The sequence below is a fragment of the Rutidosis leptorrhynchoides genome, chromosome 8 (assembly GCF_046630445.1).
Source record: "Rutidosis leptorrhynchoides isolate AG116_Rl617_1_P2 chromosome 8, CSIRO_AGI_Rlap_v1, whole genome shotgun sequence".
Classification (NCBI taxonomy): domain Eukaryota; kingdom Viridiplantae; phylum Streptophyta; class Magnoliopsida; order Asterales; family Asteraceae; genus Rutidosis; species Rutidosis leptorrhynchoides.
The window spans coordinates 336,277,715-336,349,803 of record NC_092340.1 but is presented as its reverse complement, the minus strand read 5'-3'; the positions used below and the strand labels follow the sequence as shown (position 1 = coordinate 336,349,803).

The following is a 72,089-nucleotide window of genomic DNA, read 5'->3' as shown; positions in this document are numbered from 1 at the left end:
AAATAGATGCGGGTATTTCTTCTTCATCTGATCTTCACGCTCCCAGGTGAACTCGGGTCCTCTACGAGCATTCCATCGAACCTTAACTGTAACGACCCGTCAAAATCGCTATTGACGCGGCACGTTAATCATTGATTCCACAGTGAGGTTTTGACCTCTATATGATACGTTTTGATAAAATATTGCATTCATTAAAATAAGTGACTTTCTAAACATAGAAAGTTATAAACATGTGGGCGAGTGCTTAGGTATAAGCAAAACCCCAAAATACATAAGTCTTTAATTTACAGGTTGACATCACAGTCCAATTATTTATTACACAGCGCAGTTTTATTTTGAATGCAATAAACTTTGTACAAAGCATGAGAGACTCCATGCAGGCAACAAGCACATCACAGCGGAAGCATTCTAAGGACCTGAGAATAAAACATGCTAAAAAGTCAACACGGATGTTGGTGAGTTATAGGTTTAATTGCTCGAGTCATAAACATATATAAAGATAGACCACAAGATTTTATCAAAAGTTTATCAATAGATTCTACGTAACAGAGCACCCTGGTAACTAAACTTAACGCTATAGTGATAATTACCCCATTCGTTTTAATACACGCAAACCAACGTGTCTTAAACTCAAATAACATACGTCCGTTGAAAGGCTAGCGCTCTAGCTCGGACGGGGATGTCAAGCCCTATGGATCCATATACAATTATTCGCGCCCACCAGTCCATATCCTATGTACTGGCAGCTACTAGTTACCAAATCTAAGGGATTTTCGGTTTAACTCAGTGTAGAATTTTGTATGTACTTGTGTCTTATTGCGTTTAAAATAAATTGCATGTATTCTCAGCCCAAAAATATTTAAAGTATTTAAAAAGGGAGACTATAACTCACAGTTCAATATTGCGATTCAATATTGTAGGCAAATTGCGTAGACGTAATGATGGTAGACGACTGTATGGTTGGTCTTGGATTCAAGAACAATACCCCGAACAATACCCAATATTTCCTTATTTTAAAACGGTTTGAAACCCGAATTAAAAATACCCTCGAATATACTTTATTATTATTAAACTTAAAATTAAAATTATAATTATAATTATAATTATAAAATAACGTACATATATATTTATGAAATATTTCGTCGAGCAAAACTGACCTTTTATAGTACTTTTCGATTTACTGTAGCTCATGCGATCGCATGAGTTTTCAGTGTTTTTGCCATGCGATCGCATGGCCGCCTTTTCTGTTTTTGTTTGCTAGTTCGTCGACATCAAATAGTGTTTACTGTAGCAAATAGTGTTACTGTAGCAAATAGTGTTTTACTGTAGCAAATAGTGTTTACTGTAGCAAATAGTGTTTTACTGTAGCAAATCACTGTATCAAACTCGTTTTCACTGTAGCACTGTAGCAAAATACGGTTTCACTGTAGCAAATAGTGTTTTACTGTAGCAAATTAATTTTTACTGTAGGAAAGTCGTTTTTACTTGTACATATATATATACATACATATAATTGTTCATGAATCGTCGAGAGTAGTCAAAGCTAATTGTATATATGTAACAGTTCTAAAATTTTGAGACTCAATCTAACAGACTTTGTTTAACGTGTTAAAATAATAAATCGTATAGAAAATTGGTTTAAATAAGTCAAAAATTTTCGGGTCATCACATTAACAATTGGTATCTTGTTTTGCTTAAGTCTTTTAACCTCACGATCCATTATTTCGACGGGTTCTTCGATGAATTGAAGTTTTTCGTTGATTTGGATTTCATCTAACGGAATAGTGAGATCTTCTTTAGCAAAACATTTCTTTAAATTCGAGACGTGGAAAGTGTTATGTACAGCCGCGAGTTGTTGAGGTAACTCAAGTCGGTAAGCTACTGGTCCGACACGATCAATAATCTTAAATGGTCCAATATACCTTGGATTTAATTTCCCTCGTTTACCAAATCGAACAACGCCTTTCCAAGGTGCTACTTTAAGCATGACCATCTCTCCAATTTCAAATTCTATATCTTTTCTTTTAATGTCAGCGTAGCTCTTTTGTCGACTTTGGGCGGTTTTCAACCGTTGTTGAATTTGGATGATCTTCTCGGTAGTTTCTTGTATAATCTCCGGACCCGTAATCTGTCTATCCCCCACTTCACTCCAACAAATCGGAGACCTGCACTTTCTACCATAAAGTGCTTCAAACGGCGCCATCTCAATGCTTGAATGGTAGCTGTTGTTGTAGGAAAATTCTGCTAACGGTAGATGTCGATCCCAACTGTTTCCGAAATCAATAACACATGCTCGTAGCATGTCTTCAAGCGTTTGTATCGTCCTTTCACTCTGCCCATCAGTTTGTGGATGATAGGCAGTACTCATGTCTAGACGAGTTCCTAATGCTTGCTGTAATGTCTGCCAGAATCTTGAAATAAATCTGCCATCCCTATCAGAGATAATAGAGATTGGTATTCCATGTCTGGAGATGACTTCCTTCAAATACAGTCGTGCTAACTTCTCCATCTTGTCATCTTCTCTTATTGGCAAGAAGTGTGCTGATTTGGTGAGACGGTCAACTATTACCCAAATAGTATCAAAACCACTTGCAGTCCTTGGCAATTTAGTGATGAAATCCATGGTAATGTTTTCCCATTTCCATTCCGGGATTTCGGGTTGTTGAAGTAGACCTGATGGTTTCTGATGCTCAGCTTTGACCTTAGAACACGTCAAACATTCTCCTACGTATTTAGCGACATCGGCTTTCATACCCGGCCACCAAAAATGTTTCTTGAGATCCTTGTACATCTTCCCCGTTCCAGGATGTATTGAGTATCTGGTTTTATGAGCTTCTCTAAGTACCATTTCTCTCATATTTCCAAATTTTGGTACCCAAATCCTTTCAGCCCTATACCGGGTTCCGTCTTCCTGAATATTAAGATGCTTCTCCGATCCTTTGGGTATTTCATCCTTTAAATTTCCCTCTTTTAAAACTCCTTGTTGCGCCTCCTTTATTTGAGTAGTAAGGTTATTATGAATCATTATATTCATAGATTTTACTCGAATGGGTTCTCTGTCCTTCCTGCTCAAGGCATCGGCTACCACATTTGCCTTCCCCGGGTGGTAATGAATCTCAAAGTCGTAATCATTCAACAATTCAATCCACCTACGCTGCCTCATATTCAGTTGTTTCTGATTAAATATGTGTTGAAGACTTTTGTGGTCGGTATATATAATACTTTCACTGTAGCACTGTAGCAAAATACGGTTTCACTGTAGCAAATAGTGTTTTACTGTAGCAAATTAATTTTTACTGTAGGAAAGTCATTTTTACTTGTACATATATATATACATACATATAATTGTTCATGAATCGTCGAGAGTAGTCAAAGGTAATTGTATATATGTAACAGTTCTAAAATTTTGAGACTCAATCTAACAGACTTTGTTTAACGTGTTAAAATAATAAATCGTATAGAGAATTGGTTTAAATAAGTCAAAAATTTTCGGGTCATCACAGTACCTCCCCGTTAAAGAAAATTTCGTCCCGAAATTTTGAGTAGTACCTGTTTCATGAGCGATATCAGTGAACAAATGTGGATACTTTTGCTTCATCTGATCTTCACGTTCCCAAGTAAACTCGGGTCCTCGTCTTGCGTTCCAACGAACTCTAACTATCGGTATTTTGCTTTGTTTTAATTGTTTGACCTCACGGTCCATGATTTCAACAGGTTCTTCGATAAAATGGAGTTTATCATTGATTCGTATTTCGTCAAGAGGAATTACGACATCCTCTTCAGCTAAACATTTCTTCAAATTTGACACGTGAAATGTGTTGTGAACACTACTAAGTTCTTGCGGTAGCTTTAATCGATAAGCAACTGTTCCAATTCTTTCGGTGATTTCAAAGGGTCCTACGTACCTAGGACTTAGCTTTCCTCGTTTACCGAATCGTACAACGCCTTTCCAGGGTGACACTTTCAACATGACTTTGTCGCCCACTTGAAATTCTAGCAGTTTTCTTCTTACATCAGCATAACTCTTTTGGCGACTCATGGCCGTTTTCAATCGCTGTTGTATTTGAATGATCTTTTCGGTGGTTTCGTGAATAATTTCTGGTCCAGTAAGTTGTCTTTCTCCTACTTCACTCCAACAGATAGGAGATCTGCACTTTCTACCGTAAAGTGCTTCAAATGGTGCTGCGTTGATGCTCGTATGATAGCTGTTATTGTATGAAAATTCTGCCAACGGTAAGTGTCGATCCCAACTGGTTCCAAAGTCAATCACGCATGCCCGTAACATGTCTTCCAATGTTTGTATTGTTCTTTCACTTTGACCATCTGTCTGTGGGTGATAAGCGGTGCTCATATCTAATCGAGTTCCCAATGCTTTTTGTAATGACTGCCAGAAACGTGATGTGAATCTGGTGTCGCGATCAGATATGATAGAGATGGGTACACCATGCCTGGAAACTACTTCCTTCAAATATAGGTGTGCTAATTTCTCCATACTGTCTGTCTCCTTTATTGGTAGAAAGTGAGCTGATTTAGTTAGACGATCAACTATCACCCAAATAGTATCATGACTACTTGCAGTCCTTGGCAATTTCGTAATGAAATCCATGGTTATTCTTTCGCATTTCCACTGCGGAATTTCTGGTTGTTGCAGTAATCCTGACGGCTTTTGGTGCTCAGCTTTGACCTTTGCACACGTTAAACATTTGCTTACATAAGTAGCAATTTCTGTTTTCATATTAGGCCACCAATAAAACTTCTTGAGATCGTGGTACATTTTTCCGTTTCCTGGATGAATTGAGTACCTCGTTTTGTGTGCTTCATCCAGTACTAGTTGCCTTAGGTTACCATGTTTTGGTACCCATATCCTACCAGCAAAATACAGGGTTCCATCGGCTTTTTCTTCAAGTTGTTTTTCTAACCCTTTGCTTATTTCGCCTTTTCCGTTTTCTTCTTTTAAAGCCTCTAACTGTGCTGCTTGAATTTGTTTTGTGAGATCAGTACGAATTGTAATATTCAAAGCTCGGACCCTAAGAGGTTTTACTCTTTCTTTTCGACTTAGGGCATCAGCTACAACATTAGCCTTTCCGGGGTGGTAACGGATTTCACAATCGTAATCGTTTAACAACTCTACCCAGCGACGTTGCCTCATATTGAGTTGTTTTTGATCAAAAATATGCTGAAGACTCTTATGGTCGGTGTACACTGTACACTTGGTGCCATATAGATAGTGTCTCCATATTTTGAGTGCAAAAACTACTGCTCCAAGTTCTAAATCGTGCGTCGTATAGTTCTTTTCATGAATTTTTAGTTGTCGTGAGGCATATGCGATGACTTTTGTGCGTTGCATTAATACACATCCTAAACCTTGGCGTGAAGCATCACAATAGATCACGAAATCATCATTTCCTTCTGGTAATGACAAAATGGGTGCAGACGTTAACTTCTTCTTTAATAACTGGAATGAGGATTCCTGTTCCGTGGACTAATCATACTTCTTTCCCTTTTGAGTCAATGCAGTTAAGGGTTTGGCGATTCTAGAGAAATCTTGAATGAATCTTCGATAGTAACCAGCAAGACCTAAGAATTGGCGGATTTGTGTTGGAGTCTTCGGTGTTTCCCATTTACTAATGGCTTCGATCTTGGCGGGGTCAACTTTAATTCCATGTTTACTGACAACATGGCCCAAAAATTGTACTTCTTGTAACCAGAAATCACACTTCGAAAATTTTGCGTACAATTCTTCTTTCTTGAGTATCTCCAGTACCAGTCTTAAGTGTTGCTCATGTTCTTCCTTGTTCTTCGAGTAAATCAATATGTCGTCGATAAAAACAATGACAAATTTGTCTAAATACGGTCTACAGATGCGATTCATTAGATCCATGAATACTGCTGGAGCATTAGTTAATCCAAAAGGCATGACTAGAAACTCATAGTGACCGTAACGGGTTCTGAACGCGGTTTTAGGAACATCTTCTTCCTTCACTCTCAGTTGATGATATCCAGAGCGTAGATCAATCTTAGAATAAACACTTGATCCTTGCAATTGATCAAACAAATCATCAATCCTCGGTAATGGGTACCGATTCTTGATCGTTAATTTGTTTAATTCTCGGTAATCTATGCACATTCTCATAGATCCATCCTTCTTCTTGACGAACAGAATAGGAGCACCCCAAGGTGAAAAACTAGGACGAATAAATCCACGGTCCGATAATTCTTGCAACTGGTCTTGTAATTCTTGCATTTCTGAATGTGCAAGTCTATATGGAGATCGGGCTACAGGTGCAGCTCCTGGTATGATATCAATCTGGAATTCTACACATCTGTGTGGAGGTAGCCCCGGTAATTCTTCTGGAAATACTCCGGGATATTCTCTTACAACCGGCATGTCATTAATGCTTCTTTCTTCAGTATCGATCTTCTTTACATGTGCCAGAATAGCATAACAACCTTTTCTTATAAGTTTCTGGGCCTTCATACAGCTGATAAAGTTCAGCTTTGAGTTGCTCTTCTCCCCATAAATCATTAATGACGTTTCATCCTTACGAGGGATGCGGATTGCTTTCTCAGCGCAAACAACTTCCGCTCTTGTTTTGGACATCCAGTCCATGCCAACGATTACGTCAAAACTTCCTAATTCTACGGGTATCAAATCGATTTTGAAGGTTTCACCAGCGAGATTCATTTCGCAACCATGGCAAATTTTATCGGCTTTTATTAGTTTACCATTAGCTAATTCAATAGTATATTTATCGTCTAGAGGTAATGATGCACATTTTAGTTTAAAACTAAAGTCTTTACACATATAACTTCTATCAGCACCCGTATCAAACATAATAGAAGCTAGTTGATTATTAACGGTAAACGTACCCGTGACAAGATTAGGATCCTCACGTGCTTTACTGGCACTAACATTAAATGCCCTCCCACGTGCGGGTTCTTTGTTCTTCTCCTTATCAGGGCATTGATTTATAAAGTGACCAGACTTCCCGCATCCAAAACATTTCTTGACATCGGTCAGTTTTGTCTTTACTTCAGAAACGGTGGCATAACAATCTTTCGCCACATGTCCTTTCTTGTTGCACTTATCACAGACCACTTGACAATAACCTGCATGATGTGTGTAACATCTTTTGCAGAACGGATGGGGTCCCTTATAGTTTGGACTTGCAGTTGCCCCATCTTGTTTACCTTTAAAAGTTTCTTGTTTCTTCAGGTGAGTACTTTTGCCCTTATAGTCTTCCCATTTCCTCTTTCCTTCAGTTGTCTTGACTTCGGTAATTGGTGCCTTAATCGAACTCTCTGTGATCTGGTCCATGAGTTGGTGAGCCACTGTCATGGCTTCCTGCATCGTATTCGGTTTGGACGATGTAACATTTCCTTTGATATTGATCGATAAACCGTCAATATACATTTCTATCTTTCGTTTCTCATTTGGCACCAATTCGGGACACAACAAGGCTAGTTCCATGAAACACTTTTCATAGTTATTGAGATTCGCGCCGATAACCTTCAGATTACGTAACTCAGATTCCATTTTTCTGATCTCGTTTCGAGGACAGTACTCCTCGATTAGCATCTTTTTCAGTTCTTCCCAAGAGATATCATATGCCGTATCTATTCCTTCTGCTTTAGCATAATTGTTCCACCAAGTAAGTGCACCATCTTGCAACGTGCACGAAGCATACTTTGACTTGTCTTCGTTCGCACAATTACTGATTTTGAAAACGGACTCCATCTTTTCAAACCATCGGGTTAGACCGACTGGTCCCTCAGTTCCACTAAACGTCTGTGGTTTGCATCCTTGAAAAGTTTTGTATGAGCATCCGTTTCGTGAATTTGTGTTTACGGCTGCTGCTTTGGCTGCTGCTTCGGATGTTGCTTTTGCTGCTTCGGTTGCAGCAATTCTTTCATTCACACGTTTCTCGACTAGTTGCTCAAACTCAGCATCCGACATTTGAGACATGTTTCTTCAATAAACACAACAGATATAATTTAATCATATAGAATATTATAGGTAAAATGAGTTGTCAATAGTTAATCGTAGCATATTAATAATATGAACCGATTATTATAAAAGCCTTTTCTTCTTATTAGCATTTTATAATTATTTCTAGGGTATTACCTACCCGTTAAGTTCATACATAATAGCTAGTACAAGGAATTAACTACTAAAATCCTAATAATATTCCACTATGAAAAATTATAGCGAGTTACTACATTATTATGTAATAATAATAATAAGAAGTAGTAATAATACAAATAATCATTCCATGCATTTATTATTAATAAACCAAAATAATACAATACCATACAATACTGTTATTTTACATATGCTTATTTTACATAACAAGATAGAGTAGCACACATAAGTAATAAAATAGCGCATGGAAGATTTATGGTTGCGAGGTCGTTCATTCAGAACTATCAGAAACTTCTTCCCATTTGGTTCTCTCTGCCAATTGTTTGTGTGCACATGGTCCGACAGACATTCTGGCAGTGTATTTTATTTTTAGTTGGGGTTTTGAGGTACCCGTTACCTCAGTGGGTTTTATACAATAAGGGTGGTTATGGATCGAATGGTCCTATTCTTTTTTAATAACTAAGGACATTTTATTATTGTGGTTGTTTTTATTATCTATAGCAAGTTGGAATTTCTCCTTAGTGATCTCTTTTATTTCATTAGCGAAATCCTCCTCCTTACTGATCTCGTCTGATGACGAACTGTCTGAGTCATGTGTAGGAGAATATGATGACGAACTGCAAGAATATGTACCGGTGGTCATGAACCGAAATCTGCCAGGCGTAATCGGCACAACCCGCCCGTCAGCGGTATATCTGGACCAATGTCCATATTTGTTTAGAAATGGATGATCCTCGTTTACTCCAGGGATCATGGGTCCATGCCAACGATACTGTGGCTCCGGAAAACTAAAGCTGGGTGGAGCCGGAACCTCCTCTGGGTTTACCGGGAGTTGAGATTCCCCGGCTAACACAATTTCTTCTTTAATAGGTATTGGAACGCCCTTTTCAGTTGTGGATAGAATAGATTCAGTGTCCGATTCCGAGTCGTACAAAATGATAGGATTAGAGGAAGTCATCTATCACATAATTGAAACAACAATTACGTTAGCATATAAATATATCACATATAATGTTTTTGACCAAATAATAAGCAAAAATCAGGAAAAACAGATATGGTCATAGTCCAGACTCACTAATGCATCCTAACAATTACCAGTTAAACACAATAATGTAATTTCTGGTTCCCTATGACCTCAAGCTCGGATACCAACTGTAACGACCCGTCAAAATCGCTATTGACGCGGCACGTTAATCATTGATTCCACAGTGAGGTTTTGACCTCAATATGATACGTTTTGATAAAATATTGCATTCATTAAAATAAGTGACTTTCTAAACATAGAAAGTTATAAACATGTGGGCGAGTGCTTAGGTATAAGCAAAACCCCAAAATACATAAGTCTTTAATTTACAGGTTGACATCACAGTCCAATTATTTATTACACAGCGCAGTTTTATTTTGAATGCAATAAACTTTGTACAAAGCATGAGAGACTCCATGCAGGCAACAAGCACATCACAGCGGAAGCATTCTAAGGACCTGAGAATAAAACATGCTAAAAAGTCAACACGGATGTTGGTGAGTTATAGGTTTAATTGCTCGAGTCATAAACATATATAAAGATAGACCACAAGATTTTATCAAAAGTTTATCAATAGATTCTACGTAACAGAGCACCCTGGTAACTAAACTTAACGCTATAGTGATAATTACCCCATTCGTTTTAATACACGCAAACCAACGTGTCTTAAACTCAAATAACATACATCCGTTGAAAGGCTAGCGCTCTAGCTCGGACGGGGATGTCAAGCCCTATGGATCCATATACAATTATTCGCGCCCACCAGTCCATATCCTATGTACTGGCAGCTACTAGTTACCAAAGCTAAGGGATTTTCGGTTTAACTCAGTGTAGAATTTTGTATGTACTTGTGTCTTATTGCGTTTAAAATAAATTGCATGTATTCTCAGCCCAAAAATATTTAAAGTATTTAAAAAGGGAGACTATAACTCACAGTTCAATATTGCGATTCAATATTGTAGGCAAATTGCGTAGACGTAATGATGGTAGACGACTGTATGGTTGGTCTTGGATTCAAGAACAATACCCCGAACAATACCCAATATTTCCTTATTTTAAAACGGTTTGAAACCCGAATTAAAAATACCCTCGAATATACTTTATTATTATTAAACTTAAAATTAAAATTATAATTATAATTATAATTATAAAATAACGTACATATATATTTATGAAATATTTCGTCGAGCAAAACTGACCTTTTATAGTACTTTTCGATTTACTGTAGCTCATGCGATCGCATGAGTTTTCAGTGTTTTTGCCATGCGATCGCATGGCCGCCTTTTCTGTTTTTGTTTGCTAGTTCGTCGACATCAAATAGTGTTTACTGTAGCAAATAGTGTTACTGTAGCAAATAGTGTTTTACTGTAGCAAATAGTGTTTTACTGTAGCAAATAGTGTTTTACTGTAGCAAATCACTGTATCAAACTCGTTTTCACTGTAGCACTGTAGCAAAATACGGTTTCACTGTAGCAAATAGTGTTTTACTGTAGCAAATTAATTTTTACTGTAGGAAAGTCGTTTTTACTTGTACATATATATATACATACATATAATTGTTCATGAATCGTCGAGAGTAGTCAAAGGTAATTGTATATATGTAACAGTTCTAAAATTTTGAGACTCAATCTAACAGACTTTGTTTAACGTGTTAAAATAATAAATCGTATAGAAAATTGGTTTAAATAAGTCAAAAATTTTCGGGTCATCACATTAACAATTGGTATCTTGTTTTGCTTAAGTCTTTTAACCTCACGATCCATTATTTCGACGGGTTCTTCGATGAATTGAAGTTTTTCGTTGATTTGGATTTCATCTAACGGAATAGTGAGATCTTCTTTAGCAAAACATTTCTTTAAATTCGAGACGTGGAAAGTGTTATGTACAGCCGCGAGTTGTTGAGGTAACTCAAGTCGGTAAGCTACTGGTCCGACACGATCAATAATCTTAAATGGTCCAATATACCTTGGATTTAATTTCCCTCGTTTACCAAATCGAACAACGCCTTTCCAAGGTGCTACTTTAAGCATGACCATCTCTCCAATTTCAAATTCTATATCTTTTCTTTTAATGTCAGCGTAGCTCTTTTGTCGACTTTGGGCGGTTTTCAACCGTTGTTGAATTTGGATGATCTTCTCGGTAGTTTCTTGTATAATCTCCGGACCCGTAATCTGTCTATCCCCCACTTCACTCCAACAAATCGGAGACCTGCACTTTCTACCATAAAGTGCTTCAAACGGCGCCATCTCAATGCTTGAATGGTAGCTGTTGTTGTAGGAAAATTCTGCTAATGGTAGATGTCGATCCCAACTGTTTCCGAAATCAATAACACATGCTCGTAGCATGTCTTCAAGCGTTTGTATCGTCCTTTCGCTTTGCCCATCAGTTTGTGGATGATAGGCAGTACTCATGTCTAGACGAGTTCCTAATGCTTGCTGTAATGTCTGCCAGAATCTTGAAATAAATCTGCCATCCCTATCAGAGATAATAGAGATTGGTATTCCATGTCTGGAGATGACTTCCTTCAAATACAGTCGTGCTAACTTCTCCATCTTGTCATCTTCTCTTATTGGCAAGAAGTGTGCTGATTTGGTGAGACGGTCAACTATTACCCAAATAGTATCAAAACCACTTGCAGTCCTTGGCAATTTAGTGATGAAATCCATGGTAATGTTTTCCCATTTCCATTCCGGGATTTCGGGTTGTTGAAGTAGACCTGATGGTTTCTGATGCTCAGCTTTGACCTTAGAACACGTCAAACATTCTCCTACGTATTTAGCGACATCGGCTTTCATACCCGGCCACCAAAAATGTTTCTTGAGATCCTTGTACATCTTCCCCGTTCCAGGATGTATTGAGTATCTGGTTTTATGAGCTTCTCTAAGTACCATTTCTCTCATATTTCCAAATTTTGGTACCCAAATCCTTTCAGCCCTATACCGGGTTCCGTCTTCCTGAATATTAAGATGCTTCTCCGATCCTTTGGGTATTTCATCCTTTAAATTTCCCTCTTTTAAAACTCCTTGTTGCGCCTCCTTTATTTGAGTAGTAAGGTTATTATGAATCATTATATTCATAGATTTTACTCGAATGGGTTCTCTATCCTTCCTGCTCAAGGCATCGGCTACCACATTTGCCTTCCCCGGGTGGTAACGAATCTCAAAGTCGTAATCATTCAACAATTCAATCCACCTACGCTGCCTCATATTCAGTTGTTTCTGATTAAATATGTGTTGAAGACTTTTGTGGTCGGTATATATAATACTTTTGACCCCATATAAGTAGTGCCTCCAAGTCTTTAATGCAAACACAACCGCGCCTAATTCCAAATCATGCGTCGTATAATTTTGTTCGTGAATCTTCAATTGTCTAGACGCATAAGCAATCACCTTCGTTCGTTGCATTAATACACAACCGAGACCCTGCTTTGATGCGTCACAATAAATCACAAAATCATCATTCCCTTTAGGCAATGACAATATAGGTGTCGTAGTTAGCTTTTTCTTCAATAACTGAAACGCTTTCTCTTGTTCATTATTCCATTCAAATTTCTTCCCTTTATGCGTTAATGCAGTCAAGGGTTTTGCTATTCTGGAAAAGTCTTGGATGAACCTTCTGTAGTAACCAGCTAGTCCTAAAAACTGGCGTATGTGTTTCGGAGTTTTCGGGGTTTCCCACTTTTCAACAGTTTCTATCTTTGCCGGATCCACCTTAATACCTTCTTTGTTCACTATGTGACCGAGGAATTGAACTTCTTCCAACCAAAATGCACACTTTGAAAACTTAGCGTACAATTCTTCCTTCCTCAATACTTCTAACACCTTTCTCAAATGTTCACCGTGTTCTTGGTCATTCTTTGAGTAAATAAGTATGTCATCAATGAAAACAATGACAAACTTGTCAAGGTATGGTCCACACACTCGGTTCATAAGGTCCATGAACACAGCTGGTGCATTAGTTAAACCAAACGGCATGACCATAAACTCGTAATGACCGTAACGTGTTCTGAAAGCAGTCTTTGGAATATCATCTTCTTTCACCCGCATTTGATGATACCCGGAACGTAAGTCAATCTTTGAATAAACAGACGAGCCTTGTAGTTGATCAAATAAGTCATCGATTCTCGGTAGTGGGTAGCGGTTCTTGATGGTAAGTTTGTTCAACTCTCGGTAGTCGATACACAACCTGAATGTACCATCTTTCTTCTTGACAAACAAAACAGGAGCTCCCCACGGTGATGTGCTTGGTCGAATGAAACCACGTTCTAATAGTTCTTGCAGTTGGCTTTGCAGTTCTTTCATCTCGCTGGGTGCGAGTCTATAAGGAGCACGAGCTATTGGTGCAGCTCCTGGTACAAGATCTATTTGAAATTCAACAGATCGATGTGGAGGTAGTCCCGGTAATTCTTTCGGAAATACATCGGGAAATTCTTTTGCAATGGGAACATCATTGATGCTCTTTTCTTCAGTTTGTACTTTCTCGACGTGTGCTAGAACAGCATAGCAACCTTTTCTTATTAGTTTTTGTGCCTTCAAATTACTAATAAGATGTAGCTTCGTGTTGCCCTTTTCTCTGTACACCATTAAGGGTTTTCCTTTTTCTCGTATAATGCGAATTGCATTTTTGTAACAAACGATCTCTGCTTTCACTTCTTTCAACCAGTCCATACCGATTATCACATCAAAACTCCCTAACTCTACTGGTATCAAATCAATCTTAAATGTTTCGCTAACCAGATTAATTTCTCGATTCCGACATATATTATCTGCTGAAATTAATTTACCATTTGCTAATTCGAGTAAAAATTTACTATCCAAAGGCGTCAATGGACAACTTAATTTAGCACAAAAATCTCTACTCATATAGCTTCTATCCGCACCCGAATCAAATAAAACGTAAGCAGATTTATTGTCAATAAGAAACGTACCCGTAACAAGCTCCGGGTCTTCTTGTGCCTCTGCCGCATTAATATTGAAAACTCTTCCGCGGCCTTGTCCATTCGTGTTCTCCTGGTTCAGGCAATTTCTAATAATGTGGCCCGGTTTTCCACATTTATAACAAACTACATTGGCATAACTTGCTCCGACACTACTTGCTCCGCCATTACTCGTTCTGACACCATTTGTTCCTTTCGTTCTATTAACCCCTGGTCCGTAGACCTCACACTTCGCCGCGCTATGACCATTTCTTTTACACTTGTTGCAAAATTTGGTGCAGAACCCCGAGTGATTCTTTTCACACCTTTGGCATAGCTGCTTCTGATTGTTGTTGTTGTTGCGGTTATTATTGTTGTTGGGATGATTGTTGTAGTTGTTGTTGTTGTTGTTGTTGTTGTTGTTGTTGTTGGGCCATTTGTTGTAGTTGCGATTGATGTTGTGATTGTTGGGATAATTGTTGCGATTGCTGTTGTTGTTGTATTGGTGATTCTTATCACCGTTTTCCTCCCACTTTCTTTTGACTTGCTTCACATTGGCCTCTTCAGCAGTCTGTTCTTTAATTCTTTCTTCAATCTGATTCACTAGTTTGTGAGCCATTCTACATGCCTGTTGTATGGAGGCGGGCTCGTGTGAACTTATATCTTCTTGGATTCTTTCCGGTAATCCTTTCACAAACGCGTCGATCTTCTCTTCCTCATCTTCGAATGCTCCCGGACACAATAGGCACAATTCTGTGAATCGTCTTTCGTACGTGGTAATATCAAATCCTTGGGTTCGTAACCCTCTAAGTTCTGTCTTGAGCTTATTGACCTCGGTTCTGGGACGGTACTTCTCGTTCATCAAGTGCTTGAATGCTGACCACGGTAGTGCGTACGCATCGTCTTGTCCTACTTGCTCTAGATAGGTATTCCACCATGTTAACGCAGAACCTGTGAAGGTATGCGTAGCGTACTTCACTTTGTCCTCTTCAGTACACTTACTTATGGCAAACACCGATTCGACCTTCTCGGTCCACCGTTTCAATCCGATCGGTCCTTCGGTTCCATCAAATTCCAAAGGTTTGCAGGCAGTGAATTCTTTGTAGGTGCATCCTACACGATTTCCTGTACTGCTAGATCCAAGGTTATTGTTGGTATGTAGCGCAGCCTGTACTGCGGCTATGTTTGAAGCTAGAAAAGTACGGAATTCCTCTTCATTCATATTCACGGTGTGTCGAGTAGTCGGTGCCATTTCCTTCAAAATAGTTAAATGGAACAAGTTAATCATACAGAATATTAAGAGTAGTTAATAGTATTTCGTAGCATAATATGAACTCATTTATAAAAGCTTTTTCTTCATATTAGCGTTTTATAAGTTTAAATTCGGGTAGTACCTACCCGTTAAGTTCATACTTAGTAGCTAATATACAATTCAACTACTACAATTCTATATGAAAAACTGATTATAATAATATTTCGCATTCAAACTTTTTCACAATATTTCACAAACTTACAATACCGCTTATTTTACATATAGCATGAAATATAGCACACAATAAATTTTGATACAAGATGGTTGTGAAGATAATTCTAGCTAGTACACAAGTCGTTCAGCAAAGGCAATAAAGACACGTAATTCATACGTCCAGAAACAAGTCATGCATTATGGTTTTACTAGGACTACTTCCCATCCTTGGTCTTGTGCAACATAACCGTTATGGCCGTTGATAAGACAGCGTGTTGTAACGTCGTCAAAGGGACGAGGGTTACGTAATGTCCAACAGTCCCGTAATAATCTAAAAACCTCATTTCTTACCCCAATTACCGACTCCGTCACTTGTGGAAACGTTTTGTTTAATAGTTGTAGCCCGATGTTCTTGTTCTCACTTTGGTGAGAAGCGAACATTACTAATCCGTAAGCATAACATGCTTCTTTATGTTGCATGTTAGCCGCTTTTTCTAAATCACGAAGTCCAATATTCGGATATATTGAGTCAAAATAATTTCTTAACCCGTTGCGTAAAATAGCATTTGGGTTCCCCGCAATATATGCGTCAAAGTAAACACATCGTAACTTATGGGTTTCCCAATGTGATATCCCCCATCTTTCAAACGAAAGTCTCTTATAAACCAAGACATTCTTGGAACGTTCTTCGAATGTCTTACAAACTGATCTCGCCTTAAATAGTTGTGCCGAAGAATTCTGACCGACTCTAGACAAGATTTCATCAATCATGTCTCCGGGTAGGTCTCTTAAAATATTGGGTTGTCTATCCATTTTTTGTTTTTATACTGTAAAATAGACAAGAGTTAGATTCATAAAAAAAAATACTTATTAATATAAGCAATTTTTACATATATCATAAAGCATAAGCACACTATATTACATATATTACACCACACGAATACAACTATCTTATTCCGCCTTGCTTGTTTCTTCTTCTTCGGTTTTGGTTCGTTTTGCCAAGTTTCTAGGGATATATGATGTTCCCCTAATACGAGCCGTAATTTTCCACATTGGTTTAGAAAAACCTGGTGGTTTAGAGGTTCCCGGGTCATTGTTACAACTTAAGGACTTCGGGGGTTGACGATACATATAAAGTTCATCGGGGTTGGAATTAGATTTCTCTATTTTTATGCCCTTTCCCTTATTATTTTCTTTTGCCTTTTTAAATTCAGTTGGGGTAATTTCTATAACATCATCGGAATTCTCGTCGGAATCCGATTCATCGGAGAATTGGTAATCCTCCCAATATTTTGCTTCCTTGGCGGAAACACCATTGACCATAATTAACCTTGGTCGGTTGGTTGAGGATTTTCTTTTACTTAACCGTTTTATTATTTCCCCCACCGGTTCTATTTCTTCATCCGGTTCCAATTCTTCTTCCGGTTCCGATTCTTCTTCCGGTTCCGACTCTTCTTCCGGTTCCTCTTCGGGAACTTGTGAATCAGTCCACGAATCATTCCAATTTACATTTGACTCTTCATTATTATTAGGTGAGTCAATGGGACTTGTTCTAGAGGTAGACATCTATCACATAATATCAAACGCGTTAAGAGATTAATATATCACATAATATTCACATGTTAAAAATATATAGTTTCCAACAAAATTTGTTAAGCAATCATTTTTCAAGTAAACACGGTCGAAGTCCAGACTCACTAATGCATCCTAACAAACTCGATAAGACACACTAATGCAAAATTCTGGTTCTCTAAGACCAACGCTCTGATACCAACTGAAATGTCCCGTTCTTATTGATTAAAAACGTTCCATATTAATTGATTTCGTTGCGAGGTTTTGACCTCTATATGAGACGTTTTTCAAAGACTGCATTCATTTTTAAAACAAACCATAACCTTTATTTCATAAATAAAGGTTTAAAAGCTTTACTTAGATTATCAAATAATGGTAATCTAAAATATCCTGTTTACACACGACCATTACATAATGGTTTACAATACAAATATGTTACATCGAAATCAGTTTCTTGAATGCAGTTTTTACACAATATCATACAAACATGGACTCCAAATCTTGTCCTTATTTTAGTATGCAATAGCGGAAGCTCTTAATATTCACCTGAGAATAAACATGCTTTAAACGTCAACAAAAATGTTGGTGAGTTATAGGTTTAACCTATATATATCAAATCGTAACAATAGACCACAAGATTTCATATTTCAATACACATCCCATACATAGAGATAAAAATCATTCATATGGTGAACAGCTGGTAACCGACATTAACAAGATGCATATATAAGAATATCCCCATCATTCCGGGACACCCTTCGGATATGATATAAATTTCGAAGTACTAAAGCATCTGGTACTTTGGATGGGGTTTGTTAGGCCCAATAGATCTATCTTTAGGATTCGCGTCAATTAGGGTGTCTGTTCCCTAATTCTTAGATTACCAGACTTAATAAAAAGGGGCATATTCGATTTCGATAATTCAACCATAGAATGTAGTTTCACGTACTTGTGTCTATTTTGTAAATCATTTATAAAACCTGCATGTATTCTCATCCCAAAAATATTAGATTTTAAAAGTGGGACTATAACTCACTTTCACAGATTTTTACTTCGTCGGGAAGTAAGACTTGGCCACTGGTTGATTCACGAACCTATAACAATATATACATATATATCAAAGTATGTTCAAAATATATTTACAAAACTTTTAATATATTTTGATGTTTTAAGTTTATTAAGTCAGCTGTCCTCGTTAGTAACCTACAACTAGTTGTCCACAATTAGATGTACAGAAATAAATCGATAAATATTATCTTGAATCAATCCACGACCCAGTGTATACGTATCTCAGTATTGATCACAACTCAAACTATATATATTTTGGAATCAACCTCAACCCTGTATAGCTAACTCCAACATTCACATATAGAGTGTCTATGGTTGTTCCGAAATATATATAGATGTGTCGACATGATAGGTCGAAACACTGTATACGTGTCTATGGTATCTCAAGATTACATAATATACAATACAAGTTGATTAAGTTATGGTTGGAATAGATTTGTTACCAATTTTCACGTAGCTAAAATGAGAAAAATTATCCAATCTTGTTTTACCCATAACTTCTTCATTTTAAATCCGTTTTGAGTGAATCAAATTGCTATGATTTCATATTGAACTCTATTTTATGAATCTAAACAGAAAAAGTATAGGTTTATAGTCGGAAAAATAAGTTACAAGTCATTTTTGTAAAGGTAGTCATTTCAGTCGAAAGAACGACGTCTAGATGACCATTTTAGAAAACATACTTCCACTTTGAGTTTAACCATAATTTTTGGATATAGTTTCATGTTCATAATAAAAATCATTTTCTCAGAATAACAACTTTTAAATCAAAGTTTATCATAGTTTTTAATTAACTAACCCAAAACAGCCCGCGGTGTTACTACGACGGCGTAAATCCGGTTTTACGGTGTTTTTTGTGTTTCCAGGTTTTAAATCATTAAGTTAGCATATCATATAGATATATAACATGTGTTTAGTTGATTTTAAAAGTCAAGTTAGAAGGATTAACTTTTGTTTGCGAACAAGTTTAGAATTAACTAAACTATGTTCTAGTGATTACAAGTTTAAACCTTCGAATAAGATAGCTTTATATGTATGAATCGAATGATGTTATGAACATCATTACTACCTTAAGTTCCTTGGATAAACCTACTGGAAAAGAGAAAAATGGATCTAGCTTCAACGGATCCTTGGATGGCTCGAAGTTCTTGAAGCAGAATCATGACACGAAAACAAGTTCAAGTAAGATCATCACTTGAAATAAGATTGTTATAGTTATAGAAATTGAACCAAAGTTTGAATATGATTATTACCTTGTATTAGAATGATAACCTACTGTAAGAAACAAAGATTTCTTGAGGTTGGATGATCACCTTACAAGATTGGAAGTGAGCTAGCAAACTTGAAAGTATTCTTGATTTTATGAAACTAGAACTTTTGGAATTTATGAAGAACACTTAGAACTTGAAGATAGAACTTGAGAGAGATCAATTAGATGAAGAAAATTGAAGAATGAAAGTGTTTGTAGGTGTTTTTGGTCGTTGGTGTATGGATTAGATATAAAGGATATGTAATTTTGTTTTCATGTAAATAAGTCATGAATGATTACTCATATTTTTGTAATTTTATGAGATATTTCATGCTAGTTGCCAAATGATGGTTCTCACATGTGTTAGGTGACTCACATGGGCTGCTAAGAGCTGATCATTGGAGTGTATATACCAATAGTACATACATCTAAAAGCTGTGTATTGTACGAGTACGAATACGGGTGCATACGAGTAGAATTGTTGATGAAACTGAACGAGGATGTAATTGTAAGCATTTTTGTTAAGTAGAAGTATTTTGATAAGTGTCTTGAAGTCTTTCAAAAGTGTATGAATACATATTAAAACACTACATGTATATACATTTTAACTGAGTCGTTAAGTCATCGTTAGTCGTTACATGTAAATGTTGTTTTGAAACCTTTAGGTTAACGATCTTGTTAAATGTTGTTAACCCAATGTTTATAATATCAAAAGAGATTTTAAATTATTATATTATCATGATATTATGATGTACGAATATCTCTTAATATGATATATATACATTAAATGTCGTTACAACGATAATCGTTACATATATGTCTCGTTTCAAAATCATTAAGTTAGTAGTCTTGTTTTTACATATGTAGTTCATTGTTAATATAATTAATGATATGTTTACTTATCATAATATCATGTTAACTATATATATAACCATATATATGTCATCATATAGTTTTTACAAGTTTTAACGTTCGTGAATCACCGGTCAACTTGGGTGGTCAATTGTCTATATGAAACCTATTTCAATTAATCAAGTCTTAACAAGTTTGATTGCTTAACATGTTGGAAACATTTAATCATGTAAATATCAATCTCAATTAATATATATAAACATGGAAAAGTTCGGGTCACTACAGAGGCACCCCAAATAAGGACCATCATTCATCTTTAATGCTTCACTATTTTCCGTTGAGAGTGCCGATGTCTGTGCTCAGAATCAGAACTTGCTTTAGATCTACATTTTCAAAGCGGCGAAACGTGATTTGGTTGTAATCAGAAGAGCTAGCCATTTGTCACCTCCACTACTTCTACTCCACCACCACACCCACATCATCTTTACTATTACTCGAAAAATCCAGAAAACGAGATTCTTTCCGAAAACCCGATGTTATAAACCTCTCAAGTATCATGGCAAAGGTCTTGAAAAAGTTTACCGGCAAAAAATTTCTCGAGATGAAATCTCAAAAAAAAAAAAAAAAAAAATTCAAGTTCTGAATAGGATCAGAACGTAATAAGAGAAATGTCGAAGAAGAACTTGACCACAAATGCCTATCACTTCAAAGAAGAATAGTTCAAAAGTGCTTATCAAATACTTCAGCACTCCTATCTACCCGAATAAAACTCTGTATAAAGACTACACTACCCTTTTATCTTACCCCTCAAAAACAACTTCACTACCACTCCAAAATTCCTTTTCCATCATTGACAAATGACCTAGAAGCTAAGATGTAACGACCCGGAAATTTCCGACCAAATTTAAACCTTAAGCTTTATAGGTTTTCGACACGATAAGCAAAATCTGTAATGTTGAGTCTAGAAAGTTTGAAATCTATATTTGGATAATCAGTTACCCTTTGACCAAGCCTGTCGATTCACGAACCATTGTGTGTAAATAATAATGTATATACGTATATATATATATATAAATATTATTATTGTTATTATTATTATTATATTATTATTTTTAGTATTATTTTTATAAATATTATTATTATCAGAAATTATGTATTCTTTATACATTTATATTATTATTATTAGTATTATAAATTATTATCATAAAATTCGAATATTTTCATGTATTATTATTAACTTATTTACTAAAATTTATATTTTATTAAAGTTATTATTATTATTCTTTATGTGATAATAATATCATTAATTTCATTAAGTGTAATACTAATAAAGTGTATTACTTAGGTATTAAGATAAATAGAGATTGTTTAATTAACAGATTTATATAAAGTAATATAGCTAATATCATTATTTTACTTATTAATATTACCATAAATATTATCATTAACATTTATCATTATATGTGTTATTGTTATCTATTTGTTATCTTTATTAACAGTCATCATTAATAATTTATTTAATTATTAATTATGAGAATTATTGATATTATTATCATTACTATGAATTGTATTAATATTATTATTTATATATTTATTATTAGTAATAATATCATTAATACAAGCATATATTTATTAATACAGAATATTATTTAATACATCTACATATACCTGTATAAATTATGTATATATTTTTAGATATAGGAAGATACGTGTATATATACATATTTATATATATATTTTTTTTAGGAATCAAATTTAATTTATAAATAATTATGCAAATAAATGTATCACTTTAAAGTTCTGTAATTCGATATCTGTCCTTTTTTCCAATCACGATCCTAACTTTAAGAAAAGGTACTGGATTATGCGTTTTTAAAAAAAAAAAAGATAAACAGATAAAATACAAAAAAAAAAAAACAGATTCCTATAACTAACTGCTACTTTTTCTCCCTTTTCTATTTAACTCGTGAATTCGTGTCTTTGTCCCTGTTATATATTAAAGTTCATCTCAGTTATTATTACCAGCTACCGATTTAAAACCCTTGTATCGAATTAAGTTAAACAGAAGAAACAGAAACCCCGGCGTGTACCCTGTTATTGGGTATATTATCAAACAATTCGATTTCTTGATAAATTTCGAAAGTTATAAATGGAGAGTTGTTAGTAATTATGTTTTCAAACTGTCTGTAAAGTTTCGTATCATAAATCCTTATATCCATTCTTAATTTTGGAGGTCAAACTCCAATGTCAAAAAGTCAAGGAATGTGTTCATCACAAAATTCAAATTCGTGTTAGTGATTTAAGCTTAGTTGAGGACCCATATAGTTTCCAGGAGACGTTTGCAATGTTTTTCATGTTATGAGTTTAGCCTAAAACATCATAAAACTTCGAAATTGAAAATGGGTTAGTCGTGTTCTCAAACTATCTGATACGGTTTATTTTTATTTTATTTTGATCCTGTTTTAAATAAATCAATCTAACTGTAATCATTTTTGCATCAACTATAAACCTTAAGGGTTAATCAGAAAACCCATGGTGATGTAGCTTGAAACCTGGTCGATTGTTACATGAAGAAGATAGTAGTTAATGAAAACGGGTTATATTAAATCGGCGGGCTTAGAAAACAGAAAATGGGCTACGGCCTGAATGGTTAATGGTGTATTGGTGTTAACGAGAGGTCCCGGGTTCGAGCCCTGCTCGGGGCATTCCTTTTAAGAGAGCCTTTTTAAGGTAGCTTCAATACTTGAATTTTTATTATTATTATTATTATTATTATTATTAAAATTATTATTATTATTATTATTAGGTTAAAATTATTAATTATTATTATTACTAATATTAATAATATGGTTATTATTATTATTATTATTATTTTCATTTTTTTTATTATTATTATTATAATTATAGATATAAATATTATTATAGAAACAAGTAGGTTACAAAGTAAATAAAATTATTAACACTATTATTTCTATCATTGATATATTATTATTATACTAACCGACAAATATTTTTTTTATATAAATAACTACATTTGATATATAAATTTGTTCGATTATAACTGTATATATTAATAAACATACAAATGATATAGGTTCGTGAATCGAAGGCCAACCTTGCACATGTTAAATGATGTTATATGTATTTTTACTACAAAATACAGTATGGTGAGTATATAGATCCCTTTTTAAACTTTAAATATTTTTGGGCTGAGAATACATGCGCTATTTTTATAAATGATTTACGTTATGGACACAAGTGACTAAAATTACGTTCTACATGGGTTTGAATCAAAAATCCCCTAGCTTGGTAACTTTAACTATTGGTTTATGAACTGGTAGGCGCGAATCCTAAAGATAGATCTATCGGGTTTTACACCCCCACCCAGATGTTGTTCTAGTCACTACTAAACTAGAAGAACGGGTGTTTAGTACTTCGAGGTTAACGGAACGTACTTGATTCGGTGCACATATTATTATAACTCAGGGGTACACACTCTTGTTAAGGCTAGTTACCGGGTGCCCACTGCTTGGAATGCTTTTCATACACTTGCGAGTGTATTATGTTTTTAAATATGAAATCTTGTGGTCCATAGTTATAACGCTGCTAGCATCAAACCTATATATCTCACTAACTTTATGTTGACTTTTTAAAGCATGTTATTCTCAGGTACGAATTAAGTCTTCCGCTGTGCATTAGCTCATACTAAGGACATTACTTGGAGTCCATCATCGCAATGGAACCAAATGTTGATGACTTTGTCCAGGTGGATTGGGTCAGGTCGTCTCATGTGGTATCAGAGCTTTGGTCTTAGTGAACCAGGCCTTGCATTAGTGTGTCTGACTAGTAGTTGTTAGGATACAGTAGTGAGTCTGGACTTCGACCGTTTCTGCCTGTCAAAAAGTTTTGCTTATCATTCTAGTTGGAAATCATCTGCTTATCATCCCTAGGGAATTTCCTGCTTATCATTCATAAGTCTAGACACGTCTTACTGCATTTAGTGCATCGATAGTGTATAGACAAGATTCATATCTTAGCATATCTATAGACTTGCCTGATATATGCCGTAGATTCCTCTATAATCTACGAAATACATATAGATATTCTATATAGTTATAATATCATCCGATATTCGAAAATCATTTCACGTCGAAGATCTCTTCCATCCACCAAATTGCCCTTTTCAACCTGAAGCGCTTACTGGCGAACCTGTTCGAGAAACCATTTTCTCTCCCCTTTTTCCGAGTATCCCATCACGATTACATACTATCCCATAGTTCGAATCTTATTCATTCACTCGCTTCAACCGTCAATCATTCCGTAGTACTAGAAGAAGTTAACGAACTACGCGCTCGTGTGACGACTTTGGAGAACCTGGTGCGAAGGTTACAAACACCAGCAGCAGCACCAGCAGCATAATCAGTACCACCATCATCGACGTCGACAGTACCCTTATCATCTTTAAACCATAACCGCGCCGTAACTCTCAAAATCACAATCTGTACCTCGAATATCAACATTACACGCTTCAATATCACCATCTGTACTTCGAGTATGAACTTCGTTCTACACATCGATCTACATCGGCTATCTTCGCTTTACGTATCATTCTACCTCATTTTTCCTCGTTCGACATGGTGAATATGTAATTTCTAAAGTTTTAGAGATTATGTAATCTAGTATTAACGGTAAATCAGATGAGTTTTTGACTCATTAAATCCATGATTACATCCGATGAAAATATATATGCAAGTATATTTTCATAAAGATTGTAATTAAAAATTCTTTTGTACAAACTGTTAATGATGAAAATATTTTAACGGGTGGGTAGTACCCGAGGAATATTTAGAATTCACATTAATAAGTTACACTGTACATTCTTCGAATCTGATTCAACGATCATTTACTATCCTACTTACAACTACCGATATACGTAACCGTTCACCACAGAATAACCATTTCTATTCAAATTTCATATTTGGATTTTGACCTATCAGAATCCAACAAGTGGCATAACGAAGAAAACATTGGACAAAAATAAAAAGTGTTAGAAACAAACGAATTAATTAATTAGAATTGTGATAGGATTTCACGCTAACTGTTCCGGCTAACTGTTCCCAGCTAACTGATTAACATTTAATTTATCGCAATTTACATTCTCGCAATTTTATTTATCGTCATTTAATTTCTGTTATTTACTTTTACGCACTTTAAATAACGGGACACGTATGCAAGGTTTCGACTTATCATATCGACCCATCTATATATATATTTCGGAACAACCGTAGACACTCTATATGTGAAGGTGGGAGTTGGCTATACAGGGTCGGAGTTGATTCCAAAATATATATATACTTTGAGTTGTGATCGACACCGAGACCGGTACACGGGTCACGATATGTGTTATTTAAATCGAATATTATATATTAAATTATATATGAATCATTGAACCATCGGACTATTAGACTGCTAACTTTGGACAATTAAAATGAATTAAATTAAAATATTGATTATAACATATGAAACTAAATAATTCTTCAAGCTTGCCACTTGATTTCATCTTAAACCTCATTTGTATCTCGATAATTACAATGCGTGTTCAAATCTTTCATGATTCTTGAAAACCCCTCAATCGAGAGGATGAACCAACCGCGTTTCATCTACGGAAGAAAAGACTTATGCTCCTGTAAGACTCTCGGAGACTGAGTCAACGTTTAACACGCAGCAGTGTTAATTTCTTTAGTGTTATTATTACCCAAAATAACTTTGCAATTTCTTTCCAAATTAGCCACTTTTATCACAGCTCCACTTTAACTTCTCAGTAAAACTAGTCTTATTGTCATCTCGATATAAATACGCTGTCCTTTCGCCGTCGTTATTGGAGAACCTTTCACGACATCATGTACCAGCAGCTCGGCATTCCTTTGGCGGAATCCGCAAGTTGTATTTTGAAAATCTTGCAGAACTTCTCCAGTTATACTTATGATGTTTATCTCTAATAGTTTCATACCCCGAATGTGAAGTTTCTGAAAAACGTCTTGAACTATGAAGTAGTTCTTGAAATGCTAACGAAACAGCATGTTGTAGACGGTCTTAATGACCAAAAGTTGATGATAAAAGGAGGAAGTGTTAGGAACGCTCGATAGAAAATTTGGTACTGAAAATCGGATTGAGCAAACTGTGAAGGAGACTCTAAACAAATTTCAAGGACTAAACTTGTACGTAAAGAATCATGACGATTCTGTAGCAAACACCTTGCTTCTGAATCTAAACCCATACGGGTCAATCTTCATCATCATCCCTCGACATTAGAAATTCCAAGATATTATCATATCTTTCATTATAAATATCCTCAATGTTTCTGAAGATATTTTTATAACTATTCATATCGGAAATCATCTATCTTCTCGGGCTATCTGTATCACATCATAAAAGAAACTGTGTTAATTTCTAAATTCTGAAACCTCCGAATTAAAAATATGAATGTTTTGAAGTAGTGTTAGGAACTGATGCATGAATTAGTATAATATAATGAAACTTGATCAACTTCATTATATTACAGTAAGTCATGTTAAGTTTCTAATGGAATGTGATGATTCACAGTACCATTATCATGTGCCATGTTACACGGCTCTTACATTCTATCCAATCCCCAAACATAATAGAAACATATCATCTTGATAGTTCTATCTTTTCAAGGATATTCTGGTAATTTGACAAATCAAAAATCGTGCCGTTACCATTCCTTTCTTAAAGCATTAGCTATGTTCATTTCGAATTTCATACCTACTAATTCCGAACCATTGCTCGCTTGACTCAAGGACGGAAATAAGGAAACGAAGAGGGTAGATTTATAGTGAAATATCCGACAGAGCAATCGAGACAGATAATCGCATTAAATTAAAGAGGATCCTAATTTTCCATAAACTTTGAAGAATCAAATCCTATAGATTTCCAAGATTTTCTTTAAATCCCTTAAGTCCCGGAAATCAATAGTAGCCACGTCATTGGTTAAAAAGATTCCATATTTACTCATTTCACTCTTTCGTGATAGCTTCACTCGTACATTTCACATGATCGAATCGTTTTATCTATAACTATCCATAATGATAAAAACTCCATTATGACCTCATATTCATCATGAAAACATTCCTATTGTTATCCATGACGACCTCTATCAAATTTCGGGGACGAAATTTCTTTAACGGGTGGGTACTGTAACGACCCGAAAATTTCCGACCAAATTTAAACCTTAAGCTTTATAGGTTTCCGACACGATAAGCAAAATCTGTAATGTTGAGTCTAGAAAGTTTGAAATCTATATTTGGATAATCAGTTACCCTTTGACCAAGCCTGTCGATTCACGAACCATTGTGTGTAAATAATAATGTATATACGTATATATATATATATATATATAAATATTATTATTGTTATTATTATTATTATATTATTATTTTTAGTATTATTTTTATAAATATTATTATTATCAGAAATTATGTATTCTTTATACATTTATATTATTATTATTAGTATTATAAATTATTATCATAAAATTCGAATATTTTCATGTATTATTATTAACTTATTTACTAAAATTTATATTTTATTAAAGTTATTATTATTATTCTTTATGTGATAATAATATCATTAATTTCATTAAGTGTAATACTAATAAAGTGTATTACTTAGGTATTAAGATAAATAGAGATTGTATAATTAACAGATTTATATAAAGTAATATAGCTAATATCATTATTTTACTTATTAATATTACCATAAATATTATCATTAACATTTATCATTATATGTGTTATTGTTATCTATTTGTTATCTTTATTAACAGTCATCATTAATAATTTATTTAATTATTAATTATGAGAATTATTGATATTATTATCATTACTATGAATTGTATTAATATTATTATTTATATATTTATTATTAGTAATAATATCATTAATACAAGCATATATTTATTAATACAGAATATTATTTAATACATCTACATATACCTGTATAAATTATGTATATATTTTTAGATATAGGAAGATACGTGTATATATACATATTTATATATATATTTTTTTTAGGAATCAAATTTAATTTATAAATAATTATGCAAATAAATGTATCACTTTAAAGTTCTGTAATTCGATATCTGTCCTTTTTTCCAATCACGATCCTAACTTTAAGAAAAGGTACTGGATTATGCGTTTTAAAAAAAAAGATAAACAGATAAAATACAAAAAAAAAAAAAACAGATTCCTATAACTAACTGCTACTTTTTCTCCCTTTTCTATTTAACTCGTGAATTCGTGTCTTTGTCCCTGTTATATATTAAAGTTCATCTCAGTTATTATTACCAGCTACCGATTTAAAACCCTTGTATCGAATTAAGTTAAACAGAAGAAACAGAAACCCCGACGTGTACCCTGTTATTGGGTATATTATCAAACAATTCGATTTCTTGATAAATTTCGAAAGTTATAAATGGAGAGTTGTTAGTAATTATGTTTTCAAACTGTCTGTAAAGTTTCGTATCATAAATCCTTATATCCATTCTTAATTTTGGAGGTCAAACTCCAATGTCAAAAAGTCAAGGAATGTGTTCATCACAAAATTCAAATTCGTGTTAGTGATTTAAGCTTAGTTGAGGACCCATATAGTTTCCAGGAGACGTTTGCAATGTTTTTCATGTTATGAGTTTAGCCTAAAACATCATAAAACTTCGAAATTGAAAATGGGTTAGTCGTGTTCTCAAACTATCTGATACGGTTTATTTTTATTTTATTTTGATCCTGTTTTAAATAAATCAATCTAACTGTAATCATTTTTGCATCAACTATAAACCTTAAGGGTTAATCAGAAAACCCATGGTGATGTAGCTTGAAACCTGGTCGATTGTTACATGAAGAAGATAGTAGTTAATGAAAACGGGTTATATTAAATCGGCGGGCTTAGAAAACAGAAAATGGGCTACGACCTGAATGGTTAATGGTGTATTGGTGTTAACGAGAGGTCCCGGGTTCGAGCCCTGCTCGGGGCATTCCTTTTAAGAGAGCCTTTTTAAGGTAGCTTCAATACTTGAATTTTTATTATTATTATTATTATTATTAAAATTATTATTATTATTATTAGGTTAAAATTATTAATTATTATTATTACTAATATTAATAATATGGTTATTATTATTATTATTATTATTTTCATTTTTATTATTATTATTATTATAATTATAGATATAAATATTATTATAGAAACAAGTAGGTTACAAAGTAAATAAAATTATTAACACTATTATTTCTATCATTGATATATTATTATTATACTAACCGACAAATATTTTTTTTATATAAATAACTACATTTGATATATAAATTTGTTCGATTATAACTGTATATATTAATAAACATACAAATGATATAGGTTCGTGAATCGAAGGCCAACCTTGCACATGTTAAATGATGTTATATGTATTTTTACTACAAAATACAGTATGGTGAGTATATAGATCCCTTTTTAAACTTTAAATATTTTTGGGCTGAGAATACATGCGCTATTTTTATAAATGATTTACGTTATGGACACAAGTGACTAAAATTACGTTCTACATGGGTTTGAATCAAAAATCCCCTAGCTTGGTAACTTTAACTATTGGTTTATGAACTGGTAGGCGCGAATCCTAAAGATAGATCTATCGGGTTTTACACCCCCACCCAGATGTTGTTCTAGTCACTACTAAACTAGAAGAACGGGTGTTTAGTACTTCGAGGTTAACGGAACGCACTTGATTCGGTGCACATATTATTATAACTCAGGGGTACACACTCTTTTTAAGGCTAGTTACCGGGTGTCCACTGCTTGGAATGCTTTTCATACACTTGCGAGTGTATTATGTTTTTAAATATGAAATCTTGTGGTCCATAGTTATAACGCTGCTAGCATCAAACCTATATATCTCACCAACTTTATGTTGACTTTTTAAAGCATGTTATTCTCAGGTACGAATTAAGTCTTCCGCTGTGCATTAGCTCATACTAAGGACATTACTTGGAGTCGATCATCGCAATGGAACCAAATGTTGATGACTTTGTCCAGGTGGATTGGGTCAGGTCGTCTCATAAGATTACTACCGTTCTCGCGTTACCATCAAGGATTTGAGTCTTTATCAAGCATATGACGATGGGAGCAGCATGACTGGCTATGAGTGATTTCATTTCTTAGATCTATAGGGAACCCTAAACACTTGTGTGATTTGAGTAACCCGTGAAAGCTAGCCTATGTCATGTAACCTCCTCGCATGCTTGCGGAGATAGTTTCAATCATAACATAAATGACTCACCTTATCTTTCTGCTTTTATAATAAAAGCAAACCGCTTAGGCTATTAGAAAAGAAACTCCGAAAATCTTCTTAAGGAAATGGTAGTTTGCTTCAGGACAAGCAAAGTCTAAGTGTGAGATATTTGATATCGGCTAAAAAGTCACATTTTCACCCCGGTATTAAGGCCCAAAAACAAGAAAGATTCGAACTTTATAGGCAAAATACCCACTTAGTTGGTTAGAATTAAAGAACAAGTAATTACGAAGACAGTGCAAAAAGAATCAAGAGAATCGGAGCTAAAACGAAGATTCTAGAGCGAAAACGGTGAAAGACAAGAAATCAAGTTACGATCCAGGAAATCAGCAAGCCAAACGGCCTTCCAAACGGCCTGCCAGTGTGTCAAACGGCCTGCCAAACGGCTAGATCAAACGGCCTGCCAAACAGCTAGATCAAACGGCCTCGTTAAACGGCTTGCCTCTGCAAACGGGCCCTGCAAACGGCCTGCCAAACGGCCTGCCAGCCGTTTGCAGGCAAATTTTGTGCTTACTTAAAGGGTTTTTGTCATTCATTCCAACACACACTTCAATTCACTTCTTTCTCTCTCTTGTACAATATTAGTCATACTCTCAAGGCCTTCGACTCCGTGCGGGAAACCTAGTACCCGGAGAAGAACGCTGAAGATTGTATTAGGAGCGGTCTGGAGTCTTGAAGTTGTCACTTTTGTATTCAGAACTCGTTTACTCTACTGGTACTTCTATCCCTTATCTTTATATAATGTCTTCTATCATTATATTCTGTGATATTGTTGTCATGATTAGCGAGTAGTTATCTTTAATGTACGCTATGATGTAAGCAGTTATAATGCCGAAATAATGTTATGGTTTGTGTATGCTGTTGAAATGCTTTCCGATTATGCTTTAAACTCAATCGCTTTTCCAACTAATAGAACGTAGTTATTGGCTCTGTTATTGGGAAGTCGCGAACCCCGATTCAGAGTACACTATCTGTGTCAACCCTTGGTAAGAGAAGTCTATCGGATACAACGTAAGATCGATTGAGGCACACCGGTCGTAGTAAGTCTATCGAGCTTTGGATTCCGACTGAGGACTCTTTCGTAGTGAAACATCTGACTAGACCCTTAGTACATTGTCGATCCCAGATCATGCTAGTGTAGTCACCAAGCATATAAACTTCGTACGTGCACGCTGAAGTACATCGGTTGTTGTAAGCTGTACCTCTGCTAAGTAAGGCCATGGAACCCGGTTAGTGTTGATTAGTACACTGCACCATAACGCGATCTCAAACATTGCACCCTGCTTGAGGGATTCTTAGTTAATTAAGGAACTGTTTGTTTAGACACATAAAGGATTGGACCGTTAGGATAACCGAACGTGTTCATGAAAGTCATCTTGACTTGGCCATGGTGTTCTTTATGGTTGAACTCTTCTTAAGGGCTTAACTATCTTTTAAAACAAATCTTTAACGAAAGCATTGAAACACATCACGTCTCTCGGATATGGTAAACCATGTATTCTATTATGCTTAAGAAAGTTTAGACCATTGTGGAATGTTAATACGTCACCCAACTGAGTCGCTTAATTGGATGAGTCGTCTGAACGTGTATGCCTGTAGTCAGACTGCACGGGCGTCAGGGGTAAGGGATGTTGCTGTCTATTCAGAATCTTCAAGCCTAACACAGTACCCAGTGACATGTCTTATGACAGGGGCGTTTAGGACCAATGTAATGAATACAAGGCATCTGCCTATTCATGAGCCAGCATTCCATAATCTCGGCAGAATAACTGATGAATTCATAGTATGCGCTCACTTTAACCTTATCTGAATTACGAATTTTATCGCATTTACTTTATCTGTCTTATAAATTAGAAAATCCCATAATTAAGTAACCACTACTCCTTCCTAACTATCTTAGGCTTAAATATAGGTTCGATTCTACTGATATCTCAAAAATACGACTCTATGTCATACTTCCCTTACTCATACTAAGGAGTAGTACGATTTAGGCCCCGTCAAATATAAATTTAAAACAGTACCCACCCCTTGGTGGTTGATTCTGACGTGCTGCGGCCTGACGACACCGCACAAACAAAACCATCCGTTTCGGCCATATCAACGTTCAATCAAGTTTACCACATCACTCAAAATCTTTTGACTCAAATTTTATGCTCATTATTATTTAACTTCACTTTATGACATTGTCACATCATTTATAAAGTACACCATTTGACTCCACGTCAACGCTAAGGTTATAAGTGGTCTAATATTGTTTGGCATTAATAGCTGAAGCTAGAGCTTATAGCTAAAGCAGAAGTTCATAATTGGAGTTGAAAGCTAGAGTTTATTTTAAAAGCTAGAAGATATAACTTATTTTTTTATAATTGGTTAAACTATCCGAAATTTATAATTGTAAATTGACTAAAAAGAAAAAAAAAATATATGATATATGATAAATAATTAAGATCAAATATGTAATTTCTCATTTTATAAGCTAGAAGTTTACTTTTATTTTTCCAGAGCTGTGAAGAAAATTCTGTTATGCTACTAGTTTAAGCCATTAAAAATTAAGTTTAAACTCTCGCATCATGAAAAAACGTATACCATTTGACTTTAGGTTCTTAAGGCTGATTCCAAAGCCGCGTAAAAAATTCTCGTCAAATGAGGTGGAATGTGTCACTCCTTTGACGCCTCTAACGGAGCATCAAATTTTGTCGCTCGGAGCGTCAGTCAGAAATTTGACGGAACAAAAAAAGTTTGCCAAATATTTTCTATGCCAATCAGATTTCACAATTAATTTTTATATATTATAAATTAATATATATTTTTCTCATCTATCAATAATATTTTAACATATCAACTAACACAAATTTAACACTCCTTCAAAAAAGAAAAAAAAAACAAAAAAAACTCTCTTTATCACAAAAAATAAATCACTTTAATATACTAGTCTAAATGTTTGACTTGTTGTTTGAGGCGTTACACCGTGTTGCACGTGTCACGATCTAGGCTCACCACCTGTTCATCTCCAAGAACAAAACATCCATACTAATTGACACGTACCACAAAACCTTTAACACACTTCTGGAAAACTCATCAGAACCACCACCTACCAAAGACGCTCTGTTCTCTTCTTCCGTCACTACACTTCCCTCTTCCGGCCACCATGAACAGAAACAACAACAACAACAACCACCCTTCACCAAACACAAACATCGAAAACACAGCCATCAACGTTAACCTCGTACCCCTTCCTCACCTAACCGACTACCTTCCCAATCTCAAAACACACTCTACACCATTACAACACAACCATTTTTACCACCCATCTGACGGTTTCTATCTCTCCCATTCTGACGTCATCATCCGTCAGACCATCTACGATCTAACTTCCTCATCAACGTCATCAACGTTGGCCTACCACCGTGCAGGACCTCGCAAACAGATATTTTTTGAGCCGGAAAAAGTGCGAGCTGCGATCGTGACTTGTGGGGGTCTTTGTCCCGGGCTTAATACTGTTATCCGGGAGTTGGTTGTGGGTTTATGGGAGCAGTATGGTGTTAGGGAGATTTATGGAATAAAAGCGGGTTACCGTGGGTTTTATTCCATGGATCCGGTTAAACTTGATGTGAAAATGGTTCATAATTGGCATAAGAGAGGTGGTACTGTACTTGAGACTTCAAGAGGTGGTTTTGATCTTAATAAGATTGTTGATGCCATTGAACATCGTGGATATAATCAGGTCAATTAATTTAATCCTGTATACTTTATTATTTTAGTTGCTATATTTGACTGGTATATACAAGTTCACGAATATAGTTTTGTTCTGCATAGGAGTACACTGCGTATGACTCGGTAACATCTTATATAGCATAATGGTTGTAAAAGTGAGATTTGTAAGTAGTGCGATTGGTCCTGCTGGTGTCCGACTTTGGTGATTTATAGTTCAATTTAGTCGTCAGCCAATTTGTTAGTTCAAAGTTGGAGTCAAATTTATTCGGTCAAAGTTTGTCAAATATAGTCGAATCAAAGTTGATCAACGTCCAGATAGTCCGACTAGTCTCTAATTTCCCGGATTTGTCCATATCATGTCTTGACCGGACTGGTCTCCGACTTTGGATTCATTCAACCAAAGTTGTTAAATGTTCAATTTAGTCCGTCAGTCAAAATCAGATTTGTTAGTTCAAAGTCGTAGTCGGATTTAATCAGTCAAAGATGGTCAAATACAATCAAATCGAAGTTTCATCAACGTCCAACTAGTCCGACTAGTCTCTAATTTACGTGATTAGTCCATATCACGTCGTTATCTATTGTTTTAAGATCAATTTTAAAATGGAAACCTTGTGTTGTAGCTCAAGTGGTAGTGGTCTGACACTCTTTGTTAAAGGTCTGGAGTTCGACTTCCGACTTCCGGGTACTACAACATTGCACACATGATTAGTCGCTGACCTTGAAACCCACATAAGGTCGCCTTTCGCACATTGTGTTGAGGGGGCAGTGGGAGGGGGTTTTACCGGACATGCCCTCGGATTGGTCCGGGTATCCTCCAGGCAGTAGTTGGGGACAGGTTATGCAACTGTGAAAGTTGATGGGTGATCCTAAACTACGGATACCAAATTGCCCTTAAAAAAAAGGGAAAACAAATTAAAACGGAAGTTCCTGAAATAGTTGTGATACAGAGTTTTTCGTTATTGCAAAATAAAAGATCAACTCTTTCACATGTAAGTTTCTGGTAAGCCGCGTATGATGAGAATTGGAACTATAGCAGTATTCTTGTGTAATTGTAATACCCCGTCCCACATCGATTTGTGTAAGAAAGTTAAGAGTCCCTTATAAGGTAACTTTCATCCTTGCCAGACACAACGCGTTTTCGGACAACAAGCACAACATATCCCGTCTGAACTCGCTAGTTAAGCGTGCTCGAACGGGAGTAGTACTAGGATGGGTGACCTCCTGGGAAGGCCTCGTGTGGTCTCCAAGAAAAAGTCGTGCCCCTACGGGCAAAGCATAAACCTTGAAGGAAAATGTGTTTGCTTTCCGATTTCTCCTACTCTAGCTAGTTTAATGAAGAGCCATTTTTGTTAAATTTGGTCATTGTACCGCCTTATCGGTGACGAACTATATTATGTACTTGATTGATATTAAAAAATGCAGGTGTACATAATTGGCGGAGATGGTACTTTACGAGGAGCTGTTAAGATATTCAACGAAATTCAGAGGCGTAAATTATACGTCGGTGTAGCTGCAATTCCAAAAACAGTAGATAATGATGTGGGAATTATTGATAGGTCATTTGGTTTTCAAACAGCTGTAGAGAAGGCCCAACAAGCAATCAGCGCAGCTCATGTAGAGGCAGAAAGTGCACCAAACGGAATAGGCCTGGTCAAACTAATGGGCCGAAGCACCGGCCACATTGCTCTCAACGCAACGCTAAGCAGCCGCGATGTCGATTGTTGTTTGATACCCGAAAACGAATTTTACCTAGAAGGAAAAGGCGGTCTGTTTGAGTTTATCGACGATCGTTTAAAACAAAACGGTCATGCGGTTGTGGTAGTAGCAGAAGGTGCAGGACAAGATATAATACCAAGAACTGATGCTCAGAAACAAGAAAAGGACGAATCGGGTAATCCTGTTTTTTTAGATGTCGGGGTTTGGTTGAAATCGGAGTTGAAAAGGTGGTGGGAGAGGGATCATAAAGGTGAGTTGTTTACGGTTAAGTATATTGATCCTACTTACATGATTCGAGCTGTTACAGCGAATGCGACTGATAATCTTTACTGTACATTGTTGGCACATTCTGCTATTCATGGGATCATGGCTGGGTATACGGGGTTTGTAGCTGGTCCGATTAAGGGAAACTATGCGTACATTCCTATGGATGAGATTGCGGTTACCAAAAATCTAGTTAACACCCAAGACCACAACTGGGCTTGGGTCAGATCGGTCACGACACAACCTGATTTCCAGAGGACTTGAACCGTGCTCTCTGTATTTTTTCGAGCATGTTTTGTACGGTGGAAATTAGATCATATCAGCTACTATACTTTCTGGTTCAGTGTAAAACAAAGGTGCTCAGTCTGATGTAAGGTTTGGTATTTATATGTTGCAGTCTCTTTTGTAGTTAAAAGACGTGTTTACACTTGAAATTGTTGGTCTTACTTTTGATTAGTCTTGAAATAATTTTTTGTTTTGTTTCACCATATAGATTAGTATAAAGGTGACTTGCATGCCTACATATATTCCTTATTATATCATGTTCCATAAGCATCATTCCGATGCCATATTGTAAATTATAACCGACACAGTAAGGTCAGGGTTCACGCATCAAACAAGAGTTGGGTCGAAACGGGTCATGGGTCAAAACTGATCACCTTTTACATAAGTCGAACAAGAACTCGTTCTGGTTGGGTTGAGACTCTTTATTCATCTTAAATATTCGGGTTGGATTGGGTTGATACCCATGATAATTTTATAATAAGACTATTAATTGTCACATAAGCTATTCACCTTTCTTAAATTAATTATTGTTGTTTAAAGTATTTGTAGAACTAATGTTCTCTCCATAACGAAAACAAAGACTCCACCACCAAAATTTCGATGGTTTGGGCATGTGATGAGGCGACCACGTTTAGCCCCGGTTAGGAGAGTCGAAGCACTCACCGTCGACGGCGTAAGGAGAAGGGGTAGACCCACCCGTAGGTGGGAGGATAGACTAAGGCTCGACATGAGGGATCTTTTATTGACCGAGGACATGACTTCTGATAGGGATGCGTGGAGGGCTAGAATAAAAATAGTCGAGTAGGATTTCTTTTTTCTACTATTTCTATTTTATTTCCTTATTAATTGTATTATTATTATTTTTTGTTAATGCTATATTAAAACTATATTATATTTATGAGTACTATTAATGGTTATATTATTACTAGTAATTAATAATTATTAAGTATAATACCTTTACTTGTATCGATGCCATTTTATTCTTATTAGTTGTTTTGCTATTATTTTTATTATTTTTATTAATACTATTATTACTACTATCACTATTATTATTATTATTATTATTATTATTATTATTATTATTATTATTATTATTATTATTATTATTATTATTATTATTATTATAAAAAAACTTAAAAGTTTTAAAACTTACAAAAAATTAGTGAGAAGCCTAGAGACAATCTGGGCCTCCACACCTCTAGCAATAGCAAAAACTATCCTAGTAAAAATATGAGCAGCAGCACCGGCACTAACATCTTGCGCCATCGAACTCTTCTGAACCCGCTTTAGCAAAGAAACAACCTCCTTCTCTAATTCCCCCGGGGAAGAAAATGAGAAAGGAATGAAACCATAACCAATCGCCTGACAGCTAGATTCGTACTTGACCCGCTTCCGAAGAGCCGCATCAACCACAGCACGTCCAGGGACAAAGTCAGAAAGCCCACCCTGTCAAGTCAACACAAACATCGCGACCACAATCACAGGAATAAAGTAACACATCTGCAGATCTGAGGGCCCTGTCGTTCCCTCCAGACAACCCAATGTCAACCTCCTTTCTCGCTGAAATCCCAGATCGATAACAAACATCAACAAGGGAATCCCGAACAATATTATGTCGATGCTTAATACCCACCATACCAGCACAAGACACGGCGTGATCCCCGAAAATATCCCCAGTAAAAAACCTTGAATAGGCTGAGCATGCCGTCGAGATAGAGAACAATGGAACACCTAACCGGTAGCACAACACACATCGGTAAGTCTTTGCGTTCATCGTCTGACCCAACCCCAAAATAGGGACTGCCCTTAGCCAAGCAGATGTGTGATCACCCTGCTGTGATTTCCACAAGGCCGATTGTCTGGGAGATAACGAAAAAGTGGATTCTGCAGAAGCGGTAACCTTTGTGAAATAAACATCTGCCAATTTCTTCATGAGTATTGGGGCAGCGACCTCACTCGGATTACTTAAAATATCAAACCCAACCGTATTATTAAACAGACCCAATGCATCTTCAAAAGCACGACCAAGACCAACAATACACGTATGACGTAAGAGCTTGGTCTGCAACCCAGCAGACTGTAATCGAGAAGCCAGAAAAGCATAATGACGAACATCTCCCGCAGAATAAACACCAAGCCCTCCAAATGCAAATGGCAAGGTGGCAAGCCGTCAATCACCAAACCCAGACCCTGAAGCAGTAACAATACGCTCCAAGGAAGATCGAAAGGCTTTATCGAAAGCGCGTTGAGCCGCCTCAAATATACTAGGAGGACAAGTACGCAAGGTAAAGTAGAGTTTAGAAACTCCCGTACATGCCCTAAGCAACAACAACTCACACTGAGGATCATCAAGCTTAGCAACCTTATCCATAAGCGCAATGGACTTGGTCACCCTTTGCATCACCAGTTCACTACTAAAACCAAGATCGGAAGTTGCGGGGGCCCCTAGCAACTTAACACCATTTAAAGGCCGAGCAATATTAGGAGGAAAGACACCTACTTGCCTGCTGCGAGGGTCCTCCGTAGGCCAGAAAATTTCTGTTTTTTCAACGTTGAGATGTAGCCCAAAACGAGGCCCATCCTCCATAATCAAATGCAAAACCTTCCCCACCACCAAAGTGTCCCCAATAATAGTGCCACCATCCAAATACCACGCCTGAAGACAAACCTCAAAATTATCTCTGATTTTAGAAACCAAGGGTTGTAAGACCAAAGCAAAAAGCAGCGGACCAAGGGGATCACCCTGTTGCACCCCCTGAGAAGACCATAAGGTGTGGTTCCCATAATACAATCTGGCTGGATTAGAGTAGCAAAATTCAACCCACCGAGAAATGCTCGGACAAAGGCGGCGAACTTCACGTAACATGACCGTACGATCAACTAGATTGAAGGCATTTTGAAAATCAACTAATAACATAGAGAGGCCAACATCAGAGCCACGATCCTCAATCAACCGATTCACAGCATGAAGAATTGCCTCACCACCTGAAGAAACACCAACACCAAATTGAAGACCATCGAAGTAACTTCCCAAAGACTGGCCAACCATAGCAGCGCCAACCTTCGAAACAAGACGTCGCCAAACAGTACCCACAGCTATAGGATGAAGACCACCGCCGGGCTTGACAAGCGGTGTGAGGGGAGCACTAGCTATATACTCTCCTAATTCCATAGGGCACCTTCCAGCTAGAAAGAGATTAACGACCCCGGTAATAGAGCCAACCAACTCATCCGAGACTGCCACAGCAGCACCACTCAAGCAATCCATAAGACTGCCACGGAAACTATTATTATTATTATTATTATTATTATTATTCCTATTACTATTACTTATATGTTTATCATTATTATTACTACTACTAATACCATACCCAATGTATTATTACTTTTTACTATTACCTTTTCTATTACTACTAGTTCTGCTACTACTTTCCTGTACTACTATTGTATATTATTGATAAATAATAGTTTCTTTTCTAGGAGTATTTCACCTTTACCTTTTCTATTTGCTATTATTTACAACTTGTACTATTATTATTATCATTATTAATACTTTCCTTTTTACTATTAGATGTGTTTGTTTTGTATGTTTGTGTATTAGGTATGTGTGTTTGCATGTATGCACGTTGTTTATGGATGTATATTTGTAGGTTTTGTACGGTATGTTACTTTGTTTCTGTATGAATGTTTTGCTTTCGTATGTAGGTATGTAATGATGTATGCATGTCTATGTATCTCCCTTTTAAGTGACTTAGGTATGTATAATGTATGTATGGATGTCTGGGCATGCATGTTTTAGTATGCATAGCCTTGTATGCTTGTATGTTTTTTATTTGTCTAGAGGTGATTATATATGTTGTGCTTGTTTGTACGTGTTTTGGTTCATAGGTGTATGTAGGCTTGATATGACCCTACGTATATAAACACGCATGCATTCATGTATGTATGCGTGTATGTGTTTGGTGTCTCGCATCGTTCGGTGCATCTTGGGACCATTATGGCTGATGATGACCTTCTTTGCTCCCGAACTTGGGGGGTTTTCATTTAGTTGTGTGGTTTCGGGGATGTCTACCGTAAAGGTGCATGAGTGGTGTTTGACCTGTTACGGGTGGTTGGCTCTTGCTTGCGCAACAACTTCCACCTAGCATGCCTTTTCAGCTTTCGTCCCAATGCTTGTAATTACAGTGTCTGGCTCTATTAATTGAGGCAACAGCAAGCGTCGATTTAGTGGCGACTTCGCAGCCGCTTAGAGCCTAAATCGAATTCCAGGCAGCCTCTATGACCCATGGAAATCTGATTATACCATTTTCATGGTGTCGTGTTTTTATCTCTCGCGTCGTTTTTTTTTTGGCCGGAGGTCCCACGGAAGCAATCTCTCTATCCTGGAGTAGAGAGAGGGATGACTTTCTCTTTCTGCGGGTGGAGATTTTTTTTCTCGACTTGTGGTTAGAGGGACGACTTCTCTTCTACTCTAGGGTAGAGGAAGGATTGTCTACATCTCACCTCCCTCATAACTCGCATATGCGGGATTGGTTATTGTTGTTGTTGTTGTTGTTGTTGTTGTTGTTGTTGTAGTATTATTTATACAAATACAAAATGTATACAAATGATAAAGGTGTGGATTTATAGCATATGCACATTGTAACACAGATGTAAGCAATCATCAGCGTATCCATTGCATAATTACTCATGTTCTGAAACAGATTTCAGTCTTGTTATTACAGTAGTATAAGCTAAAAATGCCAGAAGATCGACAACAGACCCACTTTTATCGTAACATTGTCGAGTTTATTAGGAAGGATTGCTGAATAATGCTTGGATGCTAATTGTGGCTCATGGGCAGCAACCATCAACACAACACACATATCCACATGTCAACAATCCATTCCTGTACACGAAGTTGCAGCAGCGACAACCAGCTTCGATCAAGGCACAAACAATAAATAAATAAATTTAAAACCAATATAATAAAATGAAAAAAATAATCATAGATTTAATTTTCATTATTAAGAATGAACGAACCTAGGGGGTGAATGTTGGTAGTCGTAGCAGCATTAGATGCACAGCTACAAACAACCATTGATGCAACTGCTAGAAAACACAGTATAAACTTTACCAAATTTACCCTTGCCAACATCTTCTTTGCTATATTTAATTAATTATTTCTATATTAACAATAGTGAGTATGAAATCATCTGAGCATTCATTTGGTTTTATAGGCGAATATGCAGATATGGTTAGTTAGATAGCTTTTCAAAGTGCATCTTGGTATTAATTTTCAAGTTGCAAGTGGATATTGATCATGTGATGTGCTGAACAAACGATGCTAAGCAAGCACACATATGTTGACCGTACCGTACATTAATGGGATTATTAAAAAGTTATGTGGTACTACGTAAAATGATTTTGTAAACAAATGTGTTGGAGCTGAGTAGATACAGATATACTGAACCCACTAGTGTCACAATCCTTAGTATCCACTGCTTTGGGAAGAGGATTTTAATGGTGAGTTTTTGGTTAGTAAACTGTAGTTTATAAGACTTTGGTCATTAGACCACTTCCATTCCATAACCTATTACCAGACGATTGAGGGACAGGACTGTTAGAGCATACGGTGTACGTCCGGTTTCCATTCCACCGTCCATCACCGACGCCGCACCGACATGGATACCGCCCTGGCTTCCATTCCACCGTTCCTTCTCACCGTCGCAACGACGGTGGTTTCGATTTTTTTTTCTTTTTAAATTATTCTAATTTCTTATTTCTTATTGGTCCAACCTTGAAATGGACATCGAAATGAACACCGAAAGACACCTCAGTTTTATCAATTTCAAGGTCCATTTTCGACTTTAAAATGGACACCGAGAAATAAATACGGACACCCTTGTGCTCTTAGCTCAACCCTATGTCAGCAATCTCTCCAAAAAGACTGAACGTTGACATCACAAACGATTGAACTTTTGTGGTATTCACTCTTTTTTTTAATGCAATTAACACAAATACATTCATTCAATTATATCTTTAAAACATACATTTAAATAAATAATAATTTAAGCAAAACATATTACCTTTAAATATATATTTAAAATAAATATACATTTCATATCGGAATGAGCTGGCACACTAAGCCACCGGGGCACCTGTCTTTCTACTTTTCCCAAACGCCAAAAACCTGACACGCCAAAGAATCATGCCCAATGACATAGACACAGCCCGTGCGGCCGTGTCATCCCTGTCTTTCTCTAAGCATGAAAGACGGTATTTATACTGTTAATGTTTATTAATCCTCTTATGCGAGTGTTTCATAAAATACACCAATCACAATCACAAGAGGAATGTTGTTACATAAAGCTAATCTAGCTAACTAATTAAGCCTGAACTTGAAAGTAATACCTTTATCCTAACTTAAGAGAATAAAATATTAAAAAATAATACGACCGTTAAAGAAAATACACGATTAAAAAAATACCATATGGATCTAAAAAAATACAACGGATAGATTTGTAACAAATACAGGATTTCAGAAAAACGATGACTAAATCGAAGCTACGAGTCAAATGAACGACACTAACAGTCCAGTTCTGGTGCAACTCTCACCACGCATCAAACACCACGGACGGTGCATGGTGTTTGGCGTGTGGTGCATGTTGCGCTAGAAATGGGGCTTTCTCGGTGATTATCTCAGCAACATGCGTGGTATGCGTGGTTTGTGGTGCGCGGAAACTAGATAGGGGTATTCTTAAAATTTTGTTTTTTTAGGACATTTTGTTAAACAATCTTTTGGAATGGAATGATGGAATGAGAGCATTTTACCAATTTTCATTGTTTAAATGATGTGAATGCAGACTGGACTTAGGGCTAGTCCAGTTGATACTTTCATCAGCCCAAAATTAATCCGGCTCAAATTGACACAAAAACAGTCCACTCAAGGTGGCCCAACAGCAGTTAATTGAAAGAGTCTAAGTACATTAGAACTAGTTCCGTATTTCACTCACAGGGAATTGAGGAAGTAGTAATTAACATGGAGAAAGTGTCCTCTCACTATCTTCAGTTTTTCAATTTTTCTTCTTGTTTAATTTCGATCAGTTGCAGTAGAGTTAAAAAAATAGCAGTAGTAGCAGATTCAATTTCAGTTTAAAAAGCATTCCAACTTTCTCTTCAATGAAAAGGCAATTTCAATTGCAATCTCGTCTTGCATCTTTCTAATTATACGATCCACGTAATTTAAATCCCTACAAATGAAACATATGCCTATAAGTCCTCTGCTCAAAGACGAGTTTATAAATGTTATCTATTTACAGGCCTAGAAAGCTTTTATTTGCGTATTTAGGTTTTCATGTTCATGTACAGTAGCGTAAGCTTATGATGATGAACAGATCTGATGATGAATACAGAAACAGAAAGCAGATATTGAATAGAATGATCTGTTCAATGTGTTGTGTGTAATTATACTGAAATCGATCTGCTAAAGATTTTCAGATGAACAGGCAATGGTTGTATGAAAAGATTTGGATATGCTTTTAATATACAAAATATATCCAACTAATAAATTTAATGGCGATACAACAAATTTCATACAGTAAATTATCCACTTGTTCAATTGAACAACATTTGGTATTATAGTGATAACTCTAACTGTTGATGATAAACTCAGATGTCATTCTCTACTTGCCTTTACGACGTCCATGTTCTGATTTACTTCTGTGTATTTTTACATTCGTAACATCATGTTTGCTTTCCTCTTCAATGATTTCCTTTACTTTTTCCGATCTTGCTTCTATGACCTTTTTACCCTTTGACTTGACTTCTGATTCGGGATCAATCCTTTGACTTGTATTGCTAGGACAGCTTCTTCGTCTATCACTATCTTGTTCGGTGGGACCTTTGTCTGAGTACAACTGTAACCTGTTCTTAAAATCCTCTGCTACGGGTTGCTGACTGTCTCGTCGTGTTATTGTGTTCCTGTCATGTTTCTGATGTTCGAAGAAAAGCAGCTGCACGATGGTTCTTGTTGGTAGCCTCTCGTTTTTCACAGCATGTGCACGTGCTGCTGCAGACAGTTTTTGGCAGTCTAAAATGCTACAGAGGTGCTTCTTCTCTTCTTTAGACATTTGGGGATGTTCCTGCTCATGATCATGACCATGATCATCATTGATCATACATATAGCCATACTATACTTGGAAAATGGGTCAGGTTGGGTTGGTTTGGATATCTGGTCAAAATGGTTTTGGGTTGAAATGGGTCATGAGTTAAACATGTCAGATATTTAAACGGGTCCAAATGGGTCAGGTTGGGTCAGGTCGTAACGGGTCATTGGTCATGGTGGTCAGTTTTCTCAAAATTGTTATTTCTGTATTATAGTATTATTTTTATTTATTATTTATATTTATATTTGATGATATATATATAATAAAATAATGATATAATCATTAATGCTTTTATAAATGTATGTATGACAGACGAAACATATCCTTGACTCGTTTGACACATTAAGAAGACCCATTAGACATATCTCTATTTATTTAGCTTTATGAATTGATTACCCATTGGACATGTTCCTTTATATTTTATATATAGACATAGACCCAATAGGTTGGAGATAAACCCATTGTACCTTTTTAAGGTTTTGGGTTTACATTGCATGGCTTTCTTTTCAAGACACAATTGACTCAAAAGCTTGACCCAAATTTGTAAGTATGGGTCTTAATTGCCAGGTATAGGCCTATAGCCATAACCAGTCATTTTTATAGGAAAAGAATATGCTTGCATTCCTTTTCGTTTATTACTTACATTAAGATATATGCTGATTGCCTTGTAAAGTTTGTCGTGTTCTGGCCGAGCAAATTCAGGTAACACATTAGCAAGAGACACTACTTTCTGAACAGGCATATTCACATCCGATGATACGACTTGCAGAAAAGCGTCCACAAGTTTCGCAACTTTTCTGATCACATCAAGTGAACTTTCATCTCTAGAATACGATTTTCGACATTGGTCGATAAAACCCTCGACAACAATCTGAACCAGTTCAATATCATACATGTGATGATCAGAAGAATCATGTGACGGTAGCAGTAAATCATTTATCGTAGCTTCCTCTAATTGCACGCTACATTTGTTAATTAGTTGAGCAATTAGCACCTCAGATGCTTTTAAAAGTTTCGCTGTGCTAAGGAGTCTAAGCAAGAATCCAACTGAAACTGATCCTTTGTCTTCGGGAATAAGGCTTACGATCATCTCAAGTTGACTTTTTTGGTCAACTGATCTTTCTTGAGTTGTTTGTGAGGCTGTTGAGGTTTCAGGGTGAGGCATATTATTTTTTGTAACATCTGGAAGCCAACGACGTGCGTAAACATGCAACGCTTCACCGATAAGCTGAGGTGGCAGCATGTTTGTTGATTTCACAGTATTTATGATGCATCTGAACAGATCTATATTCAGGTCTGCAACGTCTTCGGTCCACCAATCTTTAGGAGCCGACTTGTGATGCTTTTTTTGTTCATATCCTGGTCGGGTATAAGTGTAGGACCATCTAACCTGCATTCGTTCATCCTTTTAGTTCAAACCTTCAGAATCTTTTACTACTGGGTCAAGATCTTTTTTAAGGTTTTTTCCTGTTCGGGTTACTCGGGAGGGCTAGTATTCCGACCCTTTACTCTAATGTACGCAGCCCTGCAGGATTACTCCCTGGTAGTTTCCAACCCATCCCTGGCCACCACAAAATCATACCTGAGCAAGATTCGAACCTGAGACCTTTTGCAAGGAACTCAGGGCCCAACCACTGGGCTAACTTGTGATGGTTTACTACTGGATCAAGATGAAAAAGTATATTGATGAACGATGATTACCTTTGATGGTTGTGTGAGTATTTTAGCAACTACGGAATCGATACACCTTCTAATAATCCCGATATTGTCAGACCATTCGAAAAACCTTTCGGTAGTCTGTAACGTGACAACCGAATCCTTCCACCCTTCAAGAATGCACGAATTAAAGAAAACGTCTAACTTTGAGATAAAGTTTCCCTTTGCAAAAGATTCTGTCATTCGCATGAACCTTGCAGCACATATTGCTGGCATGAAGTTATGCGCGCTGAGATCGATTTTAATCCCGTAACAGAACTTGGCACACAGCTCAAAAGCATCGGCCCCTCCTGGGAAATCATCAAACTCCATAGTTACACTTGTGGTGTCTTCCTTCTCAGAGCAAAGTTGTTGCAGGAGACCACACTTTTGAAGGAGTGGAAACTGTAACTAGGTATACCACAATGGTCTATGTAATTCGGTTCAGTTGCTAATTAAAAAATAGTATTATATGTATGCGTGTTAACAGCGAATTTCTAGTTTTGAATCAAGAATCACTTGCCTTATGGAGGAGATACGTAACGGTGTTGACGCGTACAGTAAGGTCACTTGGTAAGTCAGAAATCAATGTCCTGCAATTTATAAAGCATTGTTTTTATCAAAAAAATTTATAAAGCATTGTTGGGTGCCTAAAGCATGATTACGAATTCAATTTCAATTATATATTTAAAGAATTATGCTACAAACCTTGTAGCTTCTTCGGTATAGAAGGTGTCCGGCCTATTTCCAAGCCTCATGAACTTCATCTTCCAACTTGGAAATTTTTATCCCTATGTAGATTGAGATATCATCTGCTTCATCACTGTAAATTTCCACAATTTAACAGTCAGACTTTGTTACAGACCTGTGTATTGAGGTCTGTTTCATGTTGTTATAGTAGTTATTATACAATATAAGGATTTGCTTCTCATCTGTTTTCATAATTAGACCCCATGAAAAAGCAAGAAGTATAAGCATAGCCTACATGCAACAGTAACATAAAAAAAAAATGAAACTATAAAGCAGCCCATATGATAACAGGTGACACCATTCACTTGCTAAATTAGTCACAATCTTGGCCAGAAAAGCATAGATAGTATTGACATTGTTTTGTCAATACAATAAGGCCTACAATCCAATATTAGTGGATTTTTTTTTCTTTCAAAAAAGTAAGTAGTGAAGTAGATGGCGATAGCCGATAGACGCCCAAATCCTTTTCGTTGTAAATATCTAGTTCCTCAAAATACCATCTTTTGTACCTAGCCCAATAATTGAAGTTGATGGTGGCTAATAGCCTGATAACTAAGCAAAGTAGTAATAATTGAATGGTTATGATATAGATTGGACATATATTGGTGGTAGCTACTGTATCAGGATGTTAAGTCTTCCTCTCTAAAAGGTAACACTCTCACCATTCGAATCGAATAACTGATTATTTAGAACATTGCTATTCTTATATCAGTTAAGTTATAATCATGCAAATAAGAGAAAATTGATACAGAGTATTAAGATAATTTAACATATATGATTTAGATACAGAGCATGAACCAAGAAAGATTAATAAAATATAATGAACATATGCGGGTAACGAAAATAATCTGAATTAGTTTAGTGTGGCACAAGAAGTAAAAAGTAAACCACGCAGGCTTGCCTGAGTGGCCACCGAGTTGCCCAATAAAGCACACCACCCGCGTTCGATTCCTGGCTATGCCAAATCATTCAGATAGGGAGTGTGACTTGAGGTTGCGCATAATGCGCAATTCACCCGGTACCAGGTCTCGCACTCGGTGGGCTAGATTACCCGAGGTTTACCCTCTATGGGGAGCCAATGTGCTCGTTCAAAGGGGGGATTTCCTCGCTAATCCAAAAAGAAGTAAAAAGTAACAATTTAGATACTTACATAAAATTGACTGCTAATTCAAGATAAATAAAAAAGGGTGGGAGAGAGTGAGAAAGACCATAGCATACTGATTGAGAACAAGTTGAAGCCTTTATATTTAGTGGTGTATGCATGGTTGAAATATTATGACAGCTGACATGAATGAATATGAAACCTTAGTGCAAACATCTAATGGCACAGTATCTAGTTGTTTTCCACATATGGAAGGAATCACACCCCACATTCAATCAATCTAAATCACTACTTAATAACCCAACATTAAACTGTACATATATCGACTTTTGATTCCCGTATCATAATATGATTTCTTATTTCTGCATTTACTGCACAAAGTAGTGTAAGTGCTGTAAACCAAGTTCATAAAAAGATCGCTCAATCGATCCGCATGAAGGATAAGTTACACTGTTATTATTTTGTTATTTGTCTTTGTGCCATTGGCATATATGAAGCTTCTTTAGATTCTTATATATATATATATTCTTAACTTTCATATATGTACATGAAAATTTTATGCTTTTTGTTACTTCTATAACCATAGCTATTAACAATAAATTAATTAACTTTGTGAGCATTGCTCTATAACGGCTTTTCCAAAAAAAAAAACTATTAACAATAAATTATAACGTCAGTTTGTTATCTTAATTCGATAATCCAGTCACTTGCTGATAAATTTATATTTGGCCTACGTATCTGAAAATGTAACAAATGATGTGTACCAACTTTCATTATTTATCTTATTTATGCTTGTTCAATTGTCCGTTTGTTGTTGTGTGGGTTGAATATTAGTATCAACTTAACTGATCAACTAGTAGGTTTGTTAGTTGGTGAAACCGCTTCTGCAAACGTATAAATCCTAACACTTTCAAAACCTCTATAGTATGTGTTTGAGTTATAAACTTAATTATTGATTGTTTGTATTTTTTTTATTTTACTTGGGGCTCTATGGACTCCAAGTGGATGCTTTTATGTAGATGACATATCAACCAGAATACATACAATTAGCAATAATCGCAAATTAGGCATATAAACACAATAAAAGTTTCTGAAAGTTAATACACATTATTTGTTTTTAGTATTGCAAGTTTTTTTTTTTTTTTTTTTTTTTTTTTTTTTTTTTGAACGGCAAGATAGTATTGCAAGTTTATTAACCTTTAATATAGGGGATGTTTACTTTTTCCTATATTAAGTCATGTTCATTTACCTTTATTTGGGAGGGGTGTTTGATTCTATGTCTCCCATAAACAACAGATCAATTTTAAGTGACAAAATAACAACAATTTATTTACTGAATTAAGAGTTATACATAAACGATCATTAAGTAGAAAGTAAACTTGCGTACTCCTTTAATTACATTTTTAAAGAAACTTAGCCCTAAAAAGACACTTTTAGTGGCACTAACACCTAGCTAATTAACTAGTTGATATATGTAATACCCATTGTTTTATTCGGTTTCTAATTGCATGTTTAGATGTAGTTGATCTTGGGGTGGCTATAAAAAAGGTCGGAAATTGTCAAGGTTACCGGTTAGGGCGCATATATCTGATTAAAAATACTTCCTTTTCCCGGTAGTCTAAATAGTGAAAACCTTATATGTTTACTTCTAAATAGGGAAAACCTTATATGTTTACTTCTTTACGTAGCTATTGACACAATAACCATAAACAATATTTCATGTAATGACGAGATAATAGTAGGATAAAGATTAAAATAAAAGGAGAGAGAAAATTAAAAGGGGTATGAAATATTTTTCATGTGGTTTGTGGTGATCCTTAAAACACCATGAGTGACATGTAAATGGAATCAGAATCTGAAGGTGACTAATTGGGTAGCATTATTTATGGGTTTAGTCAAAAGAGTAATACTAACATAAGCAAGAAACTAAAAGAGGGAGGTTGGGTAGTACTATTAAAAGGAAGAAACAAATGAAAAGTTGAAAAAAAGAGAATTGGGTTGGGACCATCAACCAAACAAGAATATATATATAATCTGCAAGACTCATGATTATGATTTTTCCCACTAACTTTTGGTATCTTCTTCTTCTTTGTTCCTTAAGATGTTGATACATCACAATTCACAACTTCCTTTTGATTATAGTCGATGTCGGCCAATGTTGTACGGTTCTATTCGCACACAAACAAATATCAGTTACTGGAATCTAGCTATACGATTCTTTTGGTGGCCAACATGGCAACATTTTACCATCAATGTTGTTGTGCTGCATAGATTGTCGTATGATGATATTATTAGGTATGGTAGTTAGCTAGTCATATTTTTACGTGTGTTACGTTTTGATAAAGTGTTTGAAATTTACACGTTTAAAGAAACGTTTGATACTATCTAACTTGTTTAATATAGGGTTTTTTTTTTTTTACTATTCAACTTTTTTAAACCAACTAATTTCACTAATTTCAGGGCAAAATTTCCGTAGCAATAAGAGAAAATAACTTTATAGTTCTATGAAATCAAACTCTTGTCCTTTACATTGAAAGACCAGAGTCTTATCATGTCAACACCACCTCCTTAGTTAAATATGGGGTAATTGTATATATCCAATTTGCTAAATATTAAATACTAGGAAAATGACCTGTGAAATTACGGGTTTGTTTAAACGAAACAATTTAATAACATGTTTTAGGTATTAAGTGAATGTAAATTATTAAGTCATTTATTTTAATGACCCGTTCGACTACAAACTTGTCGTTGTTTTTACAGATATATAGAGACATGTATTTTCGCATACATATGTGACGTAATTAGTCTCGTAAAGATAATTCATTTTTAAATATTAATATAATAATAATAAAAATTATTATTATTATTATTATAAAAATAAAAATAAATTATAATAATAAATTTTGCTCAAAGTTGAGTATTTATATTTTTAATAATAATTATTAGTAATAATAAATGTCTTTTGAAATTTTGATAGAAAATTAAATTACAATAATTATATAAATGTTGTAAAATATGCTTTAAAACTTGTAAATGTGTTCATTGAGTGTTCTGTAGAAGATTGTACAATTTAAGAGAGATTAGTATTTCATTTTATAAAAGATTTAGTATTATTTTTTAATTAAATTAATATAAAATAATGACATCATCAAAGTGTTTTAAATTGTTTTTATTTTGAATTATTTTTATATTTAGAAAATGTTTATTTATGACATCATCATTTTAGAGATTTAATAGATATTATAGATAGGGTGAATGGTCGAAATCATGTTTTCGTTATTTTGCCAAAAAAAAATAAAATAATAAATAAAATAATATATATTTTTAATTTTTTTGTCAAAAAAAATACAATTTGAAATTGTGCGAAATTGTCTAGTTGTTGCGACCTACACATGATAAAGGGTCGGTGTGGCGTAATCCTGTGTTCTGGTTGAGTCTGGAAAAACGCCATCCCGTAATCAAATTACACGTTGTGATTAGGTTTTGGAGTATAGACAAACTAGGCGGAATCCTTCATCAATGTTATTATCAAATTAAAGTTTTACAATATGAGAGGATCAACTCTGAGTTACAATTTAATACATCACTTAAAACAATGTCTTTGTACACTTTTCGAAGAAATTTGTCATAGTCCATATTTGCTAAAAAGTTGTTTCTCTTTTTATCTTTATTTTGAGCACTTGATACCATGAACACGACAACATAATAATTTTATATTAACTTAATAATGTAAACAGAAATACAATTAAATTATAGAAAGGTAGATACTGATAACGTGGATGAAGAGACAAAAAATGATATAACAAAAAGGTTAATGGTGTTGGTTGCTAGCGGATAGGCTAATATATATATGCTGATTATAAAGTAGTGGGTTAACATTGCATTTAGGCTAATATTGTAGATTGCAAGAAATAATTTTCTTAAAGGCCAATTATTTTAACGTGAGATAATATTGCATTTGAATTAAAAATGAAACTAGCATTTTAAATCAACTACAGAAAAATGGTGACCTCTATCTTCATGGTACCATGAGGCATTGCTCATGCAGCCCATAGGAAAGCACGACACCAGCATCATATGACCTTTTACCTGTCAATAACAAAATTATGTTACATATGTTAGCAATTTTAGTATCTTATAGTATTATTTTTTCGAGGTCTTTACCACTAAATATTCATATTACCTTCTTTGTCATCCATAAAGTCATACTGTTATGTTTTAAAATTATTGTTCGGGTTTATGTATTTGGACCATAATCAAACTTATTTGGACCAAAGCCTACTTAATAGGTCTAACTATTTCTTTTTAACTTTAATATGTTTCTTGTTTACTTTACCTTTAAATTTAAATATATTTCATTGTGTTATATTGGTGCAGATTATTATATCAAAGACGTTTAAAACCTAGTGTATTTATATAAATTGCATTCACTATTATACAATATAAACAAAAATATTTAAAGTTAAATTTGAGTAAAAAACTATAAAAAAATAAATGAGACCGTTTTTTTCGAAATAGGAGAAACATTACTTTTAGTCTTTTTAGTGATAAGTTTGTTAACCTTACTTTATTTTTTTGACTATATATATACAATAGCGATTATCACTATTAGTTCATACAGAATTAAAAAATGTAATGTTAAAAAAAATTGTAAAGCAAAAAGATGATTTTTAAAATATGAGATCCAGTATCTAATCAAAATGAAGTTTCTAGCTATCTTTATGGAAATAAAGTTGACAACCCTCCTCCCTTTTTATTTTTTATTAACAAAAATAACGAAACTTTATAAACGGGATCTTCATCGAAAAATAAAGATAAAAAAACTGATACAAATTTCAGAAAAATCGGATGGACTCGAACCAAGTAAACGTCACAATTTGACGATAACTCCAACCGAGCCTAACGCCCCGAAAAAATAATGACACTGTAAGACCCTGTTTCAGTTTCAGTCTTGTGCAGTTGAATGGGACGCCGTCCAGATGGTGGGACGCCGTCCAGTAAAGAAAGACTGGACGCCGTCCAGATTATTGGACGCCGTCCAGATGAACTGGCGGGCCAGCTGTGCAGTTTTGTTATATTAAGAGGGGTATTTGTGTCTTTTCACTTGGAGTCGGATTTGTAGCCATATTATCAGTTGGGATTCAGTTTTGGATCACTTTTCACATCCACAAACACTCCCACTTCATTCCTAGAGAGAAAGTGATTCTAGAGAGAGATTTGGAGAATTGTGGAAGAAGGAGCTTGAATCGATCGAAAGCTCGGGTTTTAAAGTTGTTCCTTTCGTTCTCGGCTACGTTGTGGTAGTATTGGTAAGTTCTAACTCCGAATTTCATTTGTTAAATTTGAGTTCCAAGTTAGGGTTTTGATTGTGTGTTCTTGAATAAGACCCACTAGTTGATAAATGGGTGTTTAAGCGAGTAAATGGTGTTGATGACCATTGTTGGTGGGTTTTGGGTTGGATGATGAGATTGATTAGTTGATAATCATGTTTGGGTGTGAAATCACTAGTTAACTTAGATTATAAGTGATTAGTGGTGCAAGCTTGCAAAATGAGTGTTTTGACTTTGAGATTGGGTCAAAATGAGTTTTGTGTCAAAAGTTGTAAGCAATGTGTTTTGATGATGAAACCTTGAGTGAAATGAGTTGTTGAAACCTAATCACTAGTCGATTGTGATTATGGGGGTATTCGGGTGAGATTTTGACTTAGTCAAGTGGAAGTAAGTGCAAATGGGTCAATATTACACTTATTGGTGTTTTGGGCATAAGCTAGAGTGTTTAACTTATTTGTTTGTAAATTACTTAGGTGATTTGCATTTGGACGTTTAGGAGCTCAAGCGGAATTGCTTTTCAAGTAATCGAGGTGAGTGGAATATTTATACGTTTATGTATATAATTTGGTTGCTTGTGTGCGGCGTGGTAAGTGACATCCGTTAGGATTCACTTTTCGGGGACCACAATTGGGTTGAAAAATATAGTGAGTGATATCCGTATGGATAGCTCTTCGTTGGCTATATGTGGTGAGTGATATTCGGAAGGAATAACTCTTTGTCGACCACGATTGGAGGTGAGGCATGTGACGAGTGATTAATGTTTGACCTATCGCTCTTCGTTGGTCACATGTGTGTGTTTGGTCATGTAGTGAGTGATTAATGGTTGACCTATCACTCTTCGTCGGCTACATGTGTGCGTTTGGTTATGTGACGAGTGATTAATGCTTGATCTATCACTCTTCGTCGGTCACATGTATATGTTTGGTTATGTGGCGAGTGATTAATGTTTGACCTATCGCTCTTCGTCTGCCACATATGTGTGTTGGGGTAAGTGGTGAGTGTTATCCGTTTGGGGATCCGCTCTTCGTTGGCCACTTATCATAGGATGGTAAGCGGTTTCGCTTTTCGTCGGCCATCCTTGTAATTGAGGTAAGTGTTAACGTTTCGGTTGCACTTTTCGTCGGCCTCATGGTGCGTAGTGGTGAGTTGTGATGACCCGGAAATTTCTGACCAAATTTAAACTTAATCTTTGTATGATTAACATTTCTGACACGATAAGCAAAGTCTGTAAAACTGAATCTCAAAATTTTTGAACTACTTTTATATATTTAAATACCGTTCGGTTGTTTTCGACGATTCGCGAACAATTATATGTAAATAGATACATATATACTATAACTTGAAAATGTAACGATGTATTAATTGTTTGATACCGTACATTAAACTTATTGATTTAAATATCTATTTGAATATATATGATAAGTTGAAATATTTATTATTAAAATTAATTATAAATAACTTCCAATATGTATTTAAAAACTGATTTATGTATATTAAAAAGATATATACATATATATAATTTCAAGTTATTTAGTAAACGATAGTAACATTCATTTATTGATTCGATTGATATTCAGATAAGTTAACTAAAGCGTTTAAGATGAACCAGTAAAACACTAATTTACTACAGTATTTTCAAATTGCTACAGTACCCAAAATGCTACAGTGTTTTTGAAAATCACTACTTGCTACAGTGAATTGCTACAGTAAAAATTGACTTTGCTACAGTAACACTATTTTAAAATGTATTTTAACAAATAGCGAGACGATTATTTATAGAAGTAAATGACCAAAACACTCAAATGTATAAGTTATATTTTGAGTGATATAATTTAGGGATAATTTAAGGCTATATTTTGACTAAGGTACGTGTCCCAAAATGTAATGTACTAGTTTTCTCAGCGTACGAAAGGGCGTTAGAAAAACCGGAACCGGGACAGAAGTCGAGTGACAACGTACGACTTATCGGAACAAAAATTACAAGTCAACTATGCATGTTAATTTAATATAATATATAATTAATTATATAAATTAAATATATTATATATATTATATTAAATTATGTCGACGAGCTAAATTACAAAAATATGTGAGCTGGAAAAACGGGCCATGCGATCGCATGGCAAATGGCCTTCAGAACCATGCGATCGCATGGGGTCTGAATTCAGGCCACACCTATAAAAGCTCGAGCATATCTGTTTCTGATTCATTCCATTACTCCGTACTTATTTACTTATTATATTATTATTATTATTATTATTATTATTATTATTATTATTATTATTATTATTATTATTATTATTATTATTATTATTATTATTATTAAGATTATTAATAATATTAAATCTTATTATTATTAATATTATTCTTATTATTAGTATTACACATAAAATACTACGACGAGGTTTTGCTCGAATAAATTCAAAACAAGTTTTATGAGCGGGATAAAGCTAAGGAAATTATGGGTTATTGCCAAGGAGGTTATGGGTAATGTTCGGGGGTATATTTGTGAATCAAATCTAGTGTTTATCATCTCCGTTACGTCTACGTACCTTCCTACAATATTAAATCACAATATTGATATGTAAGCATTTATATCTTATCTATTATATATTAATAGTGTATCCATGTCTAGTGCTCGAATATATATTTATACATACCTGTATACTAAATTTCGTCGTTAAACAGTTTATAATGAATCACGAATTAAATACATATATTACTGGTAAAAGGTATATGATATACATGTTTTCAGAAAGCTGGCGAAAAATCAATAACTTTTCATTTAGATATCGAATAAATTCGATGAACGGGTTAAAAGATATGATCAACTGAATTATGATTGACGTTAATTAAAATTGCTTTTGAATCTGCAATTAAGATTTAAACAACCTATTTACGAGATTGATAAATTGGATTTTTGAATATTACCAACCGAGTAAATGAATCCTTATATAAGGTACGTCTCGTTTTGTTAAACAACTGTCAAAATTGACTTTTTGAAACGACTTTGGATAACTTTTGTATGTCGATCTCGAGCATTAGGATTGTGATACACTATGACCTGACCTAGCTTGATAGACATTTATTGACCAACATATGTTCTCTAGGTTGAGATCTACGGTTATTTGGTAATCCGAGTTTCGATCACATTTTGGTGAACGACTTTATATGCTGCTAAGGTGAGTTTCATTTGCTCCCTTTTAAATTGCTTTTGCAATCTATATTTTTGGGTTGAGAATACATGCACTTTATTTTAAACGCAATGGATACAAGTACATACTAAATTCTACACTGAGTTTGAACCGAAAATCCCTTAGCTTTGGTAATTAGTAACTGCCAGTTATAAGAACTGGTGGGCGCGAGTAGTAGTATATGGATCCATAGGGCTTGATATCCCCGTCCGAGCTAGAGCACTAGCCTTTTAACGGACGTATGCTATTTGAGAAGCGTACACGTTGGTTTGCGTGTATTATTAAGATGATTATACAAAGGGTATAAAATATATATATATACGTTAAGTTTAGTTACCAGGGTGCTCAATTTAGTAGAATATTTTGATAAACGTTTCTGGATTGAACAACTGAAATCTTGTGATCCACCTTTATATACAGATTATGCGCAACATTAAAACTATGAACTTACCAACCTTTGTGTTGACACTTTTAAGCATGTTTATTCTCAGGTTTCTAGAAGTCTTCCGCTGTTTGCTTATATGTGATACAAGCTATGTGCATGGAGTCATACATGCTTTATTCAAGAAAACTTTGCATTCACAAAATCATCACCGTGTATCTTATTTTGACTTCATTGTCAACGGATGTATTATGGTAAACTATTATTTATGGTGATTGTCTATATGTAGAAATCATCAAACGTTGAAAACCTTAGAAATTGATATTCATTTATTGTGTACCTTTTGAAAAGAATGCAATGTTTACAAAACGTATCATATAGAGGTCAAATACCTCGCAATGAAATCAATGAATGACGTGTTAGTCCATATGGATTTGGAGCGATCGTCACATGAGTGGTTAACGTATTTGACCTACCGCTCTTCGTCGGCCACGTACGCGTTGCGATGGGTGGTGAGTGGTTAACGTATTTGACCTGCCACTCTTCGTCGGCCACCATCGAGTCGAATGTCGACATTGTGTATGTTGGGGTGTGTAAGTTTCACTAGCATTGTGCGTATTTTGTTGTTGGCACGTATTATTGTTGGGATCTCTATGCTAATGGTGTTGACTTGTTGTACATATGATTATACATTTATTGCGGTTTGCTAATGATATTGTGTTGTTTGTGTAGGTGTATGCAAGTGATTGAATTATGTATGTATGCGTATAAGTATTGCTTCACTAAGCATTAGTTTACCCTCTCGTTGTTTACATTTTTAGGTTCGGAGGCGAATGTGGCAAGGGTATGCTCGGGATTAGATGATTTCCCTTTTGATGCTTGCTTGGATTACTTTTGGATTGGACCTAGGATTGGGTAGTTTATCCCCAAACATCATGCTCGTAGTTGTTTGGAACTTAAACTCATTTGGGTCGAAACTCGTATTTTTGTATGTATTTCGTAAAACGGCCGATGTGGGCCCGATGTCGTAAAACTTGTTTAATAGTGAAAACTTCTTAGTTTTACTTAATATGAAGTGTTGTAATATTTCGTTTCGTTTAAAAGTGTCGCGAAACGGGTTTTCCGCTCGCGTAAGTTGGACCCGGAGGGCAGAAAGTTGTAGTTCATTTGGACGCTGTCCAAGTCTCTTGGAAGCCGTCCGGGCCTTCACAACTGGACGCCGTCCAGATAACCGGATGCCGTCCAGATGAACTGGTTAAAAAAAATTGTTACGTTTTCGGTTGGATAACGGGTTGGGTCGTTACAAGTGGTATCAGAGCATGGTCTAAGGGATTTAGGTGACTTGAGATAGGAGCCTAGTCTTAGACTTTTTGTGTGTGCTATTATGCGGGACTTGTAGGATTTCGGGTCGGTTCGGGTTTTTAGCTAGTGCCTTAGATTGTAGGTGAACTAGCTATGTATTGATTATGTTGTTATTAATCATGTTGTTTGCGTTGAATATCTAGCGAGATGGTTGTTGTATTCATGAGCTCGGCATGACGTGTGAGCGTAATAATGCTTCGCGACCATTATTACGGTTGCAATCCAAGTCATGCAAGTGATGTACAACATGTATTGAACTAGATGGGATGTACAAACGGTGGCATATTTATATGATTGTGGATATAGATCTTGGCGATGTATGTAATTCACTTGTGTTGCGTTCCTAACCGAGTTCATTTCTTAGAATGAAGACGAGGAACAAACATGATAATGATGATCAAAGCGAAAACTCCGAGTTCACGGCCAAGGTTTAGGCCATTATACAAAGGCATATTGTGACTCTTTTAGAGGACGTTAGGAAGATGTTCCTAGATTCGATTAACGAGGAAGTAGTCGATCTAGTCAAGGAACATGTTAAGGTTGTTCTTCACGAGGATAATGTGGGAAGGCGAGACTTCTACTATAAAAACTTCAAGGATGCTCAACCTCCCACTTTTGAGGGCGAACGAGACCCACTCAAGAGTGCTCGATGGATCTCCGATATGGAGGGGGCCTTTCGTACTCGTGAGTGCCCTCTCGATAAGAAGACGAGGTATGGTAGTAGTATGTTAAGGGGTGACGCCAAGTTGTGGTGGGATGCGAAAATCCAACTCTATGGTGAGGAACAATGTATGAAGTTCACATGGGACGAGTTCAAAGCGGAATTTTTCAAGGAGTATCGAACTTCAGCCAATCTTTCTAAGCTTAAGGACGAGTTGCGTGCTTTGAGGCAAGGGTCAATGGATTTAAACACTCTCAAATCCATTTTCTTATCGAAGACCCAATTTTGCCCGGAGTATGTCGGGAATGACCACATGTTGAAGGAAGACTTTTACCGAACCTTGAATGATCATTACCAAGAGAAGATTAGTAGGAACTCGGTGAAAACTTTTGACGAGTTGTTTGACATGGCGAAGGGTTTTGAGACGCTTGTTCTGAAAAAGAGTGGTTCCGATGTTAGTAAGCGAAAGTCCGAAACTACCATGCATTCGAACAAAAAGAGTAAAAGTATTTCCGAGGCTGTCGGAAGCGTGAAGAAGAGTGGTACCGGTGGTTTTATACCCACGTGTTATAATTGCGGACAATGGGGTCATTTGTCGCTCGAATGTACGAATGCGAAGTCTAACAAGGTTACATGTTTTAATTGTCGAAAGGAGGGACACCGAAAGTCGGCATGCCCGGAATTAGTTGGTGATGCATGAGAACCTGATGACGATGTTCAGGTACTTTTTGATATTTCTATTGAAAGGTATTTATGATTTTGTTTGATGCATTTTGTGTTAGTGCGTAGTGTAATGAAGGGTAGCGTTCCTTATGGAATTACCCTATGATGATGGTCGGATTGACAGGCGAAGGGCGTAAGACTTGGTGCATCCAAGCATTCCTTAGTGTTGGGCGAGAGATTTTACCAAGCCATGAGAAAGGGCGTTGTTGTTGTTTTGGTCGCGCGTAGTCGCTTTTGCGTCGTAATTGATGAAACATGAGTTTCGTCGGGTACGGATGACTTAAGGTCGCTTTATTGTTGTGATGGGTGACATCGGATGAATGGAACCCTCGAGGTCGAGCTTTTCGGTCTCGATGAATGTTGATAGTGGAGTCTATGTGACGCAATGTCAGGTGCCTCTTTCATACCTGCAAGCGTAGTGTTCGACTCCGACGACGTTGTGGTTACATTGTACTTAGGGTACCGGAGAGAAACCCTTAGGTACATGAGTGACTAGGTGGAACTTTAACAAGCTATGGCAATCGGAGGATTGCAAGAATAAAGTTGTGTAATTGGTGATGAACTCTTCGTTCGAAGTGATTAAGGATAGGTAAAGGATAGGTAAAGATCCATTGTATGCTCAAGGTTGGAGCAAGACGTGGTGATGGGTCGTGTGAACCCAATGGTTAGAAAAGTCTACCTTTTGGTAGCATTGTACGGTTGTACAAGGTGCGTGTTGTGTTGGCTTTTTGTCGTTACTTAAATGACGCCAACGGGTGACGGTGAACATCGATTTCTAGTGTGCGAAATGAATTCTTGAGAATTCGGGTACTACGACCGAGGGATAGATTGGTCACGTATTTTAGAGAGTGGTAACTATCGCGGGATGATGTTACCATGGCGATGTGGTTATGGAACGTAGTTCCAAGTGGGGGAGTTACACTCCCACACGAGGAGGTTTTAGTGTGAAATTTTGGATAATACTCGTGGTAGATCCGGAGTTGTGTTGGGACCTAGATTGGTCGATTTGTGGTTAAGTACAATTTTTGTTAAATTGTATTTATCGGTTTGGATGTGAATTACTACCTGAGGTGGTAATGTGGTTGAGCTCATTAAGAGACAAATGGGCGGGCTCGTTGAGCAAGGAAAGGTCCCGTAGTTGAGGGATGGTGTGCCAAATTCTCTTCTAGAGAATTGTACTCTTGAACCTATGTGTGATATAGGTTATGTTTTGTGCAATCGTGATAGCGATGTTGTGCATACGTATGATTTCGTGTGCGGGAGATTCCAAGTCGAGTGGAATGATTCTAAGTAGGCGTATATACTTAGTTTGTTTGTATGTATTGTGGCAAGTGCTATCCAATTGCGAGGATTCAATTTTCGTTAGCCGCGGTTGGAGGGCGATAAGTAGTAAGTGTTATCCGTTAGGATTCGCTTTTCGTTGGCTACTTATTGGTGTGTGGAATGCGTTTTCCGTTCGTAATCGCTTTTGTTTGGCCATGTGTGAGGAGATGTAAGTGTGATCCGTAAGGATGCGCTTTTTGTCGGCCTCTTGTTGCGTAGTGGTAAGTGGTTAACGTTTGATCTACCGCTTTTCGTCGGCCATGTACGCGTGAGAATGTGGGGCAAGTGGTATCCAATCATGAGGATTCACTTTTTGTCGGCTCCATTGTGATGTTTGTTGGCCATATTATTGGGGTGTTGTTACTTTAGCGATGTACATGATAAGGGTACGCTAAAGGGAATGCTAACTCGGTACGAGATTTGGAATGTTAGCATGTGTTTGTCATGCGGTTGAGGCGCGAGTTCGTTCCGGTTTGGGAATGAAGCGAGACTTAGTGCTCGGATTGGTAGATTTGGTAAATCACGGATGATGATTTAAATCGGAAGGGTAACTTTTGAGTAAAGTCGCCTAAAGGAGTTGAGCGAAATCTTCGGATTTACGGGAATTGTTGTGGACATCGAGTTTGGACGTATGTCGAAGGACCAAAGAGCGTGGGTCCTGTTGGTAAAGTGGCGAGGATCACAGGGACGTGATCCAATTTAAGTGGGGGAGAGTTGTAAGACCCTGTTTCAGTTTCAGTCTTGTGCAGTTGAATGGGACGTCGTCCAGATGGTGGGACGCCATCCAGTAAAGAAAGACTGGACTCCGTCCAGATTATTGGACGCCGTCCAGATGAACTGGTGGGCTAGCTGTGCAGTTTTGTTATATTAAGAGGGGTATTTGTGTCTTTTCACTTGGAGCCGGATTTGTAGCCATATTATTAGTTGGGATTCAGTTTTGGATCACTTTTCACATCCACAAGCACTCCCACTTCATTCCTAGAGAGAGAGAGAGAGTGATTCTAGAGAGAGATTTGGAGAATTGGGGAAGAAGGAGCTTGAATCGATCGAAAGCTCGGGTTTTAAAGTTGTTCCTTTCGTTCTTGGCTACGTTGTGGTAGTATTGGTAAGTTCTAACTCCGAATTTCATTTGTTAAATTTGAGTTCCAAGTTAGGGTTTTGATTGTGTGTTCTTGAATAAGACTCACTAGTTGATAAATGGGTGTTTAAGCGAGTAAATGGTGTTGATGACCATTGTTGGTGGGTTTTGGGTTGGATGATGAGATTGATTAGTTGATAATCATGTTTGGGTGTAAAATCACTAGTTAACTTAGATTATAAGTGATTAGTGGTGTAAGCTTGCAAAATGGGTGTTTTGACTTTGCGATTGGGTCAAAATGAGTTTTGTGTCAAAAGTTGCAAGCAATGTGTTTTGATGATGAAATCTTGAGTGAAATGAGTTATTGAAACCTAATCACTAGTCGATTGTGATTATGGGGGTATTCGGGTGAGATTTTGACTTAGTCAAGTGGAAGTAAGTGCAAATGGGTCAATATTGCACTTATTGGTGTTTTGGGCATAAACTAGAGTGTTTAGCTTATTTGTTTGTAAATTACTTAGGTGATTTGCATTTGAACGTTTAGGAGCTCAAGCGGGATTGCTTTTCAAGTAATCAAGGTGAGTGAAATATTTATACGTTTATGTATATAATTTGGTTGCTTGTGTGCGGCGTGGTAAGTGACATCCGTTAGGATTCACTTTTCAGGGACCACAATTGGGTTGGAAAATATAGTGAGTGATATCCGTATGGATAGCTCTTCGTTGGCTATATTCAGTTGCGATATGTGGTGAGTGATATCCGGAAGGAATGACTCTTTGTCGACCACGATTGGAGGTGAGGCATGTGACGAGTGATTAATGTTTGACCTATCGCTCTTCGTTGATCACATGTGTGTGTTTGGTTATGTAGTGAGTGATTAATGGTTGACCTATCACTCTTCGTCGGCTACATGTGTGCGTTTGGTTATGTGACGAGTGATTAATGCTTGACCTATCACTCTTCGTCGGTCACATGTGTATGTTTGGTTATGTGGCGAGTGATTAATTTTTGACCTATCGCTCTTCGTCGGCCACATATGTGTGTTGGGGTAAGTGGTGAGTGTTATCCGTTTGGGATCCGCTCTTTTGGCCACTTATCGTAGGATGGTAAGTGGTTTCGCTTTTCGTCGGCCATCCTTATGATTGAGGTAAGTGTTAACTTTCAATTGCACTTTTCGTCGGCCTCATGGTGCATAGTGGTTAACGTATTTGACCTATCGCTCTTCGTCGGCCACGTACGCGTTGCGATGGGTGGTGAGTGGTTAACGTATTTGACCTACCGCTCTTCGTCGGCCACCATCGAGTCGAATGTCGACATTGTGTATGTTGGGGTGTGTAAGTTTCACTAGCATTGTGCATATTTTGTTGTTGGCACGTATTATTGTTGGGATCTCTATGCTAATGGTGTTGACTTGTTGTACGTACGATTATACGTTTATTGCGGTTTGCTAATGATATTGTGTTGTTTGTGTAGGTGTATGCAAGTGATTGAATTATGTATGTATGCGTATAAGTATTGCATTCACTAAGCATTAGCTTACCCTCTCGTTGTTTACACTTTTAGGTTCGGAGGCGAACGTGGCAAGGGTATGCTCGGGATTAGATGATTTTGCTTTTGATGCTTGCTTGGATTACTTTTAGATTCGACCTAGGATTGGGTGGTTTATCCCCAAACATCCTGCTCGTAGTTGTTTGGAACTTAAACTCATTTGGGTCGAAACTCGTATTTTTGTATGTGTTTCGTAAAATGGCCGATGTGGGCCCGATGTCATAAAACTTGATTAATAGTGAAAACTTCTTAGTTTTACTTAATATGAAGTGTTGTGATATTTCGTTTCGTTTAAAAGTGTCGGGAAACGGGTTTTCCGCTCGTGTAAGTTGGACCCGGAGGGCAGAAAGTTGTAGTTCATTTGGACGTCGTCCAATCTCTTGGACGCCGTCATGGCCTTCACAACTGGACGCCGTCCAGATAACTGGACGCCGTCCAGATGAACTGGTTAAAAAAATTGTTACATTTTCTGTAACACCCCGTTTTCCCCGTCTATGATATGTAGGTGTATCGGGTATGTACGACTAGAGTATAAAGGGATTTGAGACATGTTCGTGGGTTAGAGTTCTTGTACGTGAGGAGACTGATCAGACCACGTTAAAGGTCGCGGCGCGACAGAATGGGCCGCGGCGCGACATTTCAAGCAATTCAGATTCATAAGGTATGTAAACAAGATTCCAGATCGCGTTATATGTCGCGGCGTGAGGAAGTGGGCCGCGGCGCGGCGATGCTGGCGGGCTGATTCTTGATTTTGTAAAATAAAGGGTTTTTCGAGGGCGTTTTGGTCATTTCACGTATGGGGCAGATTTAAGCCCCAATTCTGGTCCACTAATTCATTTATTCCTTTTTCTTTTTCTTTTTCTTCTCCATTTTCTCTCAAAACTTCAAAACCCCATTTGATTCAAAGTGAGATTTGGGAAGGAAGATTCGTGATTCGATCTTTGTCATAAGAGGCAACCTTGTTCTCCTCGTTCTTGGCTTCAAGGTGATACTAGCAGTAAGCTCTAACTCCGAATTTCATTTTCGTGTTCTTCATCTAAATTTAGGGCTTTTGATTGTATGTTCATACATGGAACCCCACTAGTTGTTAATGGAAGATAATAACTAGGATTCGGGTTTATTAGTAATGAAGGCGGGTTTTGGGTTGGTTGATGATTTAGCCTTGCTTAGGGCTTTAAATTTGAGTGTAATCACTATGATTAGTGATTATGGAAGTGTTGGAGCTCATTTGGGTGTGTTTGGTTGACTAATTTTGAAATGGGTCAAAATTAGGGTTTTGGTGTCAAATTGGGCAAGACAAGTGTTTAACACTTGTGTTCGGGTTTAATTGGCTTATTAGGACCATTATCACTAGTGTTAGTGATTATTGGTTAGTTTGGGTGCGGTTTGTGCTTGGAGGTGCATTTAGGTCGAGATTTGCACTAGTTGTCAATTTGGGTTGGTTTGTAAATCCTCCCTAATTGTGTTGTTGCATTTGTGATAATGGAATAGGCACATTCCATCGGCGAGTTGCGGATTATTCAGTGGCATTCATCAAGGCAACAAGGTGAGTGTTAATATCCTATGTGCATATGTATGTGTAGGATGGGTGTGGGTCGGGTGGAGTGGTTCTCGGTTATAGAGCTCACTTCACATATAGGTGGATTTGATGGACTTGCGTATAGGTCCAATTGGCACGGTTGTGCGTTTTGGTTGACTACCTTTGGCGAGGTGCACACTTTGTGTGTACGTTATCACATGTGCTTGTGATGTGGATTACATAACCCCAATGGCGAAGGGTTGATATTGTGTTGTGGATTTGAATACCCCGATGATGTGGGTTGTGATTAGAGAAGTGGATCTCGTGTAGTTCGGATTCACGATGACGCGTGTAGTTCGGTCATCTTATCGGAAGTGAGTCTCGTGCAGTTCGGATTCACGATGACGCGTGTAGTTCGGTCATCTTATTGAGGTAGTGATCTCGTGTGGTTGCGGATTTACTAAGGCTCGTGTAGTTCGGCCAACCTCGATGTTGTTGTGTTATTGAAGATAGTAGTCTCGTGTGGATGCGGATTTACTAAGGCTCGTGTAGTTCGGTCAATCTTCATTTTGGTAATTGGTAATCGGTTTTGGTATTGGGTTAAGGGGTTATCCTTGGACGTTTATACATTGTTTTATATATTGTCGTATTGTTGTGTTGTAGCTAACCCTCCGGGTGTAGCTTATTGGCGTTGTTCACATCGTCGTTGATGAACTTATATTTGTTGTTATTTTTAGCTTGTTGCTTAGTGATCGTACGGTATGCTTAGCTTAGCTTGCCCTTATGCATGGATGCTCCGGTATGCGTTATTTGATTACTTGTGTGGCGTGTCCATTTTATGCATATGTATGTATGTATGTAGTATATTCTCACTCACTAAGCGTTAACTTACCCTTTCGTTGTTTACATTTTTATAGATTTGCATGGAGGCGGTGGCTCGAGTAAGCGTGGGGACTAGTGGACTTGCGTAGTTTGCTTTAGAAGATGTGCTTTTGGATCGATTAGGATTGAGTAGCGTATCCCCAATCACCATGCTCGGTTTTGAGGGACATTAAAATAGTCGGGTCGTGTTTGCCCGTTCGGATATATAAACTATGTATTAAATGTTTTAAAAGTTTATTGAACTTGTTATTGTATTAAAGATGTTTTCGGAACATAATTGGGACCTAAATATTAATGTATTAAAGAAAAAAATTTATGGGCCGGTTTAAATACGGGTTGGGTTATTATATTTTCGGTTGGATAACGGGTTGGGTCGTTATAGACACATCTAACATAATTGCTACATAAAAAAACTAACTGCGAGCCCGTAGGTTCGATCCTAGCTAAAAAAACCAAACAATGAAGAAATAAATAATCTACCCAATCATACAAAGCAAAGAAAGTGTACACTAAAACCAAATTAAGAGGGACCTTTACCATTTCGCTCATCCTGACGGTTTGTGAACCCGTCTACTTTATCGATATGGACTCATATACCTCTCCGAAACCTGAAATTGTACGAAATAACATCGAATGAAGAAAAGCTACTGATGATACGTCAAATTACAAGACAATAATATGGTTCGTAATGACCGTATTAGTTGAATTAATTATCAATATCACTCACGAGAGAGGTTATATTATTCTGGTTAATATGAAGGCTTGGAAATGTTTATCGTGTCGGGTGTCGATTCCCTATCTGATAACACATATCACACTTCAAGTGTAATTGGTTTTACGCCACTTATCTTTACAAGAACTGAACGGATGTATTAATGAATTCATGAACGTGGGGTGTGATTATATTGATTTACAACATATCTATGAAGTGATGCTATGAATTATAGTAATTGGAAATATTCCATGTTGATGGCCATGGATCACTTGTCCTTGTTTGGTGGGTTTTTTCTCATATTTATAGACATAGAAAGATATGAGGTTCTATGTAGTAACTCTCCAAAGGATCAATCAAGTAGAGAGATATATCACCAATATGCAATGTGTTTTTATGTGTAGTGTGTTTTTATGTGTTTTTGTGTGTTTGTGTGTTATTGACAATTACTACGTAGTATGAATTACACCATGTCCACATCATGGTGTAACGTTCTTGTATTGTTTCTTGTTTTTCCTTTTTTTATGTAATTGATTCCGATACTTTTCATTGTTTTGATGAAGTTATCGGGTTGCTTTCTAATAAAATTTTCATCTTTCGCCGTAAAAAAAAAAAAAAATGTCCACATCATAATTTAGTGCTTTGTTTTACCCAATACTGATAAATATTACGGAGTACTTTCTAATTGTCTTGTATTTATATTTACATGCTATTATTTATTATAATTGATAAACATTTTATTATAGTTACTCTATTAGTTTTTTTTTTTTTTTTTTTTTGAACAACGATTGGGATCACCCGAGGGGGATTAAACCACCCGTTGCGATCATCTCCCGTTTCGACTATGCCGATGCAGCGATAATAACCCCGCCCCCATCCCTGTCCGGGAGGAAACCTTTAAACCGATCCAAGGGCACGACCAAGTTAAACCCCCCTCCCCTTTACCCCCCAAACGATATGGGAAAAGGTGTCATGGGTGGATACTTCATGGCAGAGATGAAATTGTGTTTTAATATGTAGCCAGCGAGGGTCGAACTCCTGACCTCCCCTAAAGGAGGCAGACCACCAACCGCTAGACCACAAGCTACTAATGCGGATCCCGAGTTATTATTTCTGGAACAACCCTCCCTTTCTCTATAAACTTATTAAAGCACTATAATAGACATAGAAGATTGAAATTAATGAGATGACTCAAAAAGTAGTGCAAACTAGAGTGAAATCGATGGCTTCTGGACCCAAGTTCGTTTGATGATAATGGATGACTCAGAGTTCAGTTGGGTTGTAATTGGGTTCGAATTGCACCCTATGCAATGTTACTGAACCTCAACTTATGATGTAGTATATTAGTAGTTCTCATGTATGATGTATGCTACCACATTGTCACGGACTTATCTCGATAAGCTCACGTGCGGCACTTAGTCTCTACTAAGTCAGCCTTACTCGGACCTTATAACGATTCAAGTAACCAAAAGAGAAAATATTATAGAACAAGTGGAATTGAAGAAAATACTTATATTGCTTGAGAATGCTTTACAAGAGAGAATGTTTGAGATTTGAGGTGTGGTGTGCCAAATGAGACCACCCCTATTTATACTACTTCTAACACAAAATGGATGGCTAGGATTAAATACAATGGATGGCTAAGATCTAAGAACTAGAAGCTTCATGTATCTAGATATTTTCATGGACATTCTATACCATTCCATGGAAGAACTCATGGGAAAGTTCTAGTGAACTTCCATGAGGTTCTTGGGCCTTCTTTGATTTTCACATATTGGGCCATAAACTTAGTGGGTTGGGCCATAAAATTGTTGGATTGTGACATTCTCCCCCACCTAAGCTCACGACGTCCTCGTCGTGTGATCCTCGTGATACTTCTTGATTTTGTCTGTGAACTGCCACAATAGGTCTTCGGCCTCCCAGCTTGCTTCACTATCGGGTAAGTTACGCCACTTAACTAGGTATTCTCTATAGCTCGGCACACCTCGTCTTCGTACCGTTCGATGTAACAAGATATCTTCCACCTCACGATCAAACGAAGTCGCAACTGCCATTGGTGCTCGTTTGGAAACTCCTCGTTCTGGTTCTTCCTCGTCCCCATGATAAGGTTTTAGAAAACTTACGTGGAAGACTGGATGAATCTTTAACTTGGGCGGTAGTTGGACTCGATAAGATACGTTCCCAACACGTCCAATTACTGGGAATGGGCCTTCATATCTCCGGATCAATCCTTTGTGCACCTTCCTAAATGTTTTGAATTGTTGAGGTAAAAGCTTCACCATCACTTGGTCCCCAACTTTGAACTCAACATGTCGCCTTTTCTCATCCGCCCATTTCTTCATTTTCTTGGCCGCCTTATCTAGTGATGCTCGGGCCAAGTCGGCTTGTTCGTGCCACTCCTTCATCGTTCTATAAGCGGCTGGGCTGCTTCCATCATATGAAGCGGCCAAAGCATTTGGGGTCAAAGGTTGGCGTCCTGTCACCAACTCAAAAGGACTCTTCCCCGTGGACTCACTCCTTTGCATGTTATAAGAGAACTGAGCAATATCAAGGAGCTTAGCCCAATCATGTTGATTTGCACTTACATAGTGTCGAAGATAGAGCTCCAATAGTGCATTCACCCTTTCTGTTTGTCCGTCCGTTTGGGGATGAAAACTCGTGGAGAAATTCAAGTCCGTCCCCATGATCTTGAACAACTCTGTCCAAAAACGCCCTGTGAACCTCGGATCTCGATCACTTACTATCACATGTGGTATCCCCCAATACTTCACCACATTCTTGAAAAATAGTTTTGCGGTTTCATCCGCGGTAACTTCGGATGATGCGGCTATGAAGGTACCATACTTAGAAAACCGGTCTACCACGACTATAATACTCCCACACCCTTCCGACTTGGGTAAGCAAGTAATGAAGTCCATGGAAACACTCTCCCATGGTCCTTTCGGTGTAGGTAGCGGCTGTAATAGTCCTCCTGGTTGGCGTTGCTCTATCTTGTCTTGTTGGCATATTAGGCATGTCCGCACGTACGTCTCTACGTCGTCTTCCATCCTTGGCCAATAATAAGTGCCTTCTACTAATGCCAGTGTCCTCTTGATACCTGGATGACCAGCCCACTTTGAATCATGACACTCCTTCAAGATTGTCCGTCTAAGATCACCCCACCTAGGCACATATAACCGGTCTCCTTTGGTGAATAATAGATCACCCTTGAGCCAAAACCTTCGCGTTTTCCCATCTCGAGCCAATCCAACAAGGTTTTTGGCTATAGAATCATGCTCTAATCCCTCCTTTATACGATCTTGAAGGAAGAATTGTGGTTTTGTGATCGCTGCAAACTCCGCCTTACGACTTAGGGCATCAGCTACCACATTGGCTTTCCCAGGCTTATACTCCAACACATAGTCAAATTCGGCTAAGAAGTCTTGCCAACGAGCTTGTTTGGGACTCAACTTCTTTTGGGTTTGAAAATAACTCGTTGCCACATTATCCGTCTTGATCAAGAACCTTGATCCCAAAAGATAATGCCTCCATGTCCTCAAACAATGAATAATCGCTGTCATCTCTTTCTCTTGCACAGTGTACTTCCTTTCCGCCTCGTTAAGTTTTCGACTTTCGAACGCGATTGGGTGACCTTCTTGCATTAGAACTCCTCCAATAGCAAAGTCCGATGCGTCTGTGTGTAACTCGAACGGAATGGTCACATCCGGAAGTCTCAACACCGGTTCTTCCATGACAGCTCCTTTTAACTCCTCGAATGCTGCTTGACATTTCTCATCCCACAACCAAGCTTTATTCTTCTTTAACAATTCTGTTAATGGAGCCGCTTTCGCCGAGTATCCCTTGATAAAACGACGATAGTAGTTTACTAAACCAAGGAAAGATCGTAAATCAGTCACCTTCGTTGGTGCCTCCCACTCTTGAATTGCCTTGACCTTAGCCCCATCCATGAGTAACTTCCCATTTTTAATTCTATGTCCAAGAAAATCCACCTCCTCTAATCCGAATGAACATTTCTCTAGCTTCACATACAACTCGTTGTCCCTTAGTACTTGAAATACTTGCTTCAAGTGCCTCACATGATCTTCCATGGTGTCGCTATACACGACTATGTCATCCAAGTACACCACGACAAACTTGTCGAGGAACGGGTGGAATAATTTGTTCATCAAAGTACAAAATGTGGCAGGGGCATTGGTTAAACCAAAGGGCATGACTAGAAATTCATAAGCGCCATACCTCGTCACGCATGTGGTCTTAGCCTCATCTCCTTCGGCAATTCGGACTTGATAATATCCCGATCTCAAGTCTAACTTGGAGAAGTATCTCGCCTTCCCAAGTTGATCGAACAAATCAGCAATAAGTGGGATTGGGTATTTGTTCTTGATAGTTACCTTGTTGAGTGCCCGGTAATCTATACACATCCGCAAGGACCCATCCTTCTTTCTTTGAAATAGCACCGGAGCACCATACGGGGATTTTGACGGTCGAATGTATCCCGCATCCAGCAACTCCTTGAGTTGTCTTCGCAACTCCTCCAACTCGGGTGGTGGCATTCGGTATGGGGCTTTGGAAGGTGGTTTTGATCCCGGCTCCAACTCGATCGCATGGTCAACCTCCCTCCTAGGTGGTAACTTCTTTGGTAACTCCTTGGGCATGACATCCTTGAACTCATCGAGGACCTTCTCAATTTCCTTGGGTACCTCTAGTTTTCCCTTATCTTCGACCGTCTCTTGCTTTGCTACCGCTAAATAGCATGTCTCATTCTTGTTGTACCCCTTCTTGAATTGCATGGCCGAAAGTGACTTGGATGCACTCTTGCTTCCACGTTCGGTTGACACCATACAAGTCTTCTCACCATCCAAGATACACAGTGAATTAGCAAACGGCATAGGGAAACCGCGTACCTTATCTAGGAACTCCATCCCAAGTACTAACTTGAAGTCGTCCATAGGCACGACTGAGAGATCAATCATTCCTTCCCATTCTCCAATCTTCACATATACGTCTTTAGCCACCCCACTAATCGGTCTGGCACTCGTGTTCACCGTCTTCATCA

The 72,089-nt window shown here is 36.7% G+C and overlaps 2 protein-coding genes and 1 long non-coding RNA gene across 8 annotated transcripts; 1 reads left to right on the top strand and 2 right to left on the bottom strand.

The window, feature by feature from the left end:
- Window positions 1–33,710: 33,710 nt before the first annotated feature.
- LOC139861231 (ATP-dependent 6-phosphofructokinase 2) lies at window positions 33,711–36,820 on the top strand. The gene is made up of 2 exons (XM_071849549.1): window positions 33,711–34,369; window positions 35,782–36,820. Exons 1-2 carry the CDS (start codon window positions 33,794–33,796, stop codon window positions 36,601–36,603), a joined length of 1,398 nt encoding a protein of 465 aa, XP_071705650.1. The 5' UTR covers window positions 33,711–33,793; the 3' UTR covers window positions 36,604–36,820.
- Window positions 36,821–41,277: 4,457 nt separating this feature from the next.
- Window positions 41,278–41,782, bottom strand: LOC139862066 (uncharacterized). Its single transcript, XR_011764035.1, has 2 exons — window positions 41,647–41,782; window positions 41,278–41,543 (listed from the first exon to the last, which is right to left on the bottom strand). It is a non-coding gene; the product is annotated as an uncharacterized lncRNA (long non-coding RNA).
- Window positions 41,783–44,139: 2,357 nt separating this feature from the next.
- Window positions 44,140–48,391, bottom strand: LOC139864992 (BTB/POZ domain-containing protein At5g47800). 6 transcript variants are annotated; one of them, XM_071853545.1, is made up of 6 exons: window positions 48,368–48,391; window positions 47,176–47,290; window positions 46,991–47,060; window positions 46,474–46,878; window positions 45,416–46,162; window positions 44,140–44,747 (listed from the first exon to the last, which is right to left on the bottom strand). In XM_071853545.1, exons 2-6 carry the CDS (start codon window positions 47,232–47,234, stop codon window positions 44,289–44,291), a joined length of 1,740 nt encoding a protein of 579 aa, XP_071709646.1. In that variant the 5' UTR covers window positions 47,235–47,290; window positions 48,368–48,391; the 3' UTR covers window positions 44,140–44,288. The 6 variants fall into 6 exon arrangements, with proteins under 6 accessions (XP_071709646.1, XP_071709641.1, XP_071709644.1 ...); XM_071853540.1 differs by lacking the exon at window positions 48,368–48,391 and adding an exon at window positions 47,727–47,995; XM_071853543.1 differs by lacking the exon at window positions 48,368–48,391 and adding an exon at window positions 47,378–47,707.
- Window positions 48,392–72,089: the final 23,698 nt, after the last annotated feature.

What these genes read in the sequence shown, in the direction of transcription:
- LOC139861231 (XM_071849549.1), top strand. Translation starts at nt 33,794, where the DNA reads ATGAACAGAAACAACAACAACAACAACCACCCTTCACCAAACACAAAC. An exon ending in AACATCGTGGATATAATCAG is followed by an intron (nt 34,370 to 35,781) that starts GTCAATTAATTT and finishes TAAAAAATGCAG; the next exon opens with GTGTACATAATTGGCGGAGA.
- LOC139864992 (XM_071853545.1), bottom strand. Translation starts at nt 47,234, where the DNA reads ATGAAGTTCATGAGGCTTGGAAATAGGCCGGACACCTTCTATACCGAA. An exon ending in TTACGTATCTCCTCCATAAG is followed by an intron (nt 46,879 to 46,990) that starts GCAAGTGATTCT and finishes TGGTATACCTAG; the next exon opens with TTACAGTTTCCACTCCTTCA. An exon ending in TACTCACACAACCATCAAAG is followed by an intron (nt 46,163 to 46,473) that starts GTAATCATCGTT and finishes GAACGAATGCAG; the next exon opens with GTTAGATGGTCCTACACTTA.